The 72,089-nt window shown below is 43.3% G+C and overlaps 1 protein-coding gene and 1 pseudogene across 1 annotated transcript; one reads left to right on the top strand and one right to left on the bottom strand.

The window, feature by feature from the left end:
- Positions 1-6,433: 6,433 nt before the first annotated feature.
- LOC147441889 (uncharacterized) lies at positions 6,434-7,216 on the bottom strand (annotated as a pseudogene).
- A 3,698-nt stretch (positions 7,217-10,914) lies between these two features.
- Positions 10,915-51,044, top strand: PK3 (serine/threonine protein kinase 3). The gene is made up of 6 exons (XM_086528287.1): positions 10,915-11,324; positions 22,309-22,451; positions 22,625-22,768; positions 49,285-49,470; positions 49,627-49,751; positions 50,630-51,044. The coding sequence occupies exons 1-6, from the start codon at positions 11,132-11,134 to the stop codon at positions 50,850-50,852; spliced, it is 1,014 nt and encodes a 337-aa protein (XP_086384413.1). The 5' UTR covers positions 10,915-11,131; the 3' UTR covers positions 50,853-51,044.
- Positions 51,045-72,089: the final 21,045 nt, after the last annotated feature.

A 72,089-nucleotide genomic window follows, 5' to 3' on the forward strand; every position in this document is an offset into this window, starting at 1 on the left:
CTGACTCGACTAGTACATAGAGGCTACAAGAGGGTGTCAATCTCTCGAAAAACAATTAACAACTCGCATCTAACTGAGGCTACACTCAAGTGACTGAAATCACCAAAAGCCAATCGCTCATCAGCAAACAAATCACATCCGTTACAACATCAAATGTCATCTACACGTAACAAAACTTCTAGGACATGTTTAAAAGACCTAAGCACACATGCTTATCGTCTCAATCTCCACTTTAGGTCAAGTTCCAAAATCTCGATTATTAACAACAGTGGATTTTTGACCTAGTCGTTTTCGACCCAGAATGTATCTAAATGCTTAGCAATGATGCCCCAATACCCCGTCTATGCTTAGTTTTTATTTGAAAGTGTAAATTCTTAGTTATGATGAAATTAGGCCGCAGGACGGCGATGCCAAAAGCTACAAAATACTGTGAATTGCTTACGTCAATGCGTAGAGCTCTTACCTGTGGTTGCAATGCAACAAACACGACTGCAATGTGACAACCGGGGAGGGAGTAGGAAGCGCTAGAAAGGAGTGAGTGCTGTTAGCTCACGTTGCGTTTCTATTATTCAAAACTAATAAAAAACTTACAAAAATTGGCTTTTATACCTTAGCCAAGGTTTTTCGATGGTCAAAACTAATAATCTGGAGTTCTATCAAAGCTGGGTGATGACAGGTTGATACAATCTGGAAGCTTGTAGCCTCGGCTCATTAATTATAGAATTTATCCAAGAAAATAGGAGTTACGATATTCCCGATTTATCAAATAATAAGTGTTTTACAAAGAGAACTCCAAAAAATGTATCCGTGTTAGCTTGCTGCTAACAGCACCTTTTGGGCTTCACTCCCTTGACATGGGGAAGATGGGAGCTCCATTTCTTTGATAGGGTCAGGTAGTCTCTCCGTAGACATTCTTTCCAACAAGAAGTGAGTACTCCCACTTTCCCATGACTTTAAGTCACTTTCTTCTTGGATGACACTAGGTATGGCTAAGGGTCTATGGACTTGGTGAGGTTGTTGTTGCATAGGAAACACTGTGTCTATAATCTGGATCTGCCTAGGTGCTGGCTCTAGATCCCTTTGGGCCTCTTCTACCAAACTCTTTAATTGCTTGACTCGTTCGATCTCCTCCGTAGGTTTTGAGTAAGTTCCTATCTTCTTTTTGGGTCTTGGCCATTGTGGCTCATGATGATCTTCCTTGTTGGTTTCTTTCCTAGTGGTCGTTTTTGTCTGCATGGTTTCACCTGAATCAGAATCCTCTTCAGCGTCATTCATATATACGGGGTCATCACTAGTCCTTATGTTTGTCTTTGAACTGGGGTTTGACTTCGTTGCTTTTTGCGATCTCTTTCTTTGTGTTTTCTTCTTCTTCTGAGATTGGGTAATTGATGCCATGTCTCCTTCCTCCAGAATATAATTTTGTTTTTGGAGCACAATCGTGTGAGTACATTTACTGATACCACATGTGTACTTTGTGATGGCTCCTCGATAACCTCAATCAAGTTTAATGGTGTGATCTTCTGTGCATGTGGATTATTCGAACATTGGGCAATCAAATGATCTATGCCACATTGATTACACATGAGTATCGGCATTGTAGACGTGCTCCCTTGATTGGTTTGCATTAGTGTAGCATTCTTTTGTAGCCTAAAAGGGCACTCGGCTACACGATGTGGACCTCCACACTCATAGCATTGAAGAGATGGTCTCTTGGCAATGTAATTGATATTTTGGCCTCTTGCAGCAAGAGCAGCTACTTTATATATAGGTTTGACTTGTCCCCAATAGTCCTCCATGTAGTATTGTGGACTTTCTTCAAGTTCATCAATCCCATAGGCAATATTAGGGTCTATATCTTCCTCACAGTCTTCCAAACAAGCAATAGATGACTCACAACCCACTTGATTCACACAAGTGATTCTTGGATGTGGTGGTTGCGATCCTAGCACTGGAGGTGGCAAGGGTGTTGTTTGAACAACATTTTGGGCCCTAGGGACCATGTGTTGTGACGTTTGTTCAAGAGGTGGGACCGACATCAATGCAGGCATTCAAGGTGTACTTGTCCATGCTAAGGTTGGTCTATTGGCCATCGCGCGCTTAAACACTATGAAATCCTTAGCTTGATGACCATACCTCCCACAGGCATTGCAATTCCCATTGAATTTTACTCTAAGAGCAGGGCATTCACTGGTACTATGCGGACCATAGCATATTGAGCACCATTGTTGCTCCCTTCTTGGATACATATGATTGTTTTGCGAAGCACGATTGTCTCTAAGAATCTCTTGAATGGCCTTGGTGAGATCTGCTAAAGTCATCTAAGATATCTTTGGCTCCTTAGCAATAGGCTTTAGGGTCATTGGTTGATGCCCTGATGCTTCCGAGCTAGTGGATTTAGGCTCAACAGACACTTTCTCTCCTTGAATCATTAAATTATCCTCCAATTGGATCGCATTGGTGGTGACTGCTTCCCAAGTGGTGATACCTCTAATGACTAGGCCATTGTAGATAATCCTCGTGTCATAATCCCCTAATGAATCTATCAAGCAATTGGTTAAATATATGAAGCGCTCATTTGGATTACAATGAGAGTTCAAATGCTTCAAGTGACTAATAAAGTCTGTCGTTGACTCTCGTTCCTCTCATTGGGCTTTCTAGAGCTGAGACACTACACCCCAAAGCACTCCCTCTCATGTGTATTCTTTCAAGAACAGTCTCCTAAGGGTAGGGTAAATCGTTTTTTCTTCCACCCTTAGGGTTCTATACCAATCCCTAGCCTTCCCACTTAAGGTTAGGCTTAAAGCATTACTCTTATGCAGGTCATTGTGTTCTCCTAGAGAATCGCATATTTGTTCAAACACTTCAATATGATTTCTCACATCCCCATCTCCACTAAATTTTTGTGTGAGCTTGGCTATTTGTACTGCCTTACCTCTAGGCTCTCTATCAGGCGTGTTACACATATTCTCAGCAATACATCGATTGATAGCTTGAGCAAAGGTTGCCAGGTCACCTAAGTGAGCAGGCACCGTGGGTGAAGGCGCTTCAGAGACTACATGTGGAGTAGGTATTGGCATTGGGCTTGGCGTATAGGAAGCCCTTGGGTTCCAATTTTGGTACGGTGTTGTGCCATGTGGTGGCCCAAAGTTCATATGTGTGGCCCTAGGCATAGCACATGTCGGATGTGACATGCTAATGCTAGCCGTTATGGTCCCATTGAAATAAGACCTTAGATGTTGTGGTTGTGGAGCATAGGTTGTTGAAACAATGGGAGGGGTAGAAGCTATATGAGTACGAGGATCTATAGGTGCATATGATTGGTACACACTTGTAGGTACTGTTGCAGGCATTGAGCTACCATGTAGCGGTGCTTTACTAACAAAAGAGGTCCATGGCATGTTTCTTGGCATGCATATCATTGGGGTAGGCATGGTAGTCGTGGTGTCATCAAGGGAAAGATGAGCTAGACTTGGAAAGATAAATATATCACTTGTTGACTCAGATTGCACTGAGACCTTTGGCGAAACAACATATGGAGGATCTATCAGACTTATCGAGGGAGTCTCCATTTGCGATAAGGTTGGTTGTTTAGCCTCGAATATATCCAAGAATCCCATGAGACCCGTTGAAGGCATGTGGATCCCCTTGTTCTACCTCTCTAGCTCAATAACCCTATGGATGCCCTCAGAAAGTCTTTGTTGCCGATCCTCTACACTAGTAGCACCGCACCCGTTGTGGATTGTAGGACATCTAACCACCCTACGTGATAGGCGTGACCTGTATATAGGTCGGTTAGAGTTTTAATTTGTAGTTCGTACTCCCAGTTCTCATTTACGAGAGCTTCGTCTAGGATTGAGGTGCTAGGGGTGTCCTTTGAACTAGATGCAATGTGGCTCTCTATGGGTTGACCCTCAGTGGTCACTAATTTAGGAGCACTCGATTGCTCACCTGGCATGGATGTTGACATAGGGGCTTTCGCTTTTAACTCTCTCCTTTGCTCTATCCTATGTAAGCTCTTGATTTCCTTTTTCCTAGCCGCAATGATATACCGCGCAACCTCTTGCACTTCAGCAAGGCTTCTACCATCATGTAATATAACCTCTGAGGGGAAAAGCTTGAAGAGTCAGGGGGTGCAATGAATGGAGTATTCACGTGCACACTCTCCAGGAGCATGGGGTCTATGTTGGTCATGAATGGCGAATTTACTTCCCCACCTTCCTCATTTACATCGTTAGCTCCATGTTCGGAGCGAGTGGCTCTACTAAAGGTTTCCTTCAAATGGCTAAGCACGCTCGGCTTGGACCGTGGGCCCATGGCATGCATGTTTTGGCTTGAGCTACCGAGATCAGGCATTAAGTAACCCTCCATGACGTCGTAGTCAGAGGAAGAGTCACTAGACGCAATATGTGGGTCCTCAGTGGTACTGCCTTGGGTTCCCGCTGAGGCCCTAGAGCCTAAGGTAGAGGAATAATGAGGGTACACGTAAATGGAGTCACTCTCGATGTGCTCGTCCTCTAGCACACAACCATAGCGTAGGTGCATGTGACCTCGACACTTTAGAGGTGTTGGTGAGTGCCCGTGAAGGCCGCTCACCTAGGTGTTTACAACCCAAATTTTTTGTATTTTTGGTCCCTTTTTTTAACCGAGCCAGAAAATATGGTGTGTGATAGCTCAAAATGAGTGTCTTGGCAAGGGGGATGTACCGTGCTTTATAGTACCCGATTCGGTTACGTACATCCCTCAAAATCTTAAAACTAGTCTTTTCCTAGGTGGGGAGAGGGCTAGAATTTGTAAGTCCAAAAGGTGAGTGTGAAGGGGATGGTGGAGGACTTGAGGAACTTATCCCACATACCCTCCCTTCACTTGAGATCTTAGTCTTTATATATAATGTAGTGTGAGTAGTATATCATAAGATTGAGAACTGAGGCCTGGGCCTGGGTGGCTTGGGCTTGGGAAAAGATCCCGATTCCTTCCTTTTAGAATAATATTTTTCAAAAATTAAATTTCCAAACTTTCTTTTAGTCCCCACTCTCCCGAGCGTTTAAAAAAATTTATTTATTATTATTAATTTTAAAATTTTTTTCTGAGGATAATGTGGCCATGTGGACGCCGAGCTCCCACACGCACAAAGCATGCTCCTAGGAGCTCTGTCTACTCTCCTTACAGCTAATTAACAACAAATGAACTTTTTAACACAGAATTGCACACTCACATAGACGATCAACTCTACTGCTCACTATCTACACCTGTATATTACAGATCTTTACAAAACTAACAAAAACCAGTACAATGCAGCACTAATAGAGCTTACAGCCACTAACCGAATCGGACAAAAACCTGCTAAAACTGTGCATTTCAATCACTTAACAGAATCTAACAGAAAACTTACTAATCTGCCCATTGCAGCCACTTAAGAGTTCTCACAAAACTCAACAAAAAGCAAAAAAACAGGTGGAAGAAAGGCTTCCATAGGTAGCATTGAGTGCTCCTCGAGCTTAATGCAAGACTGCCCCCAGCAACGACGCCAAAAATGTACGCTTTGTTGTATGTGTCGAAGGCTGGGAACTTGTATGTGCACTGCGAGCCTCGAAAGGCTGCAAACACACAGCTAGAGAGTCCTAGTAAGTTCAAAGAACAATGGTGTGTCACTCACCTCTCAGTGCTTTCGTCGTGAAGGATCTTGTGTTGCGAAGAAGAAGAAGAAGCTGCCGTCGATGCCGCGCTCTACCGCCTCGTCCCCGTCGATGTCGTTGCAATGCTCTCTCTCTCTCTCTCTCTCTCTCTCTCTCTCTCTCTCTCTCTCTCTCTCGCATACACACACACATACACGAAGGAGAAGGAGACAGAGATGGAGCAAGAGCACTTCTTAGCCTACACCTCAGAGAATGAGGATTTTTAGGTCAAATGGACCTTTTATAAGAGTTTGGCCCACTCACACATGAGCGCCCACAGTGGCCAATCGTTGCACAAATATTGTAAAAATAAGATAAGTGGTGCACCTCTCATCAGCGATCACCTACACACCTATTGGACCGACAGGCCCGATCCATGACTCTACCAAATAAATAATACGGCGTCCATCGTAGGTGATAGGGTGTTCGTGAGGGTTAACACCCTTCCTTGAGATCCTCCTCTTTTTGCACTCCCTTCTTCCCCTCCCACCCTCTCTCTTTTCCTCCGATTCACTAACCCCTATCCTCTCTCTCTCTCTCTCCCCCCCCCATGTTTGGTTAAGGCAACATTCATCAAATTTCAATCGTATATGTTTGATGGACGTGAGGTTGTGGCCACACTTCCACCAATTATCAATAATATGTTATTGGTGCCAACTATGGCATAAGTTACAAGGGACTTGCATAGTTGCATGCGAGACAAAAAACTAGTGCACTTGTGACCATGCATGATGCAAGTTATTTCAAAAAGTAACCAATTACTATCCATCACGTGACACAATGTGCACACAATATAAGCAAGCTTCAACCTCAAAATGTATATTCCCCTTTTGCATAACACTTAATTTTGTTCGCAAATTTCTTGGAGGATGGATAAGTAAATTTGGAAAAAAACATTGAACCACCTTTCTAGACAAGTTTAAAGGCATATGATGTTGGCATTTAGCTGATTGGAACCACGCTGCAAGAGCAACACAACTCAATGTTTGCTTCCTCTCTACATGTACCATCCTGAGAAGGTCATGAATGAGTGTGTTGGGAACACCAGACACTGTCTTCCTTGTGTTCGATGGAGCGAAGAACTGTGCACTGTGCATAAGGGAGTGAGCTAGAAGAAGAGTTCTCTCATTGAATATCATAATTCTTGTCCTCCAGATATTGCACCATCTCTTTTAGAAAGCTCTCTGACATCTACAAGACTCTTATCTTGTTTTCCAAGTGCATTTACTCTTTGGAGGTCCATGACAAGGATTTCTAGGGACTCACATTTTCTCTCATATTTGCGCAAATTGTAAGAGAGGGAGTACTCGTAGTCTATCAAGGACATGGTGTGAGTGCATTTGCGCCTGCCACTACTCTTGGAGCTACCTATGATTTTGTCCAATCCGAAACGTGTAGTCATGGAAAGCAAACCACTAGAGGGGAACATGTAAGGAAGCACCACTATCAGCCTAGCGCAAGAGGAGAAGGTATACAAGATAAATAGATGATGGGGCTTGCTACTTGCTCTACGGGCCACCTTCTCCATTCACATTGCTGAACATGTTTTGACCAATGCTTTGATATTGAGAAGGGCTGTCAACGGTTGGGGGGGGGGGAGAGAGAGAGAGAGAGAGAGAGAGAGAGAGAGAGAGAGAGAGAGAGAGAGAGAGAGAGAGAGAGAGAGAGAGAGAGAGAGAGAGAGAGAGAGGGACTAGGGGTAGATAGGGAGTGGTGGGGAGTAGAGAGAGGTAGTGGCAAGAGAGAGAGGGGGGCAATGCTTAGGATTGTCGTGTTGGTGCCATATCTCGGAGAGTAGAGGTCACCATAACCGCACCCCTACATAAATGAAATTATCAGCCAAATGTCATCCTATCTTCTTACTTCTAAATCCATTGAGGAACTAGAGGAACCAAACCCGCATTTTCTTTTCTGATGGGGGTTCATGTAGTTGTTCTCTTTAGTCTTTGTTACATATTTCCCAACTGAAAGTTTCTATTGCTTGATTCTGTCCAGCTCACAAAGGATGTTCTCATCACCCCTATTGCTCAAATGCATGACTATGCACATCGAGATCATCCTCTTTTACTCCTTTGAATACTGAAAAAGCTATTTTCAAGTCAATGGAGCACTCATGATTTTTGGATCTATCCTTCAAAGCTGATTTGTTATCTCTGGTCCGATCCTTACTATAATGATCTGTGTCAACATCCCATTTATCATTATTATTTGTCTCATTGATGGTATCTAGCTCAGTCTTCTTCTTCGACTCCCTCTTGCCAAATTGCGACTTCTACTGCTGCCTTCATTATCTTCGGTTTGCTTATGACCCTTGCCCTTATGCTACTTTTGAGATCCATGCAAGCGAGAATGCCTCTCTGCTCGTTCGGAATGCCTTCGCTTGGACTGATTGGAATGCTCGGAATCCCCAAGATCCTTAGTGTAGTCCAAGTGTACATCTGTCTTGTTCCCAGGTTCAATGTCAATGTCAGATCCTCACTCTGACTCCTCTAGAATGGTACTGACATTATCTTGCTCTTCCATGAATCTTGTAGTCAGCCTTCGTTTATGCCCAACTCTTCTGGGCAAGCATGTATGAATTTTAGCTAACTCCAAACGCCAATTGGGAGTAAAGTCTCTGTCAAGCGCTATTCAACTCACTGTGATTGCCAAAATGGAATGAGTTGGTTACTTTTGATAGCTATTATAGGTTGGAGAGTTGGGAGTTAGTTAGATCAGATCAGACAAGCAAACTTTAGATATACGATCAGAGAATGACTAAACTGGAAATAGAAGAGATTGAGACTGGAATATATTAAGTTATTGAGAGTACAACTGATATCAAAAGTACAACCACAAGAGCCAAGTAATACTCAGAGCAAATGCCAAAAGAATAGAACTAGACTCCATGATGACTAATATAACAGTAACCCGCAAACCGAGTAATGGGCCCTATTGATAGATATTCAATTGGGCCTCTGACTAACTGTGCACTGTACAATTATCGTGGTAACCGGGTTTGATAATTACCAGTTCCTAACTATTGCTCTGATCCTCGACTAGGGAGTGTTCCCACTGTCTACAACTTCACATTGCAAGATATCCCTATCAAGACTCATGTGGTTATCCCTTGTCGCTAAGCCAATCATATATACATGGATGAGGATGGGAAATCTCTCTCATTCATTGAATGCACTAACTTTGCTCCCAAGCCTTCCAAGATCACAACATAAGGATGACGACAGATTAACACAAGGTTGGAGAAGAAAGTCATTCCGCTCCTTCATTGCTTACTCTAGAGAAATGCTTCTCCAACAATTGGATGTTAGAGAGAATGCATGATTACTGCAAGCACAAGTGCTCATATGCTTGCGCAATATGGATTATTGAAGCCTGATTGACTTGACAAAGAAGATTTGAGTTTCATTCAAGGGGAGTCTCGCAACTCCCCCGACATATGGAGCCAATAGAGAGAGGCCGCAAAGGCACTAATGAAAGCTGGGAGTTCATATCACCTTAGGAGAAGTGGTTGGACAACAAAAGAGGATTTTGTAAGTGTTATTGAATTACTCTATTTGTTTAAGATTTGTTAGCTTTGTAATTTCTTGTTTTAATCTTTTTGTTGCGTTTAACACTTCTAAGAGACCATCATCACTAAAAGGGAGATAGCATTAGCGTAGCTATGGTGGAAAAATAGGTCTCCATCCATTGATTAAGAAGTTGTGATCACGAACTGGATTGATAAACTATTCTACCTTTGAATACAATTTACATCGGTGTTACGTGTTTTTTTTTGCATTCATTGTCGTTTTCTAAATGTTGTTGGTTGTCTCTTTTTCATTTACAAAATCCCACTCGATCTACAACTACACGAGAAGAGTTGTCATCGTTGGGATAGCACGCTAGGGCACTCACATATAATTTTTGTATTCTTAGCCTTATATGTACAATTGGAGACGACACAAACATCCCATTTTATAATTGAACATTCAGTTTTTGAATTGATATGAATTTGTACTTTGCATTCGCTCGCTCATTGTATTGTATACTTAGTAGTAATCAAATAAAAAATTTCCTCGAATCTTTTGTCATCCTTACATTTTGAAGTTTTATTGATGTTCCCTCATTCTTGATGTTTACTATGGTTGATGAGGTCTATTGGCTCTGCCACCCCCAAATTTTTTCTCCCACAGGCATCGATCGTTATGATTTACATAGCATTGTTTTTACCGATTGTGATTACAATGCAAATAGTGATGACTATATTAATTACGTTACGAAAGCGTATACCAACGTTCTTATGCATGCGAAGATATCAACGTTGTGGGGATATAAATTCTAGTTCAATGACGTCAATATTCTCGTCTACAGTTTTGAGACTCCCCTATAGTGTTTGATTGTTACGTTTCTTCTCTACATGTCTCTTTAACATGCGCGCGCATGCGTGCACAGAGAGAGAGAGAGAAAGAGAGAGAGAGAGAGAGAGAGAGAGAGAGAGAGAGAGAGAGAGAGAGAGAGAGAGAGAGAGAGAGAGATACATGATTGAGTTGTGTTGTTTGCATCAAGCTTGAGAAGGATGATAGAGATGGTTGTGTGTGTGTGTGCGTGTGTAATTGAAAGATTAAGAATTGTTTCCCATCCCCTCAGCCAACACACTCAAATATAATACGTGAGGCACTTAAATACAATATGACAAGAAAGATCGATATAGTAAACAAAAACGGGTGGATCATCCAATGAATTGTCTCACATGTCTATGTGTCTATGTCCTTTATAGTGAACATACGAGAAAGCCTCGCCCGCTCTTTAGCAATGATATGGTGGATCTTCCACTCTATAATAGTCTCCATCTTAGTTTGGCCATCAAGAATGTGGCAAATACGTGGCCCTCTGAATATAAATGCCTTGTGAAGTAGTAGTCTTGCTTGTAATCTCTAGTTTGTTGATAAGTGAGAGAGGATCGAAGCTTTCATTACTTGGACTTCATTCCCACTCCTTCTCTATCAATCATCATCAAACGACAACTTCAATGTGGGATGACTTCAAAGAGAGAATCATGAAGCAAGTGAAAGAGGTAGTGCCATGTAGGCATGCCTGCACATCCTACCCATTTGTGCGTGCAATGTGCATCACACCCAGACACCATAAAACAAAATCCTTGCAAAAATATATATTTTCTATATTGTTAATTTTTGGTGAGTTCGAATCCTACGATTGCATGAGCACTCATTAAAACGTCGGGCTTGCTGAAGAGCTAACTAGCACCTGCGACTGAACTTTCAACTTTTGCCAGCTTCTCTCTCTCTCTCTCTCTCTCTCACACACACACACACGCGCGCGCGCGCGCGCGCACACACACACACACAACACACACACTCGCGCGCGCTTGTTTGATCTGGTGCTGCTCTGAAACAAAGAACTTTTCATTGGATCTGCTCCACTTCCAACGTATTGTGATGACGCATTAGGAGAGACGCAAGATGGGTTGCACCTTCTCTGGCTTAAATGCTCTCTATGATGCAGTAAGCGGTGGCGCAGACGTATGGATCAATGATAGACGCTTCAAGCTGGTGAGAACGCTGGGCGAAGGAGGTTTCTCTTTTGTCTATCTTGTCAAAGAGCAGCCCGGTGGCCGCCCTGGCAAGCAGCCCAGCAATCCTTCTTTGACCTCTGGTCAGTACATTCAGGTTTCCCAATCAACAGTTCTAGTTCGTCAAAAATTTGTGTTTGGTGGTCTTACTGCTGCTTTTTTCTTGTTTGCCCATGGAATGGATTCATTTAGAGAGAAACTTCTCTAACATAACATGAATGACGCACAAGCAGCTTTCCCTAGACATGTTTTTGTTGCCTAGCGATTCTCATAATGAATTCCTCAGTAATCATTGGGAACAAGAGTAAGGTGAACATTTCATGGATTTTGGAAATTCAGCTGGTAGAACATTAAAAACAAAATACTACATGAAGTTTTTTCACATCACACTGAAAATACATGTGATATGATGGGATCAAGGAGATTAGCTTCAGGTAGTAATCTTTTAAAAGCCAAATGAACTATAGACATGTGACATTGGATGGATCTTCAAGGCCTGGCAAGGACATAAGGTAGTAATCGTTTAAAAGCCAAACGAACTATAGACATGTGACATTTGATGGATCAATCCAAGCAGAAAATGCTAGAGAAATTCTCTGGATAATCTAACGTCAATTGATGGGGAAAAAAGTCTTTTTACAGGGAAAAACCAGTATCGAGTTCCGGTGCCAACTGGCATCTAGTAAGTGCATGTGCACACAAAGTTTTTGACACTATGCAGGCCATATCTCACTCTTTACTGATGTATTTGACCTGGGACTTGAACTGACGCCTGTTGCCGGATGCCCAATAAAGTCTAACAACCACCGTCTTAAACATGAGTACATACCATTTATGCAAGGGGGCTCCCAAACCGGGAAAGATTGTACGATGGACTAGTCCAAACATGCAAGTCTTGCAAACAGGCTCACAAAATTGCCCCCTGTAGACTAATCTTGGCTGCACATAGAGACATGTACGCGCGAGGAATCCCGAACTCCGAGCAAGTCTTTTTGAGCTAATATAAATCCGAGCGACATTTGGCAAAGCACTGAGTTGTCATTACCTTCTCATCTCTTATCGGGCCATATGTATTAAAAAATGTCCTTCTCATTTTTATTGGGCCATATGTATTAAAAGATGATGGCAGTCATCCTCATTAAAGTAATAAAAAAGTTAGTAGTGCAACTATGTTAATTTTGGTAAAGCTGCAAAAATCTCCTACATAGTTCTACCATGCGCATGGCTACACTGGTGTATGACCATTATTTATTTGAATAATAACTAAAGACTATGCATGGTGTGACTCTTATGGTAGTTTTCTAATAGAATATCCTCATGATCAAGAGGGATGTTTCAATTGATTGAAGGAATAACCTTTTCTCCAAATTGAAGCAACATGGACACATGGTACACCCCTCAATGCTATCATTTTATAAATACTAAAAGCATTTCCATAATTGGTTGAGCTATTATCTGTAACATGGAGCCTTCAACCTAACAAGATTTGAAGGCATCTAGCAGCTTCCACATTATTTGGCTTCACAAATTAGTTGCTACAACACTTCGTGCCTCATCTCTGCATCATCATGTGCTTGAACATCTCCCAATAAAATTGTAGGTTTTTGATTTCATACTGCAATAGAATCTAATCCATGGAGGCAATTTTGTGTTGTACTAGATTCATACATTGCCCTAATGAATGCTATTTGGTTTCTCAATTTGTGTTGTCTGTGTATTAGTGGGTCTAATAAACTTACGTCATTTTGCAACTACTTTGCGTTGCTCTGGAACCCTTGCCCAGATGGGGCCGCTGGTCATGAAGTTGATCAAATCATCAAGAATGCCTTCCCAAAATGCTCGTAATAGAATTTTGCAGCAATCAAGTCTAGCTGGAGAGACTTCTCCATAATATTAATGTTGGACTTAACAGCCTTGAGTGAATTGTGATATGCTCGAACCCCATCGCGTTCCACCAAAGCGAGAGTTCTCTCCCTTCCTGCTAATGCTTTGCATGAAAGTCAGAGCTACAATGTACACGTGCTCCATTTTCGTCGCCCTAGTGCACCACGAATTGATGTGGATGGTCCTCTGATCTGATCGATCGATCGATCGATTAATCGCTCTCTCTCTCTCGTTGTTTTTTCTTTTCACGCACTCTTTGAAATCTCTGTCATCAAAAAACTCAAATCTTAAACATAACTATCATTTGCTCATGGTGACATGGACCACCTTCATGGCTCAACCGTTAGCCCATGCATGCGAAACTGATTCAATGCCATGAGTTTGAAGAGAGTGCACATGACAAAAGGCGATTGCGCCAGACAAGACGTATGCATAGAGCAGATGAAAACCATACTACATACGACCAATTTTACATATTAGGTGCACATACAGCCAAGCGCCACAAAGGATGCGTAAGCAAAGCTGCTTTGTAGAAGCTCTTCAACCCGAAAAGAAGCCATTTTGGTTAAGGTGTGTGTGATCTACAAAAGGAGCAATGTATGATCCAAAGAGACCTGTGACCACATTCTTATGGTAGTTTGCTAATAGAATGCAGACCTCACATTGTGAAGTTTTCGTCCGAGTTACGACCATTTGATATTGTGCTAATTCTTTCTATCTTTTGTGGTGCGTATGCCCTATCAACTACCTTTTCTTTTGTGCTAATTTTTCCAATTTAACGCTTCTCTTAGTGCTAGGCTTCATTATGGCTGAGTCTGCCCTTGATCTCCGGAGTCATAACAGAAACTCAGCACGCTGAACTTTGTGTTGATGTATGCTCATGTGTGTGTGCGTGTGGTGTGTGTTGTGTTTGGGAGCATATGTTTGTACCTAGTTCTACACCCACTATTGGGCACTGACGACGTTAGTGGGGATGTTGTGGTATTTAGTCAATACTATACATGATGGAGCTGATGGTTATATTGTCTTGTGGGTGACTACCATGAGGCTATACCTTGCACTTTCCTTCAAGGGTGAATCTGGGTATATCCTGGATTCATCTAGGTATATCCTCATGATCAAGAGGCCGGATATTTCCATCCACATTTGATCTCAAAGCTGGTCGATAAAAGAAAGTCTCTACCGCTTTGACAGTAGCATCAATGCCATGATGTCCAGCATACGGTGGAGCATGACTTTTAAGAAAACTTTTGGCCTTAAGGGCTTTGTAATGCTTAGTTGGCCATGCATCATGATAAAGCCATCTTGAAGAATGTAATGATCACGATGTTGTCTGTCGATCAGCTGTTCATAGATTCCAGAAAAATCTTCATCAGTTGCATACCGCTCTTTCATATCATCAAGTTCCTGATGATAAGAGATTGAAACAATTGACACTTGTGGTTTGCGAGATAAGGCATCAACAACCACATTTTTCTTGCCTTCCACATGTCCTATCTGAAAATTGAACATTGACAGAAAATTTCCGAAGCGCATGTGTTTCTTTGACAGCTTTGCTCGTGTGAGAAAGTATCTGAGAGTTTGGTGATCCGTTTGCACTACAAAATCAGCACCAAGCAAATAGTGCTTCCAAGTAAAAGTGCATGGATTACAACCAACAATTCTTTCTCATAAACCTGATAAGTCTTTTCAATGTCAGAGAGTACTCTACTCTCATATGCCACGACTCGCCCATTTTGCATCAAGACAGCACCAATGCTGTTTCCACATGCATCACACTGCACTACAAATGACTTAGACAGATCTGGAAAAACAAGCACTGGATCTGTAGTCATTTTGATTTTGAGGCATCTAAATGCTGATTTCTCTTTGTCAATCTAGTGCCACTTGATGTTCTTCTTTACAAGCGCATGTAAGGGAGAAGCAATCTCAACAAAGTGTCTTACAAATCTTCTGCAGTAAGAGCATAGGCTTAGAAACTGCGGACATCATGTACAATTTGCAAGTCTGGCCAAGAAAGGATTGCTTCTATCTTAGCAGGATCCATCCTGACACCATCTTTATAAACTATGTGCCCAAGAAAGTGAATCTCTTCTAGAAAGAATTCACTCTTTTTACCATTGATGAGCAACCTATTACGTTTGAGCTCATTAAAGAGTGCAGTAAGATGGTCTCTATGATCCTCTTCCTTGAAAAGATAATCATATCATCAAAAAATGTGCCTACAAAGGTTCTATGTGGACGAAAGATTCTGTCCATCATTTTGTTAAAGGTGGCAGGAGCGCTGGTCAAACCAAACGGCACCATTAAGAATTTTTAGAGACCAAATGTAGTTCTAAAAGCAGTCTTGTGGATATCCTCAGGCCTTATTTTGATTTGATGGTATCCACTTTTCAAATCTATCCTGCTAATATTCTTGCTTCATGTAGTCGATCAAGAATGTTATCAATTCGAGGAATCGGAAACCTTTTCTTGATTGTATTCTTGTTCAAGGCTCTGTAGTCTATACACATTAGCCAAGAACCGTCCTTCTGAACTAATAACACAAGTGAACAAACCGGTGAACTACTGATCTGAATCAGACCCTTCTCTAATAGCTTATAAACCTGCATCATTATCTCTTTCTGCTGTGCTACACTAACCTTGTACGGTGACCTAGTGGGCAGACTAGACCATGGGATGAGATCTATAGTTTGATCTTCAGGCCTTTCAGGTGGTAACTCTCCTGGTAAGGAATCAATTACCGAATTTATCCAAGAAACCCCTTCTACTTTCATCTAATGCAGACAAACCATTTTCAACTTCATTAACTTGCTTTGCAAAAGCCAAGTACGCAGAAAGATGATATAGTATGAAAGGTCTTTGCTGGAAAATGCTTCTTTGAACCTGTATCTTGTTTGCCCTCTGGTTCCTTCTTGGCAGTACTCTTGAATCCACCTGAACCTCCTTGTAGTAGTGCATTAGCCATGTTTGCATTCTCAAATCATCCGAGTCATGTTTTTGTGAGAGAGAGAGAGAGAGAGAGAGAGAGAGAGAGAGAGAGAGAGAGAGAGAGAGAGAGAGAGAGAGAGAGAGAGAGAGAGAGAGAGAGACGCTGGTGTGTGGAAGAGGGTACCCCCTTGGCCCCATAAATAGGTGCCCAAGGGGAGGTAGGGCAAGGTGGACTGCCGGACAGTGCAGTCAAAATGCATATGCAAAGGGTGGCCAGCCCAGAGGCACACTAGCCGTACATGCATGCCCTAGACCTGTGAAGCAGCAGAGTGGTGTAAGTCTAACACCCCCTCTTAGCACCGGATGCTGAACAAACCGTAGGAAGCCGAAGATGTGAGGCAAACGATGAAGATGTCTGCTGCGATGTCTGCAGCAGTTTGGGGTGTCCCAACCTCTGAGAGATCCCCATTGTAAAGTGCCGTCATGAGCAGTGCAGCAAATTGCTGTACTCCGTCGATACATACTGCGTGAAGGTCCCGAACTGAGTGTGAAAACAACTCCTTGTTGTAAAAGAAGTTCCAATAGACCTGCAAGTGTCCTGCCCAATAGGATCTGTGGTGTCTATACTACTCTATAGTCAAACTGTCTCGAGAAAATGAGGAAGTCCAGGAACCGTCATGAGTATGACCAGAAGCCTGTCAATGCATGAACCTGTAACCCAAAGTGTGTGACGAGGTGGCTAAGCAATGTAAAACTCCAGGAAGGCCAGATATAGCAAGTTGCACCGTAAACGTCCTTTGAAACAAGGAAAGCCAGACTAAACAGTCTGCATTGTAGAAGCTACCGTAAGCTGCAGGAGTCACTAGGAGACCGCGAGGATCACCATCGGATGGTGTCCTGTCAGTAGGTAGGGTAATCCAAGATGAGGGGAAACCCAGACTCAACAGTCTGCCCTGTGAAGGGCCTCTGAGAAGAAGTGTGGTCAGACCAAGCTGTCTGCACCGTAATCATCCTGTAGAAGAGGGGAAGCCAAATTGAGTAGTCTGCGATGGGAAGATCCTCTGAGAAGAGGAAAGGCCAAACCAATCTGTCTACGCCGTCTTGCCTGTATCTCCTGCCTCCAATCCTCCGGTGTCAATTGAAACAGAATCCATGCTAACAACGCCACCAAATCGCAGCTCAGTGTGGCTCTCAATCTGAATGAGTTGGGAGTGGCCTATTACCCAGGTCGGGGGATGAGTCTGTTGTAAGGTTACCGAGGGTGAATGTAAGCAACTCTGAAGGTAGCAATCTAAATGATCAGGAGTGTAGAAGAGCAACTGCACTACCATCCAAGCCAAGCTTTGGGTGACTCCAGATGTAGTCGTGTAATGATGCCCGATCTCTCGCATCTCGCGGGTAAACTCTCCAAGAGAGTCCAAAGCATTGAAGTCCCACTTCAGTCTGTAGATTCAAGCAATGAACCTGTCCAAGAAGAGATCCAAGATGCTCTCTGTCACCAGCGTGTGACTACTATCTATCCTTTTTGTTGATTTCTTTCTTATTATCTATTTACTTTCACTTTTTGGAAACACCCCTCGGGAAATCTAACTGCCCTGCATTGCATAGCTAGTGTGGAACTGTCCAGAGGGAGTCCAGGCCTGAGGGCAAGAGAGCACTAAGGTTGGACAAGGACTATGGTTAGCCAAGTGGGGTCATTGACTAGCCAAAGTGGAATCCTTTGCTACAGAGGCTACATTTCAGTTCTGGATGTGGCCGCAGTGTACAAAGAGGGTCGGATGACCTAGAAAGATACAATGGCAGCATCTCCTAAAATTTAGGGAACTGCTATTTTGGGACCTGAAAATGTGTTGACGTCATTACCTCCGGAATGACAAGGGGAACATTTTCTTACTCTGCCGTGAAGTCAACTGGGCAACCGGTTGGGATATTTTTAGACGGCAACCCCGAGACGGGAAAATGCTTATAAATGTGCCAAGTGGCACCTTCTGGTGCACTTGCCTCATGCAACAAGAAGTGGCGCTGAATTTAGGAGAGGGAGAGCCTCATTTTCAGATTTGTCACAGGTTAAGAGCTATGGAGTGCTTGCTTTCCCTCTTATGCACAGTGCGGTGCCAGGAGTGATGCCCTGCACGTTACGCACTGCCCTCTCTCTCCCCTTTGGCAGTATGTTATGCCCCTCTAGTGGGCTCTTCATTTGACCAATGTACAATTGTGTGGGTTCATGCGCGATTGCCGAGGCAAGAGCCTCTTGCACAGGTACTTGATTAGCTAGCGGCTTATCCCCCACAGGTACAGGTGAATTCGGAGAGGTTTCACGCCAGAAATCTCGTCCGATTCAAAGGGCAAGTGGCCCTACAGGTGCGGGAGCTCGAGGACTTGCTACGGATGCGACCGGCACGCGAAACGGAGCCCGGAACAGTGAATTACAGCCTGCTGTGTATTTTTGCAGGTTTAGGGTTTTGGCCCTAAACGGACCCTAATACCCCCAGGAGGTTCGGGGACGCAAGGGTACCGGTGATCTGGCGCATTTTCAGGGCTGAAAACAGAGAATTCAGCGTGCTGCAGCTTCTCGCCAGGTTTTGCAAAGTGCCCGTATGCGTCGTGAAAGTCAGTCAATGCGTGGGAATACTGACTGTGAAGGGTCCTAGTATAGTTATGCTACCGAAATCAGGCCGGAACAATTGAAATTCAGCCAAGTTTGTGCGGGGCAGCTTGTAGGGATCCACAACATTTATTCCCTCTTTTAAAGAATAAAGAAATACCGAAAGGGGCGCCTAAGTTAGGGGCCAATCTGGTGTCAGTCTTCTCATACAGGTGCATTCTAGCATCTGTATCCCATTCCCCTCTCTTGTGTCACTATAGCGCAGGTAAAATAGACGACTAATAATGGGTGAAAGCTAAATCAAGGTTTGAAGTAAAGTCTACCGCCCTTTTTGGATTGAGCAGGCCGGTTTCACTCTCCCTAAGTCCATGTAGATGCTCCTGTGTAAGCAAGTGATCTGACGTGTCGAGGTCAAGTGGTAAGTGTTTGTCCACCCCAGATGGTCTTGTCTTCTTCGGGAATGTCGGAATCCCGTATGCCATGAGCATGGCCATATCTCGTGTGAACTCCTCCGATGAGTGCATAGGTGTGTCCATAGCAAACCACAAGTCACCACCCCTCTAGAATGCACAACCGCCGAATGATGGCTAAACTGAATGGATCTCCCAAGGATCGTACGCCCGTGTATGATCAAGCCGATGTCGAAGATACCATGTACTGCAGGAGTCGCTGAGAGACCGCATGGACCACCATCGGATGGTGTCCTAGCAGGAGGTAACTTCATCCTCTGTGAAAAACACAAGCCATGTGGCTGCTGTCCACCCAAAAACGCAACTGTGAGGTGATGAAAATGCTGCTGTCCAGCGATTTTCAGCGTGCTCATAGGCTCCCGGCAGGGTCCGAAGCGGGGCAGAGATTGTAGGGAAGGGTAGTGAATCACTGGCACTGCCCCAGATGGGCTGAAAACAGAGAAAACAGCAAGGGGTAATGGCTGAAATCTGATGAAGACGAGAGGATACTCGCCGGCAATGCACCGGATGCAAAGCGGGGTAGATGGTGGCGAGATCCGGGGTCCAGAACTGAGCGTTGCCCTCCTCGTGTGCTGGAAAAAACGCAGCAACTCCACAAAAACGCAGCCAGCCAGAAAACGCAGGCTGAATTTGCAGAGATGAGGCAAATGCCGGCCACTAGTAGGCAAAGGGTAGGCGATGGGGGGAGGAGGAAAAACGCTATGTACTCCACCTCCTGCAAGCAAAAACGCAGCCCCTTCCAGCAAAAAACGCGGATGCCAGGCAAAACGAAGGGGGCGGAGAGAGGGCCAGAAGATCCTTTGTGACAAACTGGTCCAAAATGCTGCCTCCGTGCTCCTGGGAAGGTGATCGCTGATGTAGAAGCTCCCCAAAGCTGGCTGTTGCCAAAAACGCTTGCTGATCCAGTTTTGCAAAGAAAACATTGGCTAATCTTGGGAGAAGTACCTGATGTAGAGATGCGTTGTCCCAGGCCACGGAAAGCTGAAGCTGTTGATACCATGTGAGAGAGAGAGAGAGAGAGAGAGAGAGAGAGAGAGAGAGAGAGAGAGAGAGAGAGAGAAACGTTGGTGTGTGGAAGAGGGTACCCCCTTGGCCCCATAAATAGGTGCCCAAGGGGAGGTAGGGCAAGGTGGGCTGTCACAAACTGGTGACGTGGCAACTCTATAAGTTGTCCCAACTTATGTCCAAGTGACGAGGGGACCCCGGGGACACAAGAAATTAATGCAAAGCGGTTGCTGACGTGGCTAGCGTACGGTATTCCGCAAATAATGCTGATTGTAAGGATCTTTGCAATTCGTGCTGACTGCTGTATGGTGCCTGCCGGAAATTATGCTGACAGCTTTTGGCAGTTTTTGACGACCAGTTGCTTTTGGAAACTGATTGCTTTTGGAGAAGCTTTTGGGGGACTCTGCTTTTAGCAACCCCATGTAATCTTTATAAGTGGCCTTTGAGGCTCATTATTCAGAGCATCTGGACGCAGAGTCTGAAAGTGAGCACCCGTGGGCCCTCTTTGTACTTTGAGCACAAATTAATATAAAAAGAAATACCGAAAGGGGCGCAAGCCTTTGGGGCCAATACCTCTGGGCACGGAACTACATCGGGCTGTGTCGTCTTTGTGAACTGTTTTGAAGTGAATCTCTGTTGTGTCGCAATGGAATCTTGACTTGGGGTGTCCAAGTTTGTTACAGTGGTATTAGAGCGTGGCAGATTTCTCTTCTACCGGGAAATCCGATCTCTCGTGACACTTATGGATTCCGACAAGAATCAGACGACTTCGTTTGCATCTGCCAATGCGGGAGGAGATCACGAAGAAGATTTTCATGATAAAAAACAGAGGAAGAGTACGAGCCATCTCGGCCTACTGTCACAAATTGATGACGTGGCAGCCTGCAGGAAGTACATAGCTCGTTTGGGTGACACATACTGACAGCACAACGAGAGGCTTGTCCAGCTGCAACACTTCACTAGCAGGAGGAGGGTCTCACAACTGAGTTCTTGTCAGGTTTTTGTGGGACAGCAGGCAGCCGAGGAGAGTCACCATGTTTTAGTGGCTGGTAGTGGTAGCGCACAGGGTTACAACAGTTCGGAGTTGGTTGGTACACAACAGCTTCTCGGCAGCATTGTGCAGCCTGTGACCAACTTGTGGAGAGTCAGCGACATTGTTTGTGGGACTGCCCCATGGACAACAGGTTTGGCTTTGGGTTCTCTGACTGCTGCCAGACCTCTCTACAGCCCGACAGTACACTTGGGGTGCTGCAGCTTGGTCCACTCTCACAGGCCCAGCAGTCCACTTTGAGTTGGCTTCCACCAGCAAGATGATTCTGATCTAGGAGGGTCAACCTGCACTACAGCTTGCCACAGAGCTCATCCCCCAGGAGTCGTACAGCGACAGAGAGGTGTTGGGAGCTCATCTGTGGCCTGACACTCTGGTTCATTTGGCGGGGCCGCTGCTTTTGCATTCTGAGGCTCGGCCTGTTCCACCGGCAGAGACTATTAGGGACATTTGGACGGAGCTCATACACACACTCGGGAGTCGGTTCGAGAGACTTCAGGGCAGCTCCGACCGCATGCGGGAGCGCCGAGAGGCTTTCTTGTGACTATGGCGCCCAGGGCCTTTCTTCACCATGGTTTAGGGTGCACCTACCGGCCACCAGTGTGGCTTTTTCCTCTTCCCATCTCATGATTTGGGCCTCATTGTACATATCTTTTTCTCACTGGGAGAGTCTCCCCATGTTTCTGTTGTAGCCCTCTCTCGTAGAGGTGGTTTGTAGCCTTCGGGCAGTTATCATTAACTAATGGAAGGATCTCTTTTCTTGCAAAAAAAAAAGAATGTAATTTTGTTGCATAAATTATTCACTTACTTTGGTTGTCTATGGCTTGAAAGTGACCCTTGGTTCGATTTATGTTTGAGGTTCTCCATTTGGCATCTTTTTCTCTTGTAATACTACATAAGTTAAAACAGTTTATGCTTTAGCCCAACACAATCATGCATGACTCTTACATGATGCAATTCTTGAATGAACATCTCTGTAAGCTTCATCTAATGAGACGTTTAAGTGATGTACTTATTTTTGGGACAGATCACCTATATTCTTTGTGATATTTTTTGATGTGCTTAGAGGATACGTGAATTACAATTTATTGCAAAAAATGTATAATTGCCACATGCATCTGCAGATGATGGACTTTATGCTTTGAAGAAAGTTGTGATTCAGACGGAAGAGCAGTTGGAGTTAGTAAAAAAAGAGATCCAAACTACCTCCCTTTTCAACCACCCCAACTTGCTGCCATTGATAGACCATGCCATTATCTCAGTGAAGGTAATTGCTGTGGTCACTTTAAGTTTCTGAAGCACATTTTCCCTCAGAAAGCATTTGTGTTTTTATGAGATAAGAATCTGTATCGACGCGAAAGCTGCATGAACTGAATCTCAAGCATAGGTATAAGTTGGACAAGACCATCTGATAGTTTTATCTTGTTGGCTTTCAAACAGGGTTCACAGGAAGGGACATGGAATCAAGAAGCATACCTTCTTTTTCCAGTTTGCTTGGAAGGCACTTTATTTGATATTATAACCGTAATGCATGGAAGAAAAGAATACTTTACGTCAGTTACTGTACTTAAAATTTTCAGGCAGGTTAGTGTCCACTGGACTTTTTGATTGCACTCTACCGAATCAGTAAATATTCTCCATAAAGGTGTCTACTGGAGTTTACACCAAATTTAAAATTTCTGCTGTAAAAGTGACATGCTTTGTGGTCCCAATTTGTATAATGAGTTTTTGTTATGGTTCGAAATTTTTGTTGTGAATGTTGAAATACATCACTTAACCAAGGTTCAAGATCAGAGTGCCCTAACTTGCTCTTTCTTCAGTACTCAAAGAATGAGATATCTGAAAAAAAGGCCAGACGCTTCAAGTTGGTAAAACTTCTTCTGCTGCTTGTGCTTCTTCTACTCCTTCTCTTAGGGTTTAGGCCCCTCGGCCGGGATCTGCAGGTTGGCTCCGTTCTTCAGTGGCTTGACATGTCAGCAGTTTGTGAGTCGTGACACGGTCTACCTTGTTTCTACGGAGGGAGGCACCAACAAAGTGGCTTTAGTTCAAAAGAGTATTTACTTCCCCATGGCTCACTCAAGAATACCAACGAGATGTGATTACAGCTTGAAAACATATGAGGATGACCAAGGAAGACACACTAGATACTTGCAGTCGGAGATTTTGGAACATTTTCTTACCGACCTCTTCTTTCAAGAAAATTACGTTTAAGCAGTAGATAGAGCGATTTTGCTGTGGCATACTATCACGGGGACGTGGCAACTGTTAACTATGTCACGAGGACGTGGCAACTGCTAACTTTAGTTGTTGGTTTCTTTCCAAGGGGTTTTGTTTTGTTTTTGAGACCCTCTTCTTGAAGTAGCAAACTGTTGGACATTGCATGGCCAATGTGAACGGTAGTTTCACCTGTAGATGGGTAGTGGTCGGCACTGTAATTCGTATGGTAAGAGGATGTCTAGGCTCAGAGCAAGATCATATAGGTCCCCCCGTCGCACTTAGCAAGTTGGTGGATACTAGGAAGTGAACTCAATTAAGGCGTAAAGTCAAGGTGGGACTACCAACAAAAAGTATCCGACAGTTGGGCCACATTGCACTTTTGGATGCGGTCCCAATGAGGATAGATGGTCAAAAGACCAGTGGGAGCCCAATGGAAGCATCTCCTAAAATTTAGGGAACTGCTATTTTGGGCGTGAAATGTGTTCGCGTCATTACCTCCGGTATGACTAGGGGAACATTTTACAACTCTGCCGCGAAGTCAAGTGGGCAACCGGTCAGGATATTTTTAAGCGGCGAACCCGAAACGGGCAAATGCTTGTAAATGCGCCAAGTGTCGATTTTTCATGAACTTTCCCCTTGGAGAAAAATGGGCGCTGATTTTTAAGCTGGGAGAGGCCTCATTTCAGCTTTTGTCACAGGTTAAGAGCTATGGAGTGCTTCCTTTCCCTCTCATGTACAATGTGGTGCTAGGAGTGATGCCCTGCACACTACACACTGCTCTCTCTCCCCCCTACGTGCAGTTATGTGATGCCCCTCAAGAGGGCTCCTCATTTGACTGATGTACAGCTGTGTGGGTTCATGCTTTTGTGCTGAGGCAAGAGCCTCCTTGAGCAGGAACATGTGTGGCACTTTGATTTTTTTTATTTTTATTTTTTTTGTTTTTTCGTTTTCAGCATTTTAATTTTGTAACTTCGGGGGGTCATATAACACGGTTACCCTCCCCAGGCTCATCACACTAGTAAACTCCCTTTATAATACTTAAGCTAAAGGTCAATATGGACTAAGCCCACTAGAAAGCCCTAGTACATTGCACACAATGCTTCCTAAATCGGATTAAGAACCTAAGTAACCATAGATTATTAGGAAGGCATTCCCCATGGTATTAAGAGAAGATCTCTAACACCTAGCTTGGTCAAGCTAGCTTAGTCGGACTGCTTGATTTTTAAACCTAGACAAGTAATTATGACAAAAAATTACATCGAATTTAATGTTTGATACTAAGCAAATGCATTGAATTTTATGCTACCAATCACAAATAAAGCAGACAAACATGGATGCAAAAAGATAAGGGGTAATGCTAATGGATAAGAAACACCTGTTTGTGTTGATGGTCGCTCTTGATTTGAAGTGTGAACGAGAGAAAGATTCCATGAAGGTCCAAATCCTAACCACAACAACAGGTTCTTGTACACGCTAAGAAACACAAAGAATACCTCTAGGAGGCACATCAATGGGAAAAGGTACCAACACTTATTAAACACAATTAAAAAACATAAGGAACCCTAACCTAATTATTTGCACTCCCCTTAGAGAGTCAAGGGAATAGGATATTGTAGAGATTGGGGGGAAACCCTAAGGCTAAACCCCTATCCTCGTCGTCGAGATAAACAAAGTCATCATCCATGAGACCATATGTGTCATTCGTGTAGTCATGTAAATCTTCTTCTTCATCATAGGTACCCATGTTTACTAAGAAGGTCACTAGACGCCTATAGTCATCTTGGTCAAAAGGGTAGGCTTGTGCAATGGGAGAAACGCTCTCTACTAAGTATGGATTAGTCGTGGCCAAGAGACGTATCAGCCACTCTTAACTCCCAGAAATCCCTCTCACATGCTAGCATAGCTACCAAATTCTATTCACATGCAAGCACCGAAAATACCATGTGAAACATTTGTGAAAAGTAACGAGGGTACCTCTCACCCAAGGTAGGAGTGGATGACTCTAGCGTACTAGCCATATCTGTACATGCAAATAGATGATGGTTAGAGCGAAAATATTACAAGGGTCGTGTTCTTTTGTATAATGTGTTTTTATGATTTTGTGTTATGGCTCTTGCTCTTTTACCTTTTTATCTTGTTTTGTGAGTATAAGGATTTATATATACATTCCCTAAGATTGGAGATTAACAATTCAGGGAGGAAGGTTGAGAGGGAAGCAAGTGAATGATGGATGTCAGGAAACACTCCCCCCTTTCTTGGGTAGATCATACCTTTTGAAATGATGTCGTCACCTTTTGAAACCAATTGTTCCAAGTTGTTATGGGTAAAGGCTTTAACCAATAGTTTCGACCGCCCTATGCGTTTCATCTAGTTGCAAGGGTGGTAAGGTACTCTCCCATGATTTTATTTGCAACATTGTTGTAGGTAGTGAACTTACAACGGGAGGTGAAAACTCTTTCTTGCTTGTATGGATATGTACAATGGTAGGTGGACGTTGTGTTGAAGCTTCTATTTCTGTATAGGAACTACACGAAGAGCAAGAAGCTTCATTTGATTTCGTTGTTCCTGAGCTAGATGGAACAAATCGTTCTTTCTTCGATACCCAAACTAGCTCTGGAGCAGGTGTGTAGCACTCCGTGATTTTTTCCTTTCCGCGATCTTCAATTTGTTTTGGAGCCACAGGATTGAGCTCACATGGGCCCGGTGACAAGTAAGAGCACAATTTACGTTTTGGCAACGAGATTTGATCATTTCCTTCATAGTAGCCTTCGGCTTCCAATAGTTTTTTAGAAATCCAACGCAACGTTTCTTTACATTTCTTGGGGCGAATGGGATGTCTCTTACCAAGCTCATGTCTTTTAGCACTGGCTATGGTTGCTAAAGAAGCTGTAGGGACCCACTTGTATGTTTTCTTTGTTATATTGGGATGGGTCTTGTGTGTCTCAAGCTTTATTTCAGCTACATCAGTTGAAGCTCTAGAGAGTTGGGCTATGGGGACATATGGTTCAACATCTTGGACATGCAATGTTTTGGGTTTTATTTCCTTAAGAGGCAATATCACAGGGACTATGGCTTGAGTGGCAGGGCTAAGAGTTGAAACAAAAGAGAAAGAAAAAATGAAATTGAGGGTAATGGCAGTTTTCTTCTACTCGGCATTATATCTGTTTTTCAGCCATACGGACACCAGAACCTTTGGGAATCGTGCCCCACTGGCAGAGGACAGTTAGGGGACTGTTTGGGGCTGAAAACAGGGCAAAAACCAGTAAATACAGCGTGCTGAATTTACTGTTTTTGGGCAGGAATCAGAGGGTATACGCCAGTAGAAGCGAGTTCCAGTAGGGGAATTGGTTTCGCGCAAGTTTAGGGGTTGTTATGTTGCCGAAATTTGGCCAAATCTAGTGGGATACAGTCAAAGGATTCCCAGGACTCTTCTTTGTACTTTACCCTCCTAATGTCACAAGACGGGCACCACGTGCCAATAGAAAAGAACAGACTGAACAGACTTTTAGCACGTCAATAACAACTGAACTGTAAGAGAGAGAGACGACACGCGACACGGAGTGGCGGAATTCCACCCCAGAGAGTATTGGCACCACGTGCCAATAGAAAAGAACAGACTGAACAGACTTTTAGCACGTCAATAACAACCGAACTATAAGAGAGAGAGACGACACGCGACACGGAGTGGCGGAATTCCACCCCAGAGAGTATTGGCCCCAAACCTTGGCGCCCCTTTCGGTATTTCTTTATATTACTGCTGATTCGCAAAGTACAACAGCCGGGGAGCACCTGCTCTGCAATCTACGCACTAAAAAGTGCCAGAGAGGGCCCCCAAGGCTCATATTTAAAGGCCCAAAGCCTAAAAGCATCAAATATGAAAAGCTGACCCCAAAAAATCACTTTCCTAAAATTTCTGGATTTCCCTAAAAATCCGCCGCGAATTCCGGGACGTCCGTACAGATGTCACATCATCAAATTTTGATGTGCAAAGTCTTTTGAGTGTGTTCTGCTTTATTTTTAATGCCTTTATGTCACTTGGGGTCCCATCGGACGGGGTCTCCATAAGTTGGTAGGACTTCTTCTGTTGCTGGTTCTTCTTAGGTTTTCTAGAATTAGGGTTTGCAGGTTTTAGGGTTAGGGTTTCAACAATTAGGGTTTCTGGCAGAAATTAGGGTTAGGGTTTCTACTCTCGGGCAGCCACAAGTGTAAGTTGGCTCCATTCTTTAGGCTTTGACACGTCAGCAGTTTGTTACATCTCCCCTTCTTGAAAGAGAGTAATCGTCCGCGATTACAACATATCTGCAAAACAACTCAAGTTAGCTCAAAAATTTCCGAGGGTCATTCCGAGGGACAATCAGTTTGCTCTTTTTATTAAGGAGTTAGCTTCTCCTTTCTGCTCTTTTGATCAAGGAGTTAGCTGCTCCTATCGGCTGTTTTGATCAAGGAGTTAGCTTCTCCTTTCGTCTAGATCGGAACTCTTGATATTCTGGCGTAGTAAAATTAGCCATCACACCCAGACCGTACTGATCTTCCACGGGTGTCTTGATGCACTAAAATTACATGCCCAGGCAATCTTATCCAATTAGGAATATTCAGTGGTTGGCACATCACAATGCAACACAAATGCTCACATATGCATGTTACAAGACATAGAAACACAAAGCCGTCGATGAACACTCTCCCCGCAAATAACCATCCAAGTCCGGGCCATGAGCTGTTCAACGACTCCCTCATCACTCCTCCCGCAAATAACCTAAAAAGGTCCGGGCCATGAGATATAGAGGCCTTTTACAACCAAACGCCCCCCAGACCGCAGCTTGCGTCGTTTGGAGGTGCTGAGAGTAACCATTGCTCAAAACTTCTTAATACTCCTCCCGCATAACCATCCAGGTCTGGGCCATGAGTAACAACAACAGTACTCCCCCCGTAAATAACCACAAGGGTCCGGGCCATGAGTGATGACAACAATACTTCCCCCGTAAATAACCACAAGGGTCCGGGCCATGAGTAAAAAAAAACAGCACTTTTCAATCATTCAATACTCCCCCCGCAAATAACCACAAGGGTCCGGGCCATGAGTATGAATAAGCATTCTCAAACATCATTTCTCATTTCTCCACCCGGGAGTAAAATCACCAATCATTGAAACCGGTATCAAACCAAAGTCAAACAATTCAAATCGGCACCAAAACATGTTCAAAATAGATACCATCCATTTCAAACAAATTCCAAACAGGATAACCAAACAAGATCAAACAGAACTCAAACTTAAAAAGCAATCTCGACATCAGTCGAGCTTGAAAAGTCGACTGACTTTCCATCTTGAAACCTGCACCAAAAATTAGGGTTAGGTTCCTTCCATGAGGTCGTAGCCGAGCACAGCATGGTCCGTCAGCTCTTGGACAAACAGTGTTGCTTTGGCGGCGATGGTAGTCCCAAGATAGCAATCGCACTAAACCTCCAAGGTCATCTGCTCGTGAAGAGACATCTACTGAGAGATGTCGAGAAATTTCAAGATATAATCTGCTAGGTTTCCCATGGCAAGCATTTCAGGATACCCCACTCTGCGAGATGAGTGCACTTCGAAGGAAAATGTCAGAAACCATATAACTTCGGGCAAAAAAAAAAATCTTGAAAGCTTGCCAAGTCCTTGGAAGTGTGCGGCTTGGTAGCTATAGACATCAACATCTGCATGGCATTGCCTCTGAGAAAAACAGTGACTCGAAACAGATTTGGGATCCTTCTTTTGCAAGTGATCTTAAGACATGAGCGGTGAAGACGGGAGCACGCTCGATGTGCGATGAAGTAAGGGTGGGAGTGGCTAATAAGTCCGGGTTCGAGGGTGAAAATCTCTCCAAATAAAATTCCATCAATAGCTCTGTCTGCTCTTTTGTAGGACCGGTATGCTTTCAAAAAAGCACACGCTTGATGCTCTGATACCACTGTCACAAGACGGGCACCACGTGCCAATAGAAAAGAACAGACTGAACATACTTTTAGCACGTCAATAACGACTGAATTGTAAGAGAGAGACGACACGCGACACGGAGTGGTGGAATTCCGCCCCAGAGAGTATTGGCCCCAAACCTTGGCGCCCCTTTCGGTATTTCTTTATATTACTGCTGATTCGCAAAGTACAACAGCCGGGGAGCACCTGCTCTGCAATCTACGCGCTAAAAAGTGTCAGAGAGGGCCCCCAAGGCTCATATTTAAAGGCCCAAAGCCTAAAAGCATCAAATATGAAAAGCTGACTCCAAAAAATCACTTTCCTAAAATTTCTGGATTTCCCTAAAAATCCACCGCGAATTCCGGGACGTCCATACAGGTGCCACATCATCAAATTTTGATGTGCAAAGTCTTTTGAGTGTGTTCTGCTTTATTTTTAATGCCTTTATGTCACTTGGGGTCCCATCGGACGGGGTCCCCATAAGTTGGTAGGACTTCTTCTTCTGTTGCTTGTTCTTCTTAGGGTTTCTAGAATTAGGGTTTGCAGGTTTTAGGGTTAGGGTTTCAGCAATTAGGGTTTTTGGCAGACATTAGGGTTAGGGTTTCTGCTCTCGGGCAGCCACAAGTGTAAGTTGGCTCCATTCTTTAGGCTTTGACACGTCAGCAGTTTGTTACACCTAAAGAATAAAGAAATACCGAAAGGGGCGCCAATTTTGGGGCCTACAGGTTGTCGGCGTCTGCTCGGAGCATTCTAGCTTCCGAGCCGTGTGTGTGATTAAGTGTTAATTCCCGTTACAAGTCTCCTTTGCAAAGTGCTTTGTGTGTGTGTCTAAAGTAAAGAATTTTGGGTGAAAGCCAACGCCTACCGCCCTACGGGCCGGTTTCACCTACCTAAAGAGATACGAGATTATTGTCTGCTCCAGAAGTCAGAGTCATGCAACAACTGATGGGACACGCAAAGCAAGGATTTGCAATGCATGGGGGCACTCTTAGGTACCCTATAGATAGATTGATCACACCGGACAAGGTACGAACAACAAGGGAAAGCAATAGAAGAAGAGACCTTCAAGCGCTCGATTGCCGGTAGAGCAATGAGCCGAATACTCTAAGGAGGGTAAATGTTACAGTTGTGGGGAACACGGACATGTGTTAGCCAGGTGCCCTAACAAGGCACCAAAAGCATAGCTAGAGGACAACCTTGAGAGTTGTAGAGCAGCGGAGGAGTGAGCAAAGAAGGGAAAGACAAAAGCTGGATTGGTAGCTGATTTCGTGGGGACTGACCCTGAGGAGCCAAGGCCAACTTCATTTTGATTGAATTGGCGGCTCGACCTTGAATTACGCCAGATGAATGGGACCACCAGCTGAGGCAATTCTAGCGACACCCGGCCGGGATGTTGCCATTACACCTGTCATAGGAAAACTTCGGTTGCATTGTCAGGGGTATTTAGGGCACAAAGACTTCTATATCATGCCTTTGGAGGGGTGTGATGTCCTTCTGGGAATCCCTTGGTTTCACAAGAACAATGTGGTGGTTGACTACAGGGCGAGAATAACAACTTTGAAGAATGAAAAGAGTAGAGAGATAGTACTTGATGTAAACTTGAAGGACGAGTTAGTCCCACTTGTATCAGCCATTTCCAAATTAATGAAATCGAGTCTGTTTGTTTACTCGATTTTCTTAAATGAGATAAATGACAAGAAAATGTCAAATTTGTTCGACCTTGACAAGGAATGACATGAATTTTTCCAAGCTCAGGTTGATTGTTTCTCCGAAGACTTACCAAGAGAGTTATCTTCTTAATGTTCTGAAGATCACACGATTGACTTGATTCCGGATAGTACGCTGCCAAATTGGCCACCTTACAGAGTAAGCAGAACCCAAAATAAAGAGATTATGAACCAAGTGAAATAATTGTTGGAAAAAGGATTGATTCAACCCAGTAGTACATTACCATTTTGTTCGCCGATGTTGCTGGTTCTAAAGAAAGATGGATCTTGGAGAATGTGACATTGACTACAAGGCTTTCAATAAAATCACCATCAAGAACAAGGATCGATGATATATTGGACATATAGCAGGGTTCTATTTGTTTCAATAGAATTGACTTGAAAACTGGTTATCATCAGATCAAGGTCGCTCCTGGAGATGTATACAAGACTGCGTTTAGAACGTCTGTTGGATTGTACGAGTATTTGGTGATGCCTTTTGGTCTCACAAATGCTCCTGTAACGTTCAACAGGATGATAGACATGATTTTTCGAGAGTATAGGTCATTTGTGGGCACCTTTTTCGACGATATCATCCCCCTGTATCACTATCATCCTGCTGGTGGAGGATAGCTCAAACTGTAGTGCAGGGCCCGTGAGAGTGGACCAAGCAGCTGCCCCCCAAGTGTACTGCCGTGCTGTGGAAAGAGCTGGCATCAGTCGAAGGACCTGAAGCCAAAAACCCGCTGTGCCATAGGGCAGTTCCACTGACAGTGACGCCGACTCTCCAAAGGATGGTCACAAGATGCACATGCTGCCAAAAGGCCACTATGTACTAGCCAGTTTCCCACTGCTGTAGCTCTATGTGCAACCAGCCATTGGAACAACGCGACTTGCTGCGGACAAGAACTTAGCTGTGAGACCCTCCTCCTGCCAATGAGGTGCTGCAGTAGGACGACCTCTCCGTGCTGCCAATATGTGACGTCCCAATCGAATAGTGTACTGAAAGGAAGGGACCCCTGGATGGTTGATTGAGGAGAGAGGGTCCCTCCAAAACCACTCTCCAGTATCCCACTGCACTTGTGCCAGTGGACAACTCTCCCAAGCCCAAAGCCTCCAATGGCTTGTCTCAAGAACTGCTGGGTCAGGATCGATGACACAAGTCCTCCCGCAGATGCCCACTACTCGGATCCTCTGAAAACAACACTCTGCAACCTGTGGAGCCTCTATTGAGACTCTGTGTAGTCGACCCTCGCCTTGCATCTCAAAGAACATGGAGGGTACAGTCTCTGAGCAAGCTCGAATTTCGATGAGGACCTCCTATCGCGTGAAGGCCCCTATCCATCTGGGAGCTGGTGCCTCTAGAGGTGCAAGCCACTCAGTGGGTACTGCCTCTGTGATGTCCTAACACATGCTCTGCACCCCCCTCATGCCTTGCAACTGGATGCGCTGTAACTCCTCTGGCAAACCTGAGGATTGAAGCCAGTCACCTAGAGTGCGTGCTGGACCCTCTGCCATGGAACCCCAAGAAACATGGAGCCTACTACCAACCAAGTGGCCTCTCTGAGTGCTGACCATGGGGTTTCAAACAAGGGGCTGTCTCAAGCGCTCCTCTGTGTAGATGGGCTGGTGCTGCTCCAGGCCTCTCCGTAGCTGCTCCCAAGAGCGAAGTAGGCTCACAACAAAACGATCCTCTAGTCTCCTGCTCAGACCAACTCTGCGCATCTCTTTAAAGATCCATCTGCTGGAAGGTCTCCAAGGGCAGAGCTTGAAGCTGTTGAAGCAAAAAATCCTTCCAGGGCTCCTCTCCCGGAAGCAGTTCTCTGACAACAAACTTCCCAAGAAGGGCTCTACTTTGCTGTGCTGGGTCAATGATCCCCAACCCCCCCGAGAACAAGGTAGAGTGATGACCTGTCATGCTACTTTGGCCCGGGCTATTTGAGTGTCGCGCCCTAACCAAAGAAAATTCCTAATCAGCTTTTCTACTTGGCTGATGCAGGAGCTTAAAACGATCCAACAAGATGTAATGTACCACATAGTAGCCAACAACACCTGGTTGGCCACTACAACTCTGCCTACCAAAGAGAGTCGTGCTGAACTCAAATGTAGCAACTTCCTCTTGATGGACAGGAGGAGAGGAGCAATCTGCTGATCATGGGACAAGTCCAGGCCAACCTGATAGCCCAAGTAGTGAACTGTAGTCCTTGGGGAAATCCATTTGAAATCCTCACTTGGCAGCCAATCAGGCGTAGGAGCACTGCCAACCCAGAAAGCCACTGTCTTCCTCCATTTGATCAGTGCGCCTGATGCACAACAAAACGTCTCTAGAGCCTGCTCACACTTGCGCAGGTTGGCCTCCTGGCCCTCCAAGTACAAAGCTGAGTCATCTGCAAACTGAGCGTCCAGTAGCTCATCGTCCTGAATGGGGAGCCCTAAGCCACGTAAACCAACCTGTTGTGAAACCAAGAATCTGCTCATCGCCTCAGCATAGAACAAAAAGAGGAAGGGGGCTAGAGGGCAGCCCTGTTTGACGGATCGTGTGAGCATGAAACGGTCTCCTCTACCTCCTGCCAAAAGCACCTCACTGTGTGCACGTCTGTAGAGAGCTGACACACTTTCGATTCAAGCATATGAGAAGCCCATCCTACGTAGAGTATCCTCCTAGAAGTCCCAGTCCACTCTGTCGTAGGCCTTCTCAAAATCGAGAAGAAGTATCACCAGATCCTCACCTCGGAGACGAGCGAGGGCTGACGCCTCCCAAAAAGTGAAGATGTTGTCAAGGATACTGCGCTCCTTGACAAAACTTGTCTAGGTCCCACGTACAATACTCTCTAGAAGTGCCTGAATTCTCAAGCTCAGCGCCTTGGCTAGAATTTTGTAGCCTGAGTTGAGGAAGGTGATGGGTCGCCACTGCTGAATCTCATCCAAGGAGCCTTCCTCCTTGGGAATGAGGTAGATCAAGCCCTCAATCATGCCGTCAGGCATCTCTCCTGTGTGCAAGATGTATTGAAAAGTGCTGCAAAGGTCTGTGCCACCAAGTCCAAGTACTCCAAGAAAAAACTAGGAGTCAAACCATCCTCCCCAGGACAGCTACGACAGGGAAGTGCTTTGAGGGCCACATGAATCTCCTCTAGCTGGAGAGGCAGCTCAAGTCTCTGACACATCTCCTCAATTACAAGACAAGGCATTGCCCAAACTTGCTCTTTGCATGCATCCTGACGCTTTGGCTGAGGCTCTGTTGACAGCAAGTCACGGTAGAAGTCATTAGTATATCCTTTGGCTCTGAAACAACTGACCCGTCAGGTCTCCTCAAATGGTTGACACGTGTGCGCATGACAGGGTCCCACTACCTCAAAGAACGACCCAGCCAATCTATCACCCACCTGGGTCCACTGAGATGCCTGTCGACGAAAAGCAAACTCGTGACGCCTCTCCTCTATGCTGGCAAGCTCCTGGTGAGCCTGTTGCAACTGCACCTTCAACCAAGGATTGTCTGGGTGCTGCTCCTGCATTCTCTGCAAGGAAGTAATGCCAAGGAAGAGACATGGAATGTGAATTCTTGGGTGCAAACATTTCATCTTTTCATGAATCATCCGCATACATCCTTGCTCATTCATGAGTGAATCGTGCTCATCGTACAATATGTCATTCCTATGAAAAGGGATCACATAAAGATGTTGACTAAAATACAGGAAACGATCACGAATGAAACACTCGAACAATGCGTGCTGACTAATCATTCGAACACATAATACTTCCTGAGAGGGTTCTTGGGACCTAGGCTCGAGAGCCAAGATCGGTTCTTCGTGATTGATCGAATCTTCCTGTGGGGGTTTTGTGGACCTTGACTCGAGAGCCAAGATCGGCTCTTCGTGATTGATCGAGTCTGCAACGAGGTTAGCTTCACTAGAAAAGGTATCAACCAAACCATCATCCTTGTGAACAATCACTTCTTTGTCATGCAAATCATCCTGCTTGTGAATAATCACATCTTGATCATGCAAATCATGTGTGTCATGCTTTGGAAAAGAAGAGACGGAGAGAGTCTCCTTTTCCCGAATCTCTTGCAGTTGTGCCTGCACTTGAGAAAAGAGTCGCAACATCTCTTTCATGTGTCGGTCGTTCATTGCTTTTCTTGCTTTGTTCTCGCGATCAAATTCTGCTTCTCTTTCTTTGTTCTCTGCTTGTCTTTCTTCGCGCTCACGATCCAATTTGGCTTGTCGCTCTTTGGCTTCCAAGCGTGCTTGCTCGCGCTCACGCTCTATGACTGCCCTTCTTTCTTCGCGTTCACGTGCTATGGCTTCCATTCCTTCTTGGTACTTACGATCAATTGCTGTCTTTCTTTCTTCGGCCGCCAAGTGCGCTTGCTCATGCTCACGCGCAAGAGCCGACTTTCTTTCTTTGAGTTCTAACTTCCCTGCTTCGCGTTCTAACTTCCTTTCCATAAACATGTGGTCCAAAGCCTCCATAGGAGTTAGTGCAATCCTTGACGTGATGGGGAAGGGAGAGGGTCAGAAAAACCTCCTTGGTGGGGAAATTCTTCTTCGCTACTTTCATGCTCACCACCTCCAAGCAAAGTATCCATTCCGCTTGGGGTGATGACCATACTCTGAGATCGTGGGTTCTTAAGTGCACGAGGAACGTGGGTTCTTCAGGTTCTTGAGGTTCTTCTTTAGCTTTGAATCTATGTTAGAGAAGGATCTTCTCTTCACCCAAGTTCTGCTCTTTTTCGCGGGCGCACCCCTTGGCGCCCTTGCGCTGACACCAAGGTTGCTTTTTCCCACCTCATGTCGCTTTTTCCCACCTCACGTCGATTGGCCGGCCGCTAAGTGCACGGTCCGCTGTCAATGAGTGAAAAGAGGCACAAGGGGAGGCTGGACAAGCCCTTGTTTCTTGGGATTTCTGTCACTCTTCAAAAACACGATCAGGAATCGACACGCCCAAGAGGACTTGGGTTACGTGCGACCGCAACAAGCAAAAATAAAAATAAAAATCTTGTGGTTCTTTCCTTGAGTGATAAAGAACACTGCCAAAGCTCTGATACCAATGTAAGGTGCAGCGGAAGTGAATGTTGAACTTTGCTCAAGATGAGTGCTCCGAACTATGCTCAAGGGTTCCTTTTACTTATGGAAGGGAGAGCCTTCCGTTCCTTAGTGAGAGAGTGCAATGGACACAAACAAAGTCGCGAACACTGTGAATGAAGGTGCATGAGACTGAGAGATAGAGAGAGAAGAATACGACACTAGAATGTTGTCAAACCCTCCTCCGAAGGCCCCACTCTCTATGGCGAGAATGGTCTACTATTGATTGCACAAATCTCTACAATGCTTGGACTTGTCGATGATGTCGACGACGACGAGGAGACGGACTGAAATTTGAAAACGGTAACGGCTGAAATCTGCAAATTTTGTATCTGCTGAATTCTGACTCTAGGTCGGTGACGATATTGATGACGACGATGCAACGACGACGCACTGAAAACACAGATGCTGAAATCTGCGTTTTCCGGCTGAAACTGCAAACTGCGCTGAATGTGACCGTGCGGCGAGGATCTGCTGTGGGATTGTGAGATCTGCGAGGTTTGGGACTTCTTCTGCGATGTCTGACTGCTGAAAACTGAAAACGCTGATGCTTCCTGGTCTTGTCGCGATGAATTTGCAAAACGCTATGAGGTCATGCTGATGCAAAAACGCTAGGACTGAATGTTGTTCTGCGAGGGAAATCTGGTAACGCTGGGGGATCTGCTGGTCTTGCTGTCGCCAGGTTGTTGCAATGCAAAGGGCTAGGGCTGATCTGCAATTGAAAACGCCAAGGGCTGGTCTTGCTGAAAAATGCGTAACAAAGACCTAGGTTTGCTGATGGGGGTCCTGTTGAGAAGTTGCCTGCTGAACGCGGAGTTCCTGCTGCCTCTTCTGCCAGAAAGTGCTAGCGCTAGGGTTTCTTATATACTTCCTTGCAAAATTGCCCTACCTAGTTTCCAACAAAAGTCACTTAAAAATAATAAGTGAAAAATGTCAAAAATAAGGAAAATAGGTCTATGCACTGTAAAAATGCTTCTGATGGGTTCTGACTGAAATCTGATGGGCATGCCGTGTGCAACCAGAGGATATGCATCTATTCTAAGTGCTTGGGCATGCACGGTCTGCGAACAGACTCACAAAAGTGCCAGTACACTTCCTATTCTAGAGTGACTGAACTGAACTGAACCCTTGTCATGAAGTAGCTTGTCCACGTACACATAGGGTTAGATGCGTCACGTGACATCTCTTCAAGCTCCGCCGGAGTAGACGGAGGCGGGCCATACTCGCATGAATCCTCTTCGTGATCTCTTCCCGCATCTCCAAATGCAGAGGAAGTCGATTGATCTCTGTTTGAATCCATAAGTGCCGCGTAAAAAGGACTGGATTTCCCGGTAGAAGAGAAATCGGCCCCGCTCTGATACCACTGTAACAGACTTGGACACTCCAAGTTGAGAATCTACTGCGACACCACAAGAATTCTCTTCAAAACAGTTCACAGTTCACAATTGTTTCGACATTGGCTCGACGAAGTTCCGTGCTTAGAGATGTTGGCCCCAAAGATTGGCGCCCCTTTCGGTATTTCTTTTTGTATTAATCTGCAACTCAAAGTACAAGGGAGTGGGAGACTCTCACTCTTAGACTCTGCATTTAGATGCTCTGAGGAGTGGGAGGCCTGCCCACTTATTTATACATTACCAGGGATGCCAAAAGCAGAGCCCCTAAAAGCTGAAAACTCAAAAGCCTTTTAAAAAGAAGGCAATGCTTTAAACTCTCTCTCTCTCTCTCTCTCTCTCTCTCTCTCTCTCTCTCTCATGCTTTTGCGTAAAATAAAGCAACTCCCAATTTGCGTAGGATTTTCCAGCCCTTGGCGTAGAAAAGCAGCCCACACAAAATGCTTGCATTCCGTACGTAATTTGCCACGTCAGCAGCCTTGTACGGACCTGCGTTTTTTGACGGATTTTGCGCCGCATTTCACGGGTTTGTCCGTATGCTGCACTGCCTGCGTATCCGGGAGTCCCCACAAGGGAGTGTGTGTGTGTGTATGAGTGTACCGGGCAGCCACGTCACCAATTTGTGACAAAATACCGAAAGGGGCGCCAATCCAATCTCTCTTAGCGTAGAACTATACCGTGCCGTGTCGTCTCTCTCTCAGTTTGTTCAATTCTTTTAGTTTGCTCTCGTGTGTCGTGGTAGATTCTTGGCTTGGGGTGTCGAAGTCTGTTACACCCATCACCATCGGTACTAGGATACAATGGTTGGATCTCGTATTGATAGCCTTACTATTCGTGCCCGGAATAAGCGCCTAATTAGTTGAAGGATTTCAAAGATGGCGGCATGACAATAAATTTTTTCACCTTTGCTGGGGTGAAAGATCCTATAGCAATTCGACAATATCTATGCTTTGGGAAATTATACAGAAAAATCCAAGATATTTCGAGCAACGGGATTTCTTAAAAATAATGCTATGTAGTGGCGGAGTTCAATAGCGACACAACTGCATGCTCCAAGGACATGGCAAGCTTTCAAGACAATTCTCGCAAGTAGTTATATTACTTCTCTCTTTGAAGTCCAGATCTTGTTCGAATGGGGCAACTTGAAAATGTTGCCACAGAGAGCATGGATGACTATATTCAACGGTTTCTCGACGCCTATCTTCTGATGTCTTTCTCTAAGTTTATTCCCTTGGAGGACCAGTGCGAGCGATATACCATTGGACTGCCATCACCGTTATAGGGTTGCTTGTCCAAGCAAGCATCAACCATGCAAGAGCTTATGGACCATGCAACAGTCGGCTACAAATTGATGAAAGGGAAGCTGGAGTTTACTACAGAAGCAACTCCGATCAATAACCCGAACTCCCGGCAACAATGAACAAATCCTCAGGTGTCTTGTGAAACTCAACCTCAAAGGCCTCGTTTGACATAGCATCAACGAGAAATCATGTTACAAGAAGGCCGATGCTTCCAATGCTTTCAAACCGGACATACGTTCAATACATGTCCTCAAAGAGCTTCGACTTCTTCAAAGCAACCTTTCGCTGCGACGACAGACAGGTTCCTAGGGCCACCTCTGACGAAGACAGCTAGACCTGCTATTGGAGTAGTACCTGTTATTTATGGCATAAACTTGGAGAGTTCAAATGAGTTGTGCAGAGCCCTAATCTTCTTTGACCCCGGAGCTATAGAGAACTTCATCCATCCAATTTTTTTAAGTAGATGGTCTTTGATTATGATGCAGAGAAACGAACTGAGTTAGCCACCTGCTAGACCCAGAAGGTGGTCCCTCTCATCAGTGCGCTTCGAGTGACCATACAAGGATATCATGAAAAAACTGATTTCCACATCATGAAGTTAGGCAATTGTGATGTTCTCGTTTGCACGACAAGAATGACGTGACCCTCCAGATGCAGAACCGTACCGTTACTCTGATGCATAAGGCCAAGCTAGTCATCCTCAAGTTCGGGTGTTCGAAAAAAAAATGAATGAATTATCAAGTTGTTTTGTATTTAGCTACTTTTGAACTTTTTTTGAGAAAGTATTGTTTGCAATTTGTTTGAAATGGATGGTATTTGTTCTAAACCTGTCTTGGTGCCAATTTGAATTGTTTGACTCTGGTTTCAATACTGGTTTCAATGCTTGGTGATTTACCCCTGGGTGTAGTAGTGAGAAATGCTGCTTTGGTATTGTCTTAACCTAGGGAGCGTTTGTTGTATGCTTGAAAACCTCAAAACGACGCAGATGGGATGTTTGGGGAGTGTTTCGTTGTACGTTGGAAAACCTCTGAACGATGCAGACGGTATGTCTGGGAAGCATGGTATGGGAAGCATTTAGTTGTATGCTTGAAATCTCCAAGTGATGCAGGTTGTGGTCTTGGGAGTGTTTGGTTGTATGAGTCCTTTGAGCTCATGATTGCTATACAAATGAGGGGTGTGGCTAGCACCAATCTAGCCTTAGGATCTTTAGCCTTGAGGCGGGCGTTGATCTGAAACACTGACCTTACTACAAAAATGAAAAACACTTTTACTTCTTCTTCAGCTTCAACCAGCAATGTTGATGACTCTCAGGTACGTCTTTTCGACCCTTCTTTCTTTTCAGTAGCTAGAAGTAGTCATAGTCTGTATCAAGAAAGATTTAAGTTTTTAGCTAAGTCTAATTTGAAGAATTTGCATGTTTTTGGTGATGGTCCTATTCGTTGGGCTTCTTTTAAGAATGTCTTAGTTAGTACTCATTGCACAAGTTCTTCCATAAAAGCCCTCAATCGTTTGAGGCGTTTAAGGAAAAAACATCTTGCGGTAGATCGTCCTCTAAGTCCGGTTCATACCTCTCAAGTTATTTATGTTATTTATAATATTCACGATAGTTCTATGATGTATGTTGGCCAAACCTTTCGAACAGCTTTTGTTCGTTTTCAGGAACATGTAAGAGAAGCGAGAAAAGTTCAAAGTAAGAGCACCGTACGTGAAAGTGTGAAACCCTTGTATGCGGCAATAGCAAAACATGGGTTTGAGTCTTTCCGTTGTTTTCCCATTGAGCACATAGAAGGTAATTTTAGAAACTCTAAAGAGTTCTATAAATCAGCGTGGCCTCGAGAGTTGTTTTGGATGAGAACTTTGCATACTTTTTTCCCTAAAGGTTTCAACTTGGAAGGAAAGTCTTCTTTACGTAAAAATAAGACAATTTACCATAAGAAACCTATGCTTTGGCGAAGGCATCCCAAACCCGATTTAGTTCTCCCTTCAAGTCAGTTTAAAAGAATTTGGATTCCTAAAGGTTCTCGTTCAGATCCGCCTTCTATCCCTGAAATCAATCCAGTTGTTTTGCACAACACTATTTCTAGTAGAGTACAAGGTCTCCCTAGGGCTTCAATCTCTAGAATTGAGAGTGATGACCCTTCTAACCATAGAATTTTTGCTTATAGAGATTTCAAACGGAGACTGATTTACTTATCTAGCGCCATGGAATTGGGTTCTTTTTCTTATAAAATATTTGAAAGGTATAATATAAGGATCCTATTTAAGCTCTTGTATACCCTTGAGAACTACTCTTATGAAGATTTGGAGCTAAGAGAGTCTCACAATACTCAACTTCGAGTACTGTTAGGCAAATTTCTGAAGTCCAAATGTCCTAGTCTGAAAAATCCCTTGGTTGGAAAGAAAGATTTGTTGATAACTATCTTTACCTCCCCTGACTTAGACAAGATTGGATTAAGCTCTATTTTGAGATCTCAAGAAGCTTTGGATGCTCTCCCTCCTTGTGTGAGAAAGGTATGGAACCATCCTGTCGTAGCTTTCAAATATGTGAAAACATTAGGACAAAAAGCTTTCAACTATAGTGACATAGGACGTAATCTTAAAAAGCAAGAGAGGCTTGCAATCTCAAGTATTGATTGCCCTTGTAGTAAAACTGCCTTTTCTTCTTACGTAAATGGAGCTTTGGGTCATGTAGTTACTACCGATTGTTCTATCCTTCCTTCGGATTCTTTGAAAGAACTTTTCTCAAGAGGTACTAAATACAGGCTCCCTTCCTCAAACGACTCTTGCCTTCTCAAAGCCATAGAAAAAGGAATTTCTAGTTTTGTAGTAAAGTTTGAGGAGTCTTTAGGAGTTCAAGGTATTTTTACCCATTGGAAGTTTGTAATCCTCAAGAAAGCTTCTTTGAAATTAGCATCTTGCTCTCGGAACGTTTCTTCAGGAAGGAATAGCTTATCTTCTTCTGATCGTGATGCTCTTAGGAAGTTTCATCGTGATTTTGTAATCTCTTATGTAGATAAGTGCTCTAATAACTTTGTTGTTACGTGCAAAAAGTTCTATTTAGAATGCTTGTTAGGTGAAGTAAATTCTCAGACTTACAGTGATTGTGATCTTTCAATGCAAGAGGTTATCTTGAAACATGAAGACTTTTGTAAGTCTTTTGGTTTTAAGTGCCAGCCTAAATTACCTTTTTTATATACCGTTTGGAAGTTCCACAAGAACCCTATAAAGCCTAGATTTATAGCTGCTTCTTGTAACACCTCTTTGACCGAGGTTTCCAAATGGCTTAGTTATTGTTTCAAAGCCATTTTACCTAGCGTAAATGAATTGTGGAATAATATGCTAAAGGAAGCAGACGTACCTACCGATTCAAGTTGGATTTTAAATGATTCAGTAGGTGTGATTCCTGTTTTAAAGTTTTTGAACTCTTCAAGAAGCCTTAAGGAGAAATCTTCTCCTTTATGTCTCCAAACTTTTGACTTTACAACGCTATACACGAAGCTAAATTTGGAGGACCTTAAATTTAGAGTCAAGTCTCTTATTTCAAAAGTTTTTGCATTCAAGCTTGAGAAGGATAGGTACAAGGCATTGCTAGTAGAAAAGTCAGCCTTGAACTTTGACTTCTTATGGCTGAAAAATAAGAATGTAGATGTAGACAAAGGAAGAAAGAGATTCACCAGGATTGTAGATGACATTGACATCATATTTTGGTTAGATTTTCTTTTGGACAATTTATATATAACCATCGGCGACTCTCTTTTCAAGCAAACAATTGGTATCCCTATGGGTACCAATTGTGCTGTTTTTCTTGCTAATTTCTATCTTTTTACTTATGAGTTTGATTTTATGGAGCGTCTTGTCCTTGCTAACACTTGCCCAATATTTTTGCACAAGTTATGCAATGTAAGACGCTTTGTAGATGATCTTTTTGTCGCTGACGTTCCTTCTTTTCAAGATTTTATGTATTTGAATTCGAGTTCTGTAGGCGGAGGGATTTATCCCAAGGAGTTTTGTGAACTTAACTGTATCACAAATAGTGATTGTTGTGCCTTTTTAGACCTTAAGATTTTTCAGACTCCCTTGGGATTAGAAGTAGATATCTATGATAAGCGCCTTGAACCAGAATATGCCAATCTAAAAATCATCCGCATGCCTCACATTTCTTCGAACATTTCTCTTTTAGCTAAGTACGGTGTCATTTGCTCTCAACTATTTAGATTTTCTCGTCTTTGTTCTAGTAAATCTACTTTTGTTGTTCAATCTTGCCATCTTATTTCTTTACTAGTTGAAAAAGGATACTCATTCAAAAGAATCATGAAAAAAGTTCGTTCATTTTTGCATCGTAGTAAGTTTATTTTTAGTGTTTCTTCCTTTGGAATGTTCAAGATAATCAGTAGTAAATTCAATAGAAGTGGGGAGCTAAAAAGCCGACTTATTGTTTGACTTAATAACACCTTATGTTGTTGTTTTGATCTTTAGCGTTTCTAGTATTTTCACTATAGCTTGACAATTGCTAGCCTTTATCATGGCTGAGTATGCCCATCACCTCCGGAGGGTGATAGAAACTCAGCTCGTTGGTTTTGTAGAGTACGTTCAAAGCATGAATGACCTCTATATAAACCTGCACCTACTCTTGGGCACTGACGACGTGAGTAGGGATGTCATAGCTGTTGTCCAAGCTATGCATGATAAAGGTGATAATCTTATTCTTCCTGTTTGGACAAGCAGTGAAGTTGAGATCACATATTGTCAAGTTTGGTTCTTTGCTCTTCGTAGGTTTGTAGTAGTATTCATTTTTCGATTTCATATTTAGCTTACCTGAGGACTTAAGAATGTGTTCCGTTATAGGCTGTTGTGTGAAGTTTGATTTCGAGGATTAAGTTTTTAAGATGTCTTATCCTTTTTTTTTTGCTTAAAGTTCAGTACTTGTTTTAAGCCAAGTAAGTTGCGTCAACTTATTTTACACATACCTTTTTTGAAAACATTTTTAAGTTAATAATGTTTTGTTTTATCTAGTTTTGTTTCGAAGCAATCAAAGTGATTTAGTTAGTTAGTTAGTTTGTTTTTGTTTTTCTTTTCTTTTCGTGTGTCCCTTGCTTTTATAGTTTTATGAGTGCTTTATTCCCTCTTATAATTCGTGAGTTCAGACTATTCTGAACTTATGAAGGTATATATCATGATTGGGACCTTTTTAGCTTATTTACGGGGAGAGTAACGAGGTAAGCAGCTTCATACCGCAGACCGTCTGTCTTGGGGGAGTGCTTAGTGGCACTGTTCGTTGTGTCTTGTAACATGCATATGTGAGCATTTGTGTTGCATTGTGGTGTGTGAGCCACCGAATATTCCTAATTGAGTGAGATTGCTTGGGTATGAAATTTTAGTCATCGAGACACACGTACAAGATCAACGTGGTCTGGGTATGATGGCTAATTTTACTACGCCGGAATATCAAGAACTCCGATTTGGAATGCGAAAATTGATTGTCCCTCGGAATTTTTTGAGCAAACTTGAGTTGTTTTGCAAATATATTGTAATTGCAGAGGATTACTCTTCTTTCAAGAAGTGTGATGTCACAAACTGTTGACATCTCAAGCCACTGAAGACTCGGCATGTTAGGGCTCTCCGAGTCTAACCCTAGCCAACCTACACATCACGGTTGAGGGGCCTAGCAGAAGAAGAATTTACCAACTCACAGGTCCTTTTCGAGTCGGCTAAAGTTTTAAAGAAGTTCCTAACCAACTTATGAGGTTCTTGTTGGATGGGGCCTATACTAAATAAAGAAGCAAGAACCCCCCCCCCCCCCCCCCCAAAGACACACACACACACATACACACGCAAAAGCTTGCATAAAAGATGACGACGTGGCAGCTGTATGGACGCCCGCCATTTGCGTTGACAGTGCCACGTGGTAGCCTGTACGGACTTCCTCAAATTGCGTTGCAACATGCTGACGTGGCATGTCCGAAAATTCCCTGTTTTACATTGCTAGCTTTTTGAAGACCAGATGCTTTTAAAGTTAGTGCTTTTCATGTATTGCTTTTAGAGAGGCCAAGGGCCTCTATAAACATGGGCTGGGCACTTCCTCTGGCAATCAACCGGAAGGTGAAGCAGAGCATAGTCCTAGAGTCCTGCAGAGTTGTACTTTGGTGAGGCAATATAAAGAAATACCGAAAGGGGCGCTAGGATTTGGGGTAGTGCTCTCTTGGGATGGAACTCCGCCACTCCTCGTTTCGTGTGTCGTGCACTCTCTCTCTCAGTTCAGTTGTTTTGAACTTTGAAGTGTTTAAAGTTCTCACGTATGTTCTTTTCTGCTGGCATGTGGTGCCCTCTTGCTACACGATGCACTAAATCTTGTCATCTCATAGTGGATGTTGGATATGCATTGACATAGTTTACACTGAACACTCAGATGCAAACTATCAAACTAGTCGTTTCATCATCCAAATATATTGATTATCAAGAAGAATATCTAGCCATCCTATCCTTTTGGAATGTTTGGTGCACTTAGATCAGTATCCAATCATCTTATCCAAATAGAATAACACTTGCACTTTGTTCGATACGGGAGAGGCTCAGTTCCCCTTAGGAGATGATTAGCCCTCAAGTCAAGTGCCCCTTGTGGTATGTCTTTATTGATTAGAAGTCGTAACTTATGACTAATTGTGCGACCGTGTAGACTTTAATCTCTCTTACCATGGCAGGCTAGCCTTCAATTTATATGTAAGAGACTTGGACACTCCAAGCCAAAGATATACATACTGCAACACACATGAGAAACTGCAAATAACTGAGCAAAATTTGGGGGAGAGAGAGAGAGAGAGAGAGAGAGAGAGAGAGAGAGAGAGAGAGAGAGAGAGAGAGAGAGAGAGAGAGAAATGAAATGAAATGAAATGTTATATTAACGTCTTCAAAAGGCCATAATGACCTATGAGACCAGTCAGTTACAAAATAGTGAATCTAATACCATGTCTGGGTACAAAAGAACTAGAAAAGAACTAGAAGTGGAACAAAATACTACTACTACTACTACAATCTAAAACTACGTGGGTGTAGCAGCTGATACAATAGATACCCGGTAAACTGGATGTAACAGTGTGTGAAACAAAGATGGAAGAAATGGTGAGGATCCATCCTCATCTGCACTCTGGATGTCGAGAGAGTATGGCTCGAATCTTCTGTTGTAGTCTCCGTCGATGCTGTGTAGCTCCTCGCATCAGTCGCGGTCGTCTGTATCTCTGTAGCTCCAATGCTCGGTCGATGAGAGTGCCAGTAGTGGTCGAATGAGTGTGGGACGAGCTCTGCAGTGGTGGCTGCTCCTCTGGCTGTCCCATATCTAGTGAAAAGAAATCTGTAATGTGTCTCTGGGACTGCCTCTCTCTAGCTCTCCCCAGTAAAGTGTGTCTACACCTGTGTAACTCAAGTAGATATAGTCCAAGACATCTCTGATCCTCATAACTCATGACCCTAGATAGAGGACCAAAACCCTCTCTGAATAAGCAGTGGAAACGCCCCCGTATCTCATAGAACACTGTGCAATGACATATGTAGTGCAACTCTGTCTCTGGCTCTCTCTGGCATAATCGGCATATCCTGCTGTCTGCTGGTATCCCTCTGAATCTACCAGTCTCAATCTCGAGCTGATGTGAGGATGTGCGTATCTGACCAATGGCACAACGCAAACCATGAGACATATGTGTGTCCATGTAGCTGGGTCGAATCACAAACCCATCTCCTATGAGGTGGAGAAGATGCTCTCTATAGAAAGCCATCTTCGTGCTCAACTCCTGAGGCGGCTCTATCCATGTCCTCCTGGTGTCGAGCTGGATCAGGTCCTGACGAATGAGTCTAGTGATCTCCACCCGTGTAAGAGACAGCGAGGGTGCCTGAAGAGAATACTGGAAAGGGGGCAACCTGTCCATGGTGAAGCCATGCGTTTGAAACCATGAAGTCATCTGTGCATACCAGCATGAAGTGTCCCCGTGTAGAGCTAACTGTCTGGAAGACTCAAGGGCCAGTCTAGCATATCTGTCTCTAGTAGTATCCCATAGGCTGTGCACAAAGGACACTGATCTGGTAAGCGCCTCAATCTCCATGGGGGGGGCAGCTAGCTCTGCTCGAATGATCGCGTGAGGTACGGAGGCCTTGGCTCTAATCAATCGGGAGATCATAGATACCAAGGGCCTCTCCATACGTCTCCAACCATCCTGGCCTACAGAAGGTCCCCATACCTGTACCCCATACATCATAGCTGAGGCTACTAAAGTATCAAAGAGCCATAACTTTGTCCGAGGTTCCTGGATCTGAACCTGCGAACACATCCTCTCCAAGCCTCCCAAGGCCGCATAAGCTCTGGTCAGTCTAGTCTCTGCTGCTCTCCCTAAAGAAAACCTCGGCCCAGTGAAAACTATCCCAAGGTAAGTGTATGCATCTGTATACTCCACAATCTCTTGACCATACGTGAAGGTCGGTGCCGATCTCCTGATCCACTGCGGTGTGGTGTTAAACACCATGACCTTGGTTTTACCAAGGTTTACAGACAATCCACTATCCTCTGCAAAACTGTGTAATGCATCCAACTGTCGCTGCATACCCTCTGGTGAGTCAGAGATCAAGACAATATCATCAGCATATAACAACAATGGGATCCACGTCCCTGCCAGCTGGGCACCTCTATCACCCTCTCTGTCAATGTAATCAGACACCTCATCAACATACATACCAAATAGAGTAGGAGACAATGGGCAACCCTGTTTCACCCCGAGAGAGAGAGAGAGAGAGAGAGAGAGAGAGAGAGAGAACACGGCACGTTGTAATTCTGCGCCTAGATGCACTGGCCCCAAAGATTGGCGCCCCTTCTCGGTATTTCTTTATCGTTGTAATTCTGCGCCTAGATGCACTGGCCCCAAAGATTGGCGCCCCTTCTCGGTATTTCTTTATCATTATGCTTTGCAAGGTACAATGTCTGAGGATCGTCCTCCTCTGAGTGCTCCCAAGCCAAATCTGAGCAGAAGTGAGGCTTTAGGCACACTTATAAAGGCCCCTGGCCAAAAGTAGTTACATGAAAGCTCTGTTCCAAAAGCAACTGGCCAAAAGCTAGCGCCCCAAAAGCCTCGGTGTAAATTGCGGAAATCCGTACAGCTGCCAGGTCATCGGCCTCTATCGAATTTTGGGTCCTTGCTTTATTCTCATAAGGTTTAGGCTCCTCAGCTGAGTTCTGTAAGTTAGTAGGGTTAGATTTTTAACCCTAACTCCCTTTTGGGCCACTCGACTAGAACCTGCAAGTTGGTGAAAACTTCTTCTGCTTCTTCCATTAGGGTTTAGCCCCCTTGACTGGGTCCTGCCTATTAGGCTATGCCACGTCATTAATTTGCGACATTATAGGCATGTGCCTTCAAAAGCAATTCTAAAGATCACAGCTTGTTTTCCATGCTAAAGCACTAAAGTTATATGTTTTCAATAACTGCAATCAATAAAACAATTCCAATGTCTAGATCTGCCACGTCATCAGTTCTGTACGTTGCTATGTCAGCACAGGTCCAGGCAGTCCAGGTTTTGTGGCAGATTTGCAGCTGTGCTTAACGGCATGATGGACTCTAACTTGGTTCCCTCGCTTTACTGCCCCATGGGCTGCTTCATCTGCTGCTCCCTAGTACTGTGCCATATGAGCGGCTTGTGACACATGTCATGCCCTACTTGGCTTTTTTCCTGTGTTTTGTAGTTTTGTCGTCCTGCTTGGTAGGACCAAGTGCAGAAATATCAAATATGTCCCTGTTCTCCACAAGGGCAACACTTCCCTTGCTTGAAGTATTCCACTCTAGATTTTTTTCTCTGTGCTGCACCAGGAAATTTGGTCTTCTTTTGTCGCTGGCTGGTTCTTTATATGAGGTTGGATACCATCTTGGAACATACCTAGTACCATACCATACATAGGTGCTTGTGGATATCCTTGAAAACATGGGATCGTGCCATATCTATTGAAAACACATGGTGCAAATCCAAATCCAGGTAATCTGAAAACAAACGCGAAAATATTCATTGTCAACTTCTTTAGTGGATGATCTCTTAGCCGTCTTAACCACTAGTAGCTTCACTTTCTTGTTTTCAGTGGAGGACTCCACTGTTTTTCTAACGAGAGATGGTTGAGGTGGTGTCAAATCAATAGGACCTCTAATTGCTGCAAGGTAGGTACAGTGTATGGTACTAGGATTTGTACGTTTGCATGTCTGGGTTGTGTTGTTTCTGTTTGTTCGAGCATTTTGAATAGAAAAATGTTTTTGTGACTTTAAGTTATGCTTTGTCTCTGTCTGATGTACCTGAGATTTTTTTCATTTGATACCTTTCAGTAAAGGCATCTTTTTGCACGCACTTTTGTGGGCATGTGCATCACTTAAAAGCTCTTTTTTGATCTAGAACTAACATTCTGAAATGCTAGGCGTGGCTGATCACTGTGCTGATAGCAGATTTGTGCAGGTTTGAAGTACATGCATGCCTTGGACCCTCCCTATGCCCACAATGATCTTAAACCTGGCAACATTTTGTTGTTAAATAAAAGTGATGAAGTCCCAGTTGCAATGATAATGGATTTTGGTAGTGCAGCACCTGCAAGGAGGTCTGTTCGCTCACGTGCTGAGGCACTTGCCGTTCAAGTGAGTTTTCAGTTGTTAAAAATGTTGCCTAATTCCATTCGGCAAACGAGAGAAAAATAATGTTCTTTAAAGAGTGAGTTTATATGCTTCAACAGATTCAGGATTTTTTTTGGGATTTAATGTATGTTGTAGCTAATCTGCTCTCTTTGATTGTAGGAATGGGCCTCTCAACATTGTTCAGCTCCCTACAGGGCCCCAGAGCTGTGGGACTGTCCAAGCCATTTTGATCTGGATGAAAGGACAGATATTTGGTCTCTTGGATGTACTTTGTACGCTCTCATGTAAGAATTTTCCGGCTCTGTTGTGTCTTGTGCAATTCAAGTGGCAGTCTGTTAAGTCAGTATGCTTGCTTGGTCTGCTACATAAGATTGCTTTGATGGCTGTTGGAGCTTTTTTCAAGCAATGAGTGGACCAAACAAATTGTTTACTGTGGGAAATTGTAAAACTTGCAAGAAGTGCATAATTATAATAAACCAAGTGGATCCTACTTTCAACTCTTCAAAGTAAACCAAGTGGAGTCTATGCAGGAACAGCTTAAGAGTTGAAGGGCATTTAAAGTAAAGACGTTGAGGCTGACGTAGCAGGCACTGGGACAAGAGATTTATGTAAGCTCAGCTGTACATGTTGGGCGCAGCCGATGATAAGCGCGATACAAGATCAGTTATCATGCTTACGTAAACACAAATTTCACGGCTGTTTATCTATATGACTCTTTCTTGCTTGTCAGGGATGATCCAAAATACTAGTGGTATAGATGAGAGAGAGGGAGAGCTGTGAAGGTTATTAGGGACTCAGGGGAATAGGAGGGAGGAAGAGAGGATCTTGGCACCACGTCCGGGTCCGAACCAACCCTCGCAAGGGCTCTGTACCCCACCCCACCCCACCCTGTCTCTGGAGTGGTATTTGTCCGAAGTATTTTCCGACTTTTAGTCATCTAAGCAGTTGTAATTAGAATGTGTTCCTTGAGTCATTAATTTTGGGGAGTGAGCGTCTAATTATTGCTAATTAGCTATGCTACCCATGAAACTCGTGTTTTAATTTTTTTGAGCTCCGTTTATTTTAGGTGCACTGACATTGGAAGGTGGAAGAGATGGAAATGGGGAATTGCAGATTATTGCAAGTGAATTTTGATAGCTGATTGAACAATCTTGTTTTCCAGGTATGGAGTGTCTCCTTTCGAATATTCTCTAGGCGAATCGGGGGGCAGCTTGCAGCTTGCAGCCATGAGTGGGCAAGTAAAATGGCCGGAAGGTCCCAAAAAACCATACTTAGATTCCTTGCATCAATTTGTGCTATGGATGTTAAAGCCACAGGTGGAACTTCGTCCGACCATCGATGATGTAGTTCTCCACGTTGACAAGCTTATTGCAAAGCTTCCTTGACATGTTATAGAAAGTTCAATGCCCTAATTAACAGATATTTTAGCATTTTTCTGAGGGTCTATGGCACAATTTCCGTGTGCTGCATCAAATTTATTCAGGTCAGAGAAAAATAAAGAGCATATTTCTCAAGTTGGTAAGAGTCGCTGTAATTTTCCTCTTTGATTTGTAAAAAGATTTGCGTGTTTTGAACCACTGCTTGTTACATTTTCTGCTTGGCCTTTGTGGCACGACACTAGGGGCTAAATGCTCTGTTGAGCTGTTTGATGAGAGCCATATCTTGCCAAAGCAGGCATGCATACATCATGCTCGGATGAAACAAACATTAAATGGAATCGAAGAATTTACATCAAGGAATACTTTTACTTCAATGTTGTATAAACTTCTGAGGTGAATGGAAACGGAAGGCAGACATTTCCTTCCAACCTCTGCTTTATATTACGATTCTCCATGCATTTGTCCGAGGATTTCACAGTGGGAGCTAGTTCTTCATTTCAGTAGTTTCATCAAATGTTTGAAGCACATTTTGTTCTGTAGGGATGTTTCATGCGTTGACAACATTTTTGAAGTTTCACATGTTGATTTGTTAGGGCGGATCTATCTTAAGTTAATCAGCTTACAAGTAGATATATCATTGCAAACTTGTGGTAGGCAATCTTTCTTTTTTCATGGCAGTTTTGAGAGGGCAATAAATTAGTATGTTGTTTCTCCTCTTGCCTCCTCTGTCAGCTCGGTTTCTTGGGTGATGTGTATACCTTTCCAGGCTATTGTGTACTCTAAAGCTCAATGAAGTCTGGTGCTTGCTCTTATTTTCTTTGCTGCAATTGGCTGCACAAAGTGGAATGAAGCAAAAGGCTGATGGGGACTTGAGTCTAGTAGGTTAGAAGATTCTTCCCTCTATTTTTTTTCCCCGACACACCGGGGGAGGTGCTTATCCTTTCCAAATATTAGCCATGTTACATGGTCGGGCAAGGGCCGCATACCCTCGGGCAAGAGCCACGTGTAGGCATCACCATGGCCACCTAATTGATGCACCACATATTGGGGACGACGGAGAGAACTGGTAGCAACCAGCAAGGAACCTCGTCCTTGGGTGACCCACCTAAGGAGGAGGATGCACTTGAGTATCCAAGGGCAAGAGCCCTAGCAACGTGAACACTAGGTGAGCACAAGGTGTCCCTCTAGAGTGTGACCCAACGGGGGATTTGAACCCACAACCGGTAAGTTGAGAGGCCAAAGCCTTACCGTTAGACTAAATCTTTGGGGGCCTCTGTTTTTCTTCTTATACAATGAATAAAAAACAAAGATAAGATTAGAGGTACGACAATTGCCTTAAAGTGGGATATTGTAATATGAGTAATGCTACGTAATAGGTGCACAAGTAATATTTATTTAAAAACAATGAATACACAATTTCTAGGCTTTTTGAAACTCTTGAGAGGCAATATAGCTCAAATATTACTTCAGATGTGTCTTGGGTGTGATCAATTTGAGCTCAAAACCTCAAATGACGGGGCCTAAAATTTCTAGAATTTGTTGACACTGCTGAAATTTCAAGCAAGCGGACATTCAACAATGTCGTGCCATGACATATTTGATGGGTGACCTTTGCGGTTGTTTTGAGGCCATGCATGATTCTCATATTTATCTCAGGCAACAATTTTCTCACTTTTCTTGCGTATGAAGGTGAATATGCGAGCAACTCAATGAGATGCTTGTTGATTATCACTTGGGGAAATGCATACTTAGTGGTGGTTCCGTTGTTTGAGAAGAAACCGAATTTGAGTCAAAATAGCTAATAAGAATATTGAACCCCAATGGGAGAGACTTTTAATCTGATAGCCATGGTGAGGTTCAAGATCACATGATGGAAGACTTGGAAGAAAACACCATTTGTCTTATCTGTTGTGCTGGTTTATAAAAGTTATTTACCCCTACCTGTGTTGATCCCCACTTGAAATATATTTCTAGTAAATGCAGCGCCTAAACTGTGTTACAGGTGCTAATATTTTAAGCTAACTCATGGTAAGCCTATTGTGACATTTTTATTGGATGCTTGTTGTTAGAGGTTCCAAAAGCACCTTCTGTAGCTTTTTCATTGTATACTTGTATGACTCCTGTTTTTTTCATAGACCATGCATGTGGGTTGGAGAGTAAACTTAAGTCTATGCAAATGCTTCATGATCTCCTCTCTCTCTCTCTCTCTCTCTCTCTCTCTCTTCCCTTCCGTTCCCTTCCCTTCACACTTGTTCTTTTCTCTTTTCTTTGCCTCTTGTTTCCAAATTGAGCCATCATTTTCAATGATTATGACCTCTTTTCCATTCTTAATGCCTTTTCATGAGTGTTGATGTTGGTTAGCGAGCTTGTTGATGTCGAGATTATTGTAAAGGAAAGAAATTGTAGATTTTAGAGCTTGAATGACCCCATTTTCCTTTGTTCATTTGGGGACTGAGACTTATAGCATGTCTTATTCTCCACCTTTTAGCATAAGGGTGCAAACTTGGACTTTGAAGCATTGGTGTGTATATAGGTGTCTGCAAGTGTTTAAATTTCTATAGGTGGTCATGTGTCACAAACCAACAAAATTAAAACTACTTTGGTATGCGAAGAAATCAAAGTTTTGGACCGTGATGATTCCCCTTCTTGTTGGTGGAAATTTTCCCATTGCTTCTTCATTTTTTGTGTTATAAAGCCCCCTTCTCTCAATTGCTATAGCCTACAAGTTGCTATTAAATTTCACAATTTTAGTCTCTACAAGCTCCAATAATATCCCAATTCATTTGGGCAACGGTGAAGTAACTTGATATTTTGGTGCTTGTCAATATTACCCCTGTGAAATCATTGTTTCTTAGGTGAGACACTTTGTGGAACAACTTGCTACAACACTTTACTATAATGTGGGCTCAAATTTTATTTGGATAATTTGAATCCTTCATGCAATGCATCTATGTCAATGTCCATGTAATTTCATCTATGCATAAATTAGATGTTTCCTTTGCTAGCTAATGGACGAGCATGTGATGATCCTCTTGCCTATTTGGTTGCGACATTTGTCCTTACTTGCAAACATATCCTAATTTGCTTGACCACCTTGGAGATACTTAGCCACACTTCTTCCAAAAATGGACAATGGAATTGAACCCACAAGCTTGCCAATGATACTTATACTATTAACAAGCTAGCCACCATGCCCAATCATGAACCACATGTATAGAGTCTATTTGACATTGGTTTCACTTGAGACAGTTCACACAATCAAACCCGTCCAAAATTAGAGCGTGATTAGGCCGAGCTAATGGAGACCAATTGCAGAGTTTAGAGATGCATCCAAAAGCTCTTGCATAAGGCTTGAAGCACACACAAAAATGAAATAATGATGGACTTTGAGAACCAATGTTTTGCACTTCAAAAATGGAGCAGGTAGGAGAGACTTTGGGCGATCAAGGAGAGTGATTGATGCAAACCTAATAGATCCCTAATCAAGATTGATTAATTGCGTAGAGTAGTGGATCATTGGGGCTTCCAAGAACTTGCTCTCACATAATCAATTAGACAAGAATTAGTAGAAGCTTAATTTGCTTATGCTCTTAAGAAGCTCTAATTAGAAAAATTAGCAGATGTTATATCTTCATAGATTTGATTCTAATTGTAGAGTTTAGGGAGGGTAGATTAGAGAACCATTCATGGAACTCCATCATAATTAATACTTGAGCACACAATCGGAAATGTAGAATAAAGACCCAAACTTGATTGCTAAAATTGATTCAAGAATTGACAATGGAATGGAACCTAGAAGATTGCCAATAATAGTTATACTATTAACGAGCTAGCCACCATGGCCAATCATGAACCACGTGTAAATAGCTAGAAAAAGAATCTATAACTTTGGTTTCCCATGACTATTCACACAATCACACACCTCCAAAAATGGATGATGATTAGGCCGAGCTAATGGAGACCAATTGCACTAATTAAAGGTGCATCCAAAATCTCTTGCATAAGTCTTGGAGCGCACACACAATGCAATCATTATGGACTTTGAGAACCAATGTTTTGCGCTTCTAAAATGGAGCACATAGTAGAGATTTTATGCAATTAGGGAGAATGATTAATGCTAAATGAACAACCTAATGCATTAAATATATGCTTCCTTTTCTACTTGGTGGAAGAGCATGTGATGTCCTCTTGTCTATCTGGTTGCGATGTTTGTCCTTACCTCCTTTCTTTATACACCTGGGGGATTCATTGTTTGGATTTTGTCTCGGATATTTATCATTACCGTGGGAGTATAAACTCAAATAATAGACAGTTACATGTGAAATACAAATTAAACCATAACAAAATTTTTAAGTCATAATATTTGCCTCTACCTTAGTATGTGGCCAAGATCCCTCTCTTTGCATCTTTGGAGTCCTCTTAATTCACAAATCATCGTATCGCATGCAAGTTCATCTAAAAGTAACTATACCTATACAAGGCCGTGTAATGTGGACCCTCCATGGATACTTAGGAAATGCAATCAAAACAAATTTTGTGCAATAGGAGTGGCTTATAATGGGATGCTAAAGAGATTTTGTGGTTACCTTTATGATTTCTTATAGAGCACTTATCAAGAAGCCTAGAAATTTAAATCTCGTAGCATGCTCGAGCTCATTATATAGAGCTAGTGTAGGCATCTCTTATGGCATCATACATTGTCGACATTATATGATAGATTTTGTTGGGGTATAAAGCCCAATGTGGTCGCCCAGGTAAGTGGGCGGGCCGCCAGGTATGTACACATATTCTTTTGTAAACACCTAATAAGAACTCACTATGCTCTACACATTACAGTCGAGCGAGTTCACCATATCGTCGTGCTCTTCTTCTCGCACTCTCTCTCGCGTCACACTTCCGCTCGTACTCCTTCAACTGGTATCAGAGCTCAGATCGAGGCTCGGGGTAGCACTGCAGGAGGCTAGAGTCACCAGCTCAGATTGGAGTGAAATTCGACAAGCAAAGACACCGTTCTCGGTCACCGTTCGGCTTCGACAAAGTTCTGCGCGGGCCATTTTCGACTACGTGGTCTCAGCGGGTGCAGATCCGACTCTGCAAATTTGGGGTTTTCGGCCTACGACTATAGGTGCTGAGGATATCGACACTCCTAGAGTGTTGATTTGTGGCTGTCTACACATCGAAGGACGGCTCACAGTTCTTGGAGGCGTGTCACATACGAAATGGGTGCATCTACACACAGACTGTAGGCGACATCCACTAGTTCATCAGGTAGCTTGTGTTTGCTGCTTGATATTCCAGATTTCATCCTGACATTGCAGGTACTTCCACATGGGATGTATTGTCAGAGATGATGTATGTCTGTTGAGGGTTTGCTGGCTGTGAGTCACGCAGCAAACAACCGCCGCAGCGGTTACAGCATACAGTGGGAAATTTGTGGATGTATGACTTTGTGGGAAGTCTATGTACTGTTAGATTTACTGCAGCCTTTGTTGAGGGTCGAGTGAGGTTTTATTGAGCTGGGGGATTCTCGAATGTTGAGATACTTTCGGTGATACAGGTCTTGGAGCGATCCCTCGAGCACCCTTAGATAGGCAGCTAGGATGTATTGACTGTGAGTTAGACAGTTGGGATTGCATCTTTGCTTTACTGCCGTTGAGGCATTGTCGCAGTCTATGCTTACAGGACAATGACAGGACAGTCAGAGACAATACAGGTGCATGACAGGTTTACCCACAGCTTACAGTGTTAGAGAGACAGTGGTTTTTTGAGCTGTTCTTTGGTCTGTTTTTAGTACACCAGAGCCATTTTACAAAGGAGACTCTGCCAAAATTTTTGCAGAATCTGAAGCTTTCTTGGTTCATTTGACAGGTTGATATTGGTTCAGAGGTCAGTTTACAGGGGAAACTCTACCGAATTTTTCCCAGGAAAGTAAACTACTGTGAAGCGTAGCTATGGCTGGATCACAGGACACTGCTCTTTACAATATCAAGAAACTGGATGGAACCAATTTCCCATTGTGGAAGAAGCAGATTTGGCACATGTTGGTACAAAAGAAGCAGATAAAACCCATAAAGCTCAAGGGGATAAAACCAGAAGATATGGACGAAGATGAATGGAGCGAAATGGATGAATTGGCACTTTCTACGATTATGCTGACTTTGGCAGAAAGCGTTTACTTCAATGTAGCAGACGAGATGTCGGCTTATCAAGCATGGTTAAAGCTGAGTGATCTTTATGAGAAGCAGAGTGCAGCTTCACAGGTATACTGGCTTAAGAAGCTTGTTGACTTGAAGATGAAAGAAGGGACACCTATGTCCAATCATCTGAATGAATTCAACACAATCTATAGTCAGTTGTCAGCTCAAGGTGTCAAGTTTGATGAACCTGTTAGAGCTATGTTCCTGTTGATCACATTGCAGAAAAGTTGGGGCACTTTTCGCACAACTTTGAGTAATTCTGCACCTCCAGATGGTTTGAACATAGCAGGTGTAGAAGGAAGTCTGCTTACTGAAGAAACCAATAGAAAGACAATGGACAAAGGCAAAGGAACAACCTTAGTTGTCAGGGGAAGGACCAAAGAAAAGTACAAAGGTGGAAAGAGGAATCAGTCTCGTAGCAAGTCCCGCAGTGCTAAAGGCAAGAGTGACATAGAATGCTACCATTGTGGCAAGAAGGGTCACATGAAAAGAGACTGCAGAGAATGGAAAGCAGAAAAAGGCAAAGAGAAAGCTGAAGACCATGGTGAGAAGAACAAGTCCTCAGTGAAGATTCAAGAAATAAATGTGACAAACACTGTTGCAGAGGATGACAGTCTAGTGTCAGGAGACATCTACTTCTTGAAGAATACAATGGACTCAGCTCTTCTTACAACATCTGATGGAAATGCACTGAGTGACTGGATTATAGACTCAAGGGCATCACTTCATGTGTCTCCAAACAAGGAGTGGTTTACCTCTTATGTGACCACTAAAGATCATGTTCGGCTAGGCAATGGACAGACATGTGAGATCTTAGGTGTTGGAGATGTTCAATTGAAGTTTCAGAATGGCTCTTCTTTCACGTTGAAGAATGTGAGACATGTTCCCGCAATTACAAAGAGCTTGATCAGCACACGTTTACTTGATGATGCTGGCTATGTCACCACTTTTGGACAGAACATGTGGAAGATATCCAAGGGTTCTATGACAGTAGCACATGGACTAAAGTCTGGAGGACTTTACATGATTTATGTATCAAATGTCTCTAAAAATGTAATCAATGTAACCGAGCAGCCGAACGTTTCTTTGTGGCCTAGCCGGTTAGGACATATGTCCAAGAAGGGAATGGAAATCTTGTCTCGTTCTGGTTATTTGCCTAGCTTTTCATTTAATGATTTTGAATTCTGTGAACATTGTCTGTATGGTAAGCAAACACTGCAGCCACATAAGCATAGAAGCAATAGAAGAGATACACAGTTGGCACTTGCTCATAGTGATTTGTGTGGACCTATGCCTAACCTATCTCTAGGGGGAGCTTCTTACTTTATGACATTTATAGATGATTACTCGAGGAAAGTATGGGTTTACTTTCTCAAGCACAAGGATGAAGCGTTTAGTGTTTTCAAAATGTTTGTGACACTTGTGGAGAATCACAGTGGCAAGAAGATTAAATGCTTACGCATTGACAATGGTGGAGAGTATGTTTCAAAGGCCTTTTAGGACTTTTGTGAGTCAAAAGGTATAAAAAGTGAACTTACTGCTCCTTACAATCCTCCTCAAAATGGTGTTGCTGAGAGGATGAATAGGACCATACAAGAGAAGGTCAGAAGTATGTTGTCTAATGCACAGCTGCCAAATGGGTTTTGGGCTGAAGCTGTATCAACAACTGTTCATCTTGTAAATAGATCTCCTAGCAAGGTTTTGCAGAAGGATTTAGTGCCAGAGATGGTATGGTCAGGCAAAATGCCCTCATACAAGCATCTCAGAGTCTTTGGCTGTGAGGCATATACTCAAGTTCCAAAGGAATTTAGGAACAAACTTGAGCCAAAGAGTAGAAAGTGCATCTTTCTAGGCTATGGTAATTCTGGTGAGATGGGGTACAGATTTTGGGATCCCGAATCCAGAAAGGTTGTCTGCAGCAATGATGTTCACTTTAATGAATCCGAATATCATTCTAAACCAGAGAGGGTTGAGGAGATTAGAAGCGTTGTCTTCCAAGAAGATGGACCTGCACGTGCAAGACAAAATGTCAGGGCTCAAGAGGAGCAAGGACAGGATAGAGTGGAACCATAGGTTGTGGCTGAGCCTGAGCCGCCTATTGTGCGTAGATCTGGACGTGTCACGCGACTTTCTGATAGGTTTGTTCCATCTATGAACTATGTCATGTTGACTGATTGCAATGAGCCTTCATGTTACAAGGAAGCAGTGAAAATGAAGGACTCCGGGAATTGGCAATTGGCCATGCAGTCAGAGATGACAGCTCTGCATAAAAACAAGACATGGAAGCTAGTTAAATTACCACAGGGCAAAAAGGCTCTACCTTGTAAATGGGTTTACAGGTATAAGATCACCGCTCATGATAGTCAGCCAAAGTACAAAGCAAGGCTTGTTGCCAAGGGCTTTAAGCAAGAACAAGGCATTGACTTTGATGAAGTCTTGTCTCCGGTGGTCAAGATGACTACATTGAGATGCTTTCTTGCATTGGTTGCCATATTAGATTTGGTGTTGCACCAAATGGATGTCAAGACAGCGTTCTTGCATGGTGATTTAGATGTGGAAATTTACATGCAGTAGCCAGAAGGGTTTGTTGAGAAAGGCAAGGAAGATTGGGTATGCCAGTTGTTAAAGAGTCTTTATGGCTTAAAACAATCACCGAGGGCATGGTACCATAAATTCCACAAGTTTATGCTTTCTCAAGGCTACAAATGTAGTGAGTTCGATCACTGTCTATATACAAAGAAGGCTAAGGATGGTAGTTGGCTGATCCTTATTTTGTATGTGGATGACATGTTGATTGCTGACAAGCACTTGGAAGAAATTTCAGCTTTGAAGTCAAAGATGGCAAAATCGTTTGACATGAAAGACATGGGTGAGGCAAGTCATATACTTGGTATGCGCATTGAGAGAGACAGATCAAAGAAGTTGATTTGGTTATCTCAAACAGAGTATATTGACAAGGTTTTGCAACGTTTCAATATGGAGAAGGGAAAGGCACTGAGTGTTCCATTGCCACCATATGTGAAACTTAGCAAACAAGATTGTCCTGTGTCTGAGGAAGAACAGGCTGAAATGGATAAGATTCCATATGCGTATGCAGTGGGTAGTTTGATGTATGCAATGATTGCTACTCGCCCAGACATTGCATTTGCAGTGGGAGTAGTAAGTCGATACATGTCAAACCCAGGCAAGAAACATTGGGAGGCAGTGAAAGGAATATTGAGATACCTGAAAGCTACAAAGAGTATGCGTATATGCTATGGGAGTCAGGAGCTAAGTGTAAAGGGTTTTACAGACTCAGATTATGCAGGTGACTTAGACAACCGAAGGTCTACGTCAGGGTATGTCTTTACATTGGCTGGTGGAGGAGTATCATGGCGTTCTAGATTACAAGATTGTGTTACTCAGTCTACTACAGAGGCTGAATATGTTGCAACATCAGAGGCATGCAAAGAATGAATTTGGCTTAATCGAGTAGTAATAGATTTGGGAATCAAAGAAGAGATGCCTGTGTTATATTGTGATAGTCAAAGTGCTATACAATTGGCTCGCAATCCAGTTTATCACTCAAAGACAAAGCATGTGGATGTGAAGTATCATTTCATCAGGGAAATGCTCGAGGATAAGCAACTTCAGCTTGTCAAAGTTCACACCACAGAAAATCCTGCTGATCTACTTACAAAAGGACGTCCCTTAGAGAGCTTTGCGCATTTTCGCAAGCAGTTAGGTGTAGGGTAGTACATCACTTCTCTACATCTCTTGTATATTAGCTTGTATAGTAGCTTCTCTCACACTTAAAGTACCACATTGGACTTTAAGTGGGAGGTTGTTGGGGTATAAAGCCCAATGTGGTCGCCCAGGTAAGTGGGCGGGCCGCCAGGTATGTACACATATTCTTTTGTAAAAACCTAATAAGAACTCACTATGCTCTACACATTACAGTAGAGCGAGTTCACCATATCGTCGTGCTCTTCTTCTCGCACTCTCTCTCGTGTCGCACTTCCGCTCGTACTCCTTCAGATTTAAATCAGCCTAAACAACTTGAGAACCCATGGATGACCTTTCAAGTTACTTTAGTGACTTCTTAACTAACTCTAAGTAAGTCCACACCCTCTAGTAATGGTGTTAGGACATGAGGGCTCAGTCGTAGTTTAATTTTTACTTTTGCATGTAGTCAAGGTTAAAACCTTGGAACTCTAAGGGTGTTGTTTACACCTATGATGGTTGGGGATGTTTCGATTATGTTCTTGGCACTGCATGGTACTTAAAAGGAGTTAGTCGTTGGTTGTTTCCGGAGTATGTGCGTGTGTAGAGATGTCGAACTGTATTCAGCAGGGGTTGTAGTGTACTTTTCGGTGATGAATACTATGCAGTAATACAATTTTAGTATCTTTTGTGTCGATGGCGATCTGCAGTTTTCAATTGTGAAGTAAACCTATGTGATAATGCAGTTTACTGCGTATTTTATCTTAAATTACTGTTAGGGCAGTAAGCCCCTAACACTTTGGCGATCGTGCTAACGATTCGAATTCCGCCTGCACCGTATGGCAATCATGAATACCACAGGGGACTGATATGCAAGTTGATCTTGACCACCTGAGGGAATTCTCCAATTGGGTAACCCTCCAGGAAGAGTGTGAGGAATATGTAGCCAAGTTCTTGAAGGAGTTCTTCCCAAATTTGCCGGGGGAAATCAAAATTGCAGTGGCTGACAAGGTAGTTTCTTCATTTCTACCTTTTGGGCATGCAACTTACCTTCTTGCTACAGTCTGTATGAAAAGAAAGTGTGGGTACAATATTTACGACAAAAAAGAAGAAATAATCTGTGAGTGGGTCAGGACAAGGGTCCAATTTACCGTAACACTCATATGGCACCCGGTTTCGGCTTAGGAGAGAACTTGAAGCAAGGGGAAGACAAGACGAAGTGTCAGGCAATGATGGCCAAGCTGAACCTGTAAGGGGGGATACTGCAGGAGCAGGTACTGCTGGGGGGGGATTGAACTGTAAGAACCTGAATATAGGCTGCAAGGGACCCCACCTGCAAACCAACAAGGCCAACAAGGAACTCCTCCTACAGCAGACCCAATTGTGGGAACTTTGGTGAATGCATTGTTAGCTCAGACAATCTTTCAGGCAAGAAGAAAATTACAATTTACAGGAACATGGACATCTTCTTTACCCTTCAATCCACTTCCGGTAAGAGAACACTTCCGATACCTCCAATGGCTGCACCAAATCCCAAAGTGGGCGCGACAAAGTTCAGCGGGAAAAAGTACCAAGATGCTGAGAGCCACATTGGTCAGTTTCAAACAAGGTGGTCTGCAAGTGGATATGAGGCAATACACCCGGATGGAGTAAAGAAGGAGCATTTTGCAGCAACACTGCATGGAAAAGCTATGGATTGGTTCCTGCATTATGGTATGGCTGCATTTGCTAATGACAATGATTTGAAAAAAAGATTTTTGTTAAGGTTCAGGGAAGACAAAACACCTGAGGACATTTTGAAGAAATTGAGAAAGTTGAAGCAAAAAGACTTTTTGGCTGAAGATTATGCCCAAAAGTTTAGGAATTTGAACAATAGATTGGAAGCAGCCCAACAGCCTTCTATGGAGCAGTTGGGAGATTGTTTTTGTAAGGGACTCAAGGAGGAGTACAGGAGTGCAGTAGCAGGGAGACCCCCGTTAGCAAATGCACATGATTTTACTGATTTGGTTGAAGCAGCTGCCAGAGCTGAAAGAAGGTATTGAGGAAAAGCCGTCTTACGGGAAAAGAAGAAAAAGAATAAAAATGACAACTCAGACTCAGAATCTGAGGATTCAGGGTCAGAAACTGATGATTCAGATCAAGATACTGAAGTGGATACTGACAGTGATGAGGATGAAGATTGGTCAGAAAAGAAGAAGGCAAAGAAAAAGGATAAGGACAAGAAGAAGTAAAAAAAAGATAAGGATTCTCCTAAGAAGGATAAAAAGCAGGGAAAGGATGCAGTGACTGCAGATGCAATCAACAAAATTATTCAGAATAAGTTACAAACTCTGGGCATGAACCAATTTGGCATGTCAGAGAAACCATATTGTCAGTATGTCAAAGGTTTGGACATGACTATGATGGTTGTTTTTACAACCCGGATTTCAGGGGAAGACGACCTGAGTACATTACTCAAAAGATGACGGAGGCCGCTGCGAGCATGATTGCTCCTCAGGGTCCTAATCGGAGATATCAGGGACCTGCACCTCAAAAACGGTTTCAGAATCCAAGTAATTGGGGATATCAAAACAGGAATCAAAATAATATGCCACAGTCACCATGCAATTATTGCGGAGTCATGGGTCATCGACAAGGACATCGGAATGATAGGGGAATTCCTATTATCAAGTACAACAATAACAATAATAACACTAATAATCGACCTCCAGGACAGAATCAACCACATCCACCACAGCAGCAGCAGCAATGACCTCCAGGTCAAGCTAATTTAGTGATATTGGAGGAATGGACTGAAGAAACATGGATTGAGGAAGAATGGACTGAAGAAAAGGTAGAGGGTACCAAAGAAAAACAACAAACTGATTAGCAGGTGCAGGAGATCAAACTTGCTTAGGAAACACCTAAGCATTAGAATTGTGACTGTACAGCTTGCATTCTTATTGAGGATATTCCAGAGACCAGTGGGTGTACTGAAGCCATGGTGGTCACTAGGGCAAAGGCCAAGGTTGGAAAATCCACTTTGGAAGAACTTGACAACCCTAACAGCTGGAATTGGAAAGATAAAAAAACAGTAAGGACAGGGGTACTCAAAGAAGTGCAAAACTCTCAAAGAGGGGGTGTACCACCTGAGGAATGGAGTTTTGTTATAAGATCCTTGGATGATCGGGGAGAAGAAATTCAGATAACAGTCGAACTGAACTGTAGGAACAGGTTGGTGGTGATGAATTTTATGAAGCCTTGTTGACAACTCCAATAACCATAACAGTCAAGCAAATATTGAGGCTAGTACCTGCATTTTCACAACAATTGTTAAAAAGACTTACTATAGAAGAGGTAGGAAACAAATAGGATACCGGAAAGAACCCTGAAGAAACCATTTGTGGAGAAGCTTGTGAAGTTCAACCTTTGGATGTCGGTTACAAGGTACCCTGTTGGAATTAGGATTGCAGAGAAACACACACAACTTGCAGAATACGAAGGAAGCTCAAGGCACACAATAGAGAGTGTGTTACTTAGTGTGCAATGGAAAGATAGAGCCCTAGAGTGATGGGCGTATATACAATTCACGGGGGAAAAAACCTCCTAAAGAGGGAAAAAATGCCCCGGCGGTCCTAGTGTGTTCACACACATCACTACCACATGTATATGGTAGTGATGTGTTCACACACATCACTACCACATGTATATGGTAACAAATCCCCCCTGGAGTGATGCGGTGAACGAGAGTTGGCACATGAGCAAAGGGAAGTGCCATGCCCTAAGGACACGATCAATCCACAAAGGAGAGTAAGCCCAAAGCTTTGCGGAAAGCTTCAAGCTTCTCACGAGACAATGCCTTTGTGAAAATATCTGCAAGGTTGTCCTGTGTTGGTGCATAAGCCAAGCTGATCTCTCCTGCTGAGAGCCTCTCCCTGACATAGTGGTAATGCACCTCAATGTGCTTTGTGCGAGCATGAAAAACTGGGTTCCTCGCAATTGCCAATGCGCTCTGACTGTGAGTGTAGATAGTGTTGGCAGTGTCCTGTCCAACACCCAAATCAGCCATAAGGCGTCTGAGCCATACACACTCAACCGTAGTTGTGAAGATTGCCCTGCACTCAGCCTCACAACTCGAAGTGGCCATGGTAGGTTGCTTCTTGCTCAACCATGATATACATGAACTGCCAAGCATGAAACAAAAACCGCTTGTGGACACTCTCGTGTCAAAACAACCAGCCCAATCTGAGTCCGAAAAAGCATGTAAGTCTGGCGGCAATGATCCCCCTTGGGATAAAACAAGCCAAGATGTAAAGTGCCACTAAGATAGTGGAAAATTCTCTGGACAGCCTGCCAATGCTTAGACCCTGGGCCATGCATAAATCTGCTGACCTGTGAGACTGCAAACTGAATATCCGGCCTCATGTTGCATACATAAATGAGGCAGCCAACAACAATTTGATAAAGAGTAACATCAGCAGGATTGCCAGCATCATGTAGACTCAACTTCAAACCTGTTTCCATTGGAGTGGCAATAGATTTGCAATCCTCAAGTCCAAACTTACATAGCAATGTCTCTATGTAACTTTTCTGACACAAGGCAATACGACCATCACACTGCTTAAACTGTATACCCAAGTAATGATGCAACAGCCCCAAATCTTTCATCTTGAAGGTAGCATTCAAATCAACCTTAAATTCAGCAATATGTCTCTCATTTGGTCCAGTGATCAGCAAATCATCAACATAAAGAACCACAATGAGAAGTACATCACCCTCACGCTTTACATACAATGTGCTTTCTGTTGGACTGTTACGAAAGCCTCGTTTAACCAAATGAGTGTCAGCTTTCTCATACCAAGCACGAGAAGATTGCTTCAACCGATACAAAGACTTCTTACATCTGCACACTTTGTCCTCTTGTCCTTTTATGACAAAACCGCGAGGCTGCGTTACATAAACTTCCTCAAATATGTCACCATTCAAGAAAGCAGTAACAATGTCTGATTGATGTACATCCCAACCAAAATGAGCTGCCAATGCACATAGAAAATGCACAGTAGTCATACGACAAGTGGGAGCAAAAGTTTCTTCATAATCTATGCCTTTTTGCTATGCATAACCCTTCGCAACAAGTCGAGCCTTATGGCGATCGATCTCACCATCCGGCTTGCGTTTCAACTTGTAAACCCACTTCGTACCAATGGCCTTTTTACCAGGAGGCAAATCACATAAAGTCCATGTGTCATTTTCTATAAGTGCATCATATTCTGATTGCATGGCATCCATCCAATTTTCTGAATTCTGTGCTTCATCAAAAGACAGAGGCTCCTCAACATCATGTAAGCTAGACACAGCCAAAGCATAACAATCTGATGCATAAGATGCATGGCGAGAGCCTGAACGAGTACGACTAGACAAAGGAACATCCATTTTACTGTCACGCAAAGTGTGCACCAGCCATTTTAGCATACCTCTAGCCTGCTCATTTTCAACCCTTTCCTCATCAAGTACATCATGTACATCTGCATCAGTAATAGGCTGATCTAAAACATCTTCAGAAACCCCCATAGGCTGTATATTTGCATCATTGGAAATTACATTCGTATTTCCACCACTTGCACACTTTGTCCTCTTGTCCTTTTATGACATTTGTACATTTGCACACTTTGTCCTCTTGTCCTTTTATGACAAAACCGCGAGGCTGCGTTACATAAACTTCCTCAAATATGTCACCATTCAAGAAAGCAGTAACAATGTCTGATTGATGTACATCTCAACCAAAATGAGCTGCCAATGCACATAGAAAACGCACAGTAGTCATACGACAAGTGGGAGAAAAAGTCTCTTCATAATCTATGCCTTTTTGCTGTGCATAACCCTTTGCAACAAGTCGAGCCTTATGGCGATCGATCTCGCCATCCGGCTTGCGTTTCAACTTGTAAACCCACTTCGTACCAATGGCCTTTTTGCCAGGAGGCAAATCACATAAAGTCCATGTGTCATTTTCTATAAGTGCATCATATTCTGATTGCATGGCAACCATCCAATTTTTTGAATTTTGTGCTTCATCAAAAGTCAGAGGCTCATCAACATCATGTAAGCTAGACACAGCCAAAGCATAACAATCTGATGCATAAGATGCATGGCGAGAGCCTGAATGAGTACGACTAGACAAAGGTGCATCCAATTTATTGTCATGCAAGGTGTGCACCAGCCATTTTGGCATACCTCTAGCCTGCTCATTTTCAGCCCTTTCCTCATCAAGTACATCATGTACATCTACATTAGTAATAGGCTGATCTAGAACATTTTTAGAAACCCCCATAGGCTGTACATTTGCCTCATTGGAACTTACATTCGTATTTCCACCACTGAAAAGAGGCAACAAAGTGTCATAAATGTCCTGTGAGCTTACATTACTGTCTCTAGTACATGACAGCAAGGGCTGAACAGAATCTTCCACAAACACTACATCCCGAGAAACCAAAATACGTTTTGTTTGCGGATGATACAACCTGTAACCTTTGCTTTCAGCACTATAACCAACAAAAATACTTTTGACAGCCTTATCATCCAATTTTCTGCGCTGCACTTGTGCACCAAAGCATATGCCAAACAGCCAAAAACACGCATGTGCTCAATAGAAGTTTTGTTTTGCATCTGAAATAGCCCTTGAATATGCAACAACATTTGCAAAATTTTGTCCACACTGGTCATACAAAGTGAGCTTATACAGCCCACGACACAAAAGCCCAGATGCAACAATTTCATCACCAAAACTCAGATCATGAAGTGTACATCTGTCATCCACAAGTTTGACTACAAGTCCAAGTCTAGCAAGTGCGGATACAGACAAGAGATTCTTCTTGATCCTAGGTACATAAAGTGCATCAACAAGTGTGAAGGAACTGCCATTAGCAGCAGTGAGCACAATCTTTCCAACTCCTGAACTGGATAAGAGGCGTTGTTGGCACAAGTGACTGAATTCCCATGAGGGACAGACTTGAGAGAGGTAAACAATTCACGATGTGAGGTAATGTGCTTTGTAGCACCACTGTCGAAATACCACACATGTGAATCTGCAGCAACTGACAAGCATGCATCATGGACAACAGGGTTGTAAGTGCACTCTGCGCTAAAAGCCCATTCTGCATCAACATCAACAACACAGTCTCCTTTCACAGAAGTCTCAACAATGGCTGCATTTGTAGTGGAACGAGCATTTGCAGTGGAACCACCCTCTTTCGTCTTAGCCTCTTTTGCCTTCAACTTAGGACACGCTTGATCAAGTGATCATTGGATTTACAATAATGGCAACACATCTTCTTTTTGCCCTTATCACCAGGATTTCCAAACGAAATTGCTGCCAGCAAAAGCATTAGGAACAGAATTTTTGCCACTCGCAGCAGAACCATAAGAAGTGGCTGCATTGCTCTTACCACCCTTTCTTTGAGAAGCAATAAAAGCCTGTTCAACTGCACGTTGTCTAGTCCTGTTTTTTCTAGAAAGTGACTCTTGCAACAGCAATGTGCATAATGCATCAAACTTGACAACTTCTGGATTTCCTTTGGTCATAAGTCTCCAAGTACTAGCAAAAGTCTGGTAAGAATCTGGTAAGGCATCAAGAATAGTCTGCACAAGGGAACTGTCTGAAATAACTTCACCTGCAGAAATAAGTCGCTCATTGATATCCTTGACACTAGCACGGAAAGTGTCCATATCATCTTCCTCATGCATAATCTTCGACTCCAGCTCTTTACGCAGCAAAGCAATTTTAGCCTCATTGCGGCTTGCATAAAGACCTGCTAGAATATCCCAAAGCCTGTTTTGCAGATTTTGCTGAACGGATGTGAGGAAGAATGGTGCGCTTCATAGACAACGCAATCAATGCATGAGCCTACGCATCCTTAACATCCCAACGAGCTTGTTCTGCCGTAGGCAAAACAACTCTAACAGCTGCCATCCTTGCAGCAAGACCTGCAACATCCTCAACATCTCCTACATCCTCAGAACCAGGACGTACATCAATGCCTTGCACAATGTTCCAGACACCCTTTGACACAAGAACATGTTGCATCATATAAGCCCACATAGGGTAGTTATCCCCATCCAACCTGTCCTCAGCAGCAAACATCTTGAACACATCTGTGTTGTTGTTGTCAGCCATGGTAAATGCTACACCTGATGTGAAAACTGCCTGAAAATAGGAGAAACGGAGCGAGAACAACCTGTGCTATATAGCACAAACCGTAGAAGACTGTAAGGCACCTGTTATGCAGAAAACGGCACTGACATAAATTCTGCACAAAATGACGAAATAGCATGTGCAGTACTGCCTGTAGTGAAAACAGAGACCGAAATGAGCCCAAATCAAAATTCTGAGCAGACCAAGCTCTTCGAGCTTGCCCAAAATATTTGTCGGCCTGCGAACGCTTGCCAAAGCTCACTGAAATCGAAGAAAGTGAGCAGGCGTGTGCTGGAGCAGCTGGCGACTAAGCCCGGGAGGACGTGACCTGCTCTGATACCAATTATTGGAATTAGGATTGCAGAGAAACACACAGCTTGGAGAAGACGAAGGAAGCTCAAGGCACACAATAGAGAGTGTGTTACTTAGTGTGAAATGGAAAGATAGATAGCCCTAGAGTGATGGGCGTATATACAATGCACGGGGGAAAAAACCTCCTAAAGAGGGAAAAAATGCCCCGGCGGTCCTAGTGTGTTCACACACATCACTACCACATGTATATGGTAACATACCCGTGGTTGGGGCTTCTATTGGCAAAGTGTTCTTTCGAGGTGTACTCTTGGATGGAGGGTCACGAGTTAATGTTCTCCCGGAGTCAACCTGCAAACGTTTGAATCTCTTGAAGTGGGATCAACTCCTTTTCAGATCAAAATGGTAGACCAAAGGTGGGTTCAACCTTTGGGCATTTTCAGGAATTTGCAGATCTCAGTTGGGGGACTGCAGTTTGTGGCCAACTTTGTAGTACTAAGATTGGAGGAATCTATTCGTTCTTATCCAATCATGTTGGGAAGACCATGATTAAGAGCAGCGAGGGTGAAGCAGTTATGGGGAGCAGACTCCATTGTGATCAAAAGGGGTAAGAAGAAAGTTAGAATGCAAATGGATGCCAGAAAGGTAATCCCACCAGGTTTCAGGGCATTACATGTAGAAGGATTGAACATGGTAGAAGAAATTGGAGAAGATGTTGAAGAAGCATTTCTTAGAACTAATTCATCAGTGGTACCTATCTTTGAATTAGGTGTGCAAAAGATAGTCACTAAGTATATTTTGCAGCATCAGGATGATGGGCTAAAGTCATTGACTCAGGAAGCACTGATTAATCAGGGTAAGCAGTCAACAACAAAATGGGTAATGAGTTATTGAAAAATTTACAAATTCAAAATAAAGAAGAATTGGAAGCCATTGAGGCAGTAAAGCATGCAAAAAGAACATTTGAACACCAAATGGAAAGGATTGCAAGAGTTACCCAGGATGAATTGCAAGAACTGAACTTGAATACTCAGGAGGAACCTCAAACAGTAAAGGTTTCAATAGAAATGGATGAGGAGTTTAAGCAGAAACTGAAGCAGTTATTGCTAGAATTCAAAGATGTGTTTGCATGGAATTATACTGATATGAAGGGAGTAGATGCTAGTTTTTGCCAACACAAAATTAACTTGAAGGCAGATGCAGTTCTAGTTGTACAATGAAGGTACAGGATGAATCCTAACTACGCCAAACAGGTGAAAGAGGAAATTGACAAATTGTTAGCTATGGGTTTCATTTATCCATTGGATGAGGTTACTTGGTTGTCGCCAATTGTTGTTGTTCCAAAGAAGAATGGAAAGATCATGGTCTGTGTAGACTATAGGAAACTAAATGCTGCTACAGTAACTGATCCATTTCTTTTACCTTTTTATGATACAAGATGTGGGTTCTTCAGTAAGAAGAGATAAAAGACAGAAATTGTTTTTGGATCATAAATGAGTGCAAATGGATAAAGAGATCCAAGATCTTGTGTCTGCAGATTACTCTCAACAGGAATCCTTGGATGCAGTGAAGAATAGAATGGACAAGGAGTTTGGAAATTTATTTTATGACACTCCATCAGGTATAGTTGAAAAGCCTATAATACCTTCAACTGCCAAGACAGGTTTTAAGATCAGAAGACTGCGTAAGTTGTTAGAGAAGGAGCCTGCAACTGCAATTGAAGATCCTCTTGTGGAGAGGCTTGTAGTTTCTAAACCTCAGTTTACTACTGTATCTTTTCCTGAAGTACAACTGCACTCACCTTGGTGAAAGATTATGTAGAGCAACAGTCTCTAGACCTCACCTTTTTGACCAGGGAAAATGAAAACCTTCAGATTGAATTAAAACAGGTCAAGGAAGGGGCTTTGAGAGACAAGAAAGTGAAGGATGACATAGAGCTTTTGGAGAAAAAAGTACAGGACCTAAACAAAGCTTAGGAACTGATGAAGGAGGAGTTAGATTCTTACAAGCAGGTATTTTTGGTTAGAGAAAGAACTTCAACCAAAATTTTTGAGTGGAAAGAAGAATGGTTCCAGGTTCTACAAGATCAGTTGACTGAAATGGCAAATGTTAATGCATCTTTGGAGAGTAGCAACAGAGTACTGTTAAGCAGGGTTGCAACTTGTAGAAAAGTGGAAGAAAAGATTAGATAGATGTCAGAGGAAGAACTGGATGTAGAAGGCTGGTATGTCAGTTCAGGGGATATTGAGAAAATGAAAAATGAGGTCATGGACCATATGAAGGGAGTCTGGGAGCAAATTAAAATTAAGATGTATGATGTGGTGAGTAAACCCTACCAGGCTTTTGCAGAGGAGGAGTCCAAGCAAGAAATTTTCTTGTTACAGAAACAATTAGATGAGTTGAAGGAGCAGAATGCTCAATTGCAACAGAAGGTGCAAGCAGAGGTTGAGGTGAAAACTGTAGAAGCTGAGCTAGTGCAAGAACAGTTGAAGTGAAGGATCAGGATACAGTTTCGTTGCTAGTTCAGGGATCAATTCAGGAGGTAGGGCAGACTGCAATTTCAGTTCCAGATAAACAAGTTGATTATACGAAAGATCAGGAGAACTTTGAAGAACTTTTGCTGAAAAGTGCTGAGGCAATGTCTGAAGAACCAGTTATTGATGTGACATTGCTTGAAGGTGCTCAGGACATGGAGGAACAGTCAAGAAATCCTGTTGGTACTGAGGATTCAGATCTTCAGGATTAGTTATCAGAAGAACTTCATTTTGGTTTTCAAGCTTGTTTTGTCAAGGGATGTTGTGGGTTCTTACAATGTTTTGTAAACATTGCCCACTGGATGTGCCAGGTGTTAGGACCTGAGGGCTCAGT

The sequence above is a fragment of the Adiantum capillus-veneris genome, chromosome 14 (assembly GCF_014529385.1).
Source record: "Adiantum capillus-veneris isolate H3 chromosome 14, ASM1452938v2, whole genome shotgun sequence".
In the NCBI taxonomy this organism is placed as follows: domain Eukaryota; kingdom Viridiplantae; phylum Streptophyta; class Polypodiopsida; order Polypodiales; family Pteridaceae; genus Adiantum; species Adiantum capillus-veneris.

Coding starts and splice junctions, on each gene's coding strand:
- PK3 (XM_086528287.1), top strand. CDS start 11,132: ATGGGTTGCACCTTCTCTGGCTTAAATGCTCTCTATGATGCAGTAAGC. Junction 49,471..49,626: donor CTGAGGCACTTGCCGTTCAA/GTGAGTTTTCAG, acceptor CTTTGATTGTAG/GAATGGGCCTCTCAACATTG. Junction 49,752..50,629: donor TGTACTTTGTACGCTCTCAT/GTAAGAATTTTC, acceptor CTTGTTTTCCAG/GTATGGAGTGTCTCCTTTCG.